This window comes from Thrips palmi, unplaced genomic scaffold (genome assembly GCF_012932325.1).
Source record: "Thrips palmi isolate BJ-2018 unplaced genomic scaffold, TpBJ-2018v1 HiC_scaffold_2, whole genome shotgun sequence".
Lineage (NCBI taxonomy): Eukaryota > Metazoa > Arthropoda > Insecta > Thysanoptera > Thripidae > Thrips > Thrips palmi.
In genome coordinates, this window is record NW_023144629.1 from 7,815,678 (window position 1) to 7,883,538 (window position 67,861).

Genomic DNA, 67,861 nt, shown 5'->3' on the forward strand with positions numbered 1-67,861 from the left:
GTCACGGTTGGAGCGTGGTGGTGCCCAGGGTGGTGTCACAGAGAGGCCGCGCGGTGACCCGCGTCCCAACATTGTGGGAAAGGCGTCAGCGATTTCTGCCGGAATGGCGCACTTAGGCCATCCCGGCCGGTGACTCACGCCTCTCCCCCTTCTCCTCCCCACAAGCCCATAAAGTGCCCCAACTTTGCGATATGCTTCAGCGACACGTTACGTTTCGTGTCTTCTCCTCTTTTTTTCCCCCTCCTCTTTTTTCCCTCCCCACTTGTTCCTCTCCTCGTTTTGGCCACGTCGCGGCGAAGGCATTTGCATTGAAATTGCATCCACGGCAGGCACAGGTCGAGCTGCAGCCAGTGGACGGGGAGTCTGTCCCTCTCGCACCCGTACGGGACGCCCCACGAGCGCGAGGGAGGCAGAGCGACGACTCTCGGTCTGCAGGGCAAGAAAGAGCGCCCGGTAGTCGGTCGAGTGTGAGAGGAGGAGGAGGGGGGGGATACCTGACACCCACCTGTGCGGCTCAAGCGCCCTGCACCGCCCTGCACCTCACAATGGACCACGACGGAATGTGGCGGCGCACGCACAAAACACGAGGCTGCCGCTGTTGTTGTTGTTGTTGGCGAGGACGCTCGCTGCAGCGTACCGCCCCGGGGCTGGTGTTGTTGTTGCTGCCTCCGCGAATAGAAAGAAACTGCAGTGGTAAGTGATGGTGATGGTCCCGCGAGGCAGAGACAGGTCGTCTGTCGCTTCTGTCGCGTAGTAAGTGTGTGTGTGTGTGTGTGTGTGTGTGTGTGTGTGTGTGTGTGTGTGTGTGTGTGTGAGCGTGAGGTGGGGCCCGGTGAGGCGATGCGCCGCTTCTGACACACAGTCTGGGAACCGGCAGTTTCCAAACTAGCCCCAGATTCGTCACAAGCTGTCGGCGTGTCGTCGGGTTGCACGGTCCTGATCGCGTCTGGAAGGTCTGGAAGGCCTGGAAGGGCATGCAGCAGGGCCTGCCGGCCTGCCGGCCACGCCAGGAGAGGAGATCAGGTGATGGCGATTTCTTGGGAAGCTTCTCCTGGCCGGCCAGCGCAGTACTGTAAACAGCTTGCCCCGTGGTCCTGGACCTGGTCTGGGTTCATCCTATTCCTGATTCTGACCCTGATGTTCTCTCTAGTCCCTATTCTAATCTTGGTCCAGTCAGTCCTTACTAAAAGCCGCTGTTAAAAAACAACAGTTAAACCACTTTTTTCGTAATGGTAAATTTTAGTATCATCCGCTTTCACGTTCTTTAATTGAGGCAAAATTCGATCTGATTAAATTGCAACTTCCAGTACTAGTAGCTGCTATTCAAAGATATGACAAAGGTTCCTAGAAGTCGCTTTTCTGTTTGTTCCCAGCGGCCCCATCCGCCACTTGCCTGAAATACTGACTCGCTATGTAGGGCGAGCGTTGCGCAGGACTGCGGCCCTAGCCCCTCCGGCCCAGGCCGCTCATCTCCAATATCTGACCGCAGTATCGGACCTGCCAATAGAGGCCGCGGCCGTGTAAATAAAAAGGTTGCACGAAGCAACTTATTGCCGGCCAGGGATGTCTCCATCCAGCCACGACTTTCCATTCTATCGCCGTTCGGCCACATCTATCTCCAGCCAGGAGGAGGAGGAGGAGGAGGAGGAGGAGGAGGAGGAGAGGAGGAGGAGGAGGAGGAGGAGGAGGAGGAGGAGAAGAAGAAGAAGAAGAAGAAGAAGAAGAAGAAGAAGAAGAAGAAGAAGAAGAAGAAGAAGAAGAAGAAGAAGAAGGGACTGCCCCAGACCACTGCAGGTGCAGACAAGGTGACTCACATGAGGCGAGTAACGCAGGCGATATGCAGGTCGAGAATTCCTATTCTCGCAGTCCCACATATTTCGCAGCAGCACTACTACTCCACTCAAGGGTGAAAGAAAATGAGGGACGATGAAAGGAAAGGAGAGCGGGGGAAAAAAACTGGGACCTTTTCGACTTGCGTGGAGAGATAAGAGTCATGTCCGAATGACCGCGTCTCGTGAAAAGTTCAAGATTACTTAGAGTCGGAAATTGGGTGTTATTACAGTGTTCTGAGTCACGCAGTGTCAGGGGCACCATTGGTTGTCATATGTGTATGTGTGTGTGTGTGATTGTGTGTAAAGCCTTCTGGTCGGTTGCACGCGGAATGCGGTGAACGCACTTTGCAATAACAACAAGATGAAGCGCGACTGCTTGGGAAGGAATTTATTCCCTCCACGCTGCAAAGCTGTGTGCTCTACTTTTGTGAGGCGAGGGGACAGGGCAACAGGTACAACGCATTGGGACCTGCGTGTGTGTCCTGGCAGGGGACACTGCGACACAAAAAAACATCAAGCTGATTAAAATTGTTGGAAATTCCACACAGCAGGAGAACCTAACCTAATTTAGAGTTGTGAAATCGAAAGCAATTTTAGTGGATTTTCAGCTCACTCGCGCAAAGAAATTCCCCTTAGAGTCAGTTGTTTTTCGAATGTGCGCGGAAAGGGGTGTCCTTTGTCCCGCCCCGCATCTGGGCGGCCGCACTCCTCCGCGCGTTGGGCAAGGGCTGTGAGCCTGGGCCGAGCCTGGGCTGAGGGTGTCGGCAGGGCCGGCTCGGGTTGCTGATAGGTCGGGACTCGCGCTCGCGCCAATTAAATGTGAAATGATATTTTTTATTGCGTCACTACGGGCGCGGGCTAGAGAGGCGGTGGGGATACGCGAGGGCCCGCATAACCCTCTGCGCCTATCTCGATGAGATACTGGGTACTTTGGTGTAGGCCCGTTGCTGCTCAGAGCTCTTCCGACTGCAATTGTAAAACATTTTGCAATGGCAAAGGGGATGGTTTGAAACAAAGTCAAACAAGTGGCGATCTCTCAGTCAGGTCCAATCAAAATATTTGCAAACATCATCTTGAGTCATCTTCGTTAATAATAAGGGAAATTAAGACGTCAAAATTAAGAAGAGAGGAAATTGAGAAGCGAGAAATTAAGAAGACGAGGAATGAGTAGGGGCATTAATCTTACCTAACCTAACCAAACATCCTTGACCGCTACACCTTTACGAAGAACAATCCTGAACCTTCAGCCTTGTATTTTTGCCGTGTCGCCAGTGAAGAAAGCATAGGCGTTGGCCGGACTCGCGACGACGCTCTAGAAAACAGTCTCTCAGAAATAGCGTGGGAGGTCCCCGGCGGTGCCCGGCGGTCCCCGCGCCAGCCAAGTGCGTGCGTGCCGTGCCTGTATGAGACTGCACAACAGGTTGGATGTGATTTATGCATTGGCGCCATGGGCAAGTCAAGGGGGTGGGGGTGGGTGCCGGTTGTGCCGGTAGCCATGGACGCCATCCACGCGCTGTGATTTGCGACCTCGCCTTTTCTGCCATTCCGCCGCGAGCGCCAGGCACCGCAGATCCAGCCGCCGCCGCAGCAGCCGCGCCCTCTACCAGTATTGTTTCCAGACACTCCACCTGGATTCCAGTGGCCTATGTCAGTCTGCATCCGTCCATTCCAGAAACTGCCACGGTTTTCCCCCATGTCTCCCTCCTTCTTTCTCCCTCCCTCTACTTTATCGATTCCACTGTCGATATGTGGCTATCGAGAGTACACGAGAGGAGGAAAAAAAACAAGGTGCAGGCGACATTTTTATTTGCTTCTCGTTACCGGCAAAGTGTCATAGACCATGTGGGAGGGTGTTTGTCTAGCGTATTCGCCCGGAATGTGTGTGATTGTGCCCTACTCGACACGTACGCGACACGCGTGTGTGTGTGTGGGGGGGGGAGTGTGTGCCTGGCTGAGTGTGTGTCTTGCTGTCCTTGTGAATGAGTAGGTGGTTACTGGTCCGACGTGCGTCGCTCAACGCGCGTCAAATGTAAGATGGTCGCGATTGTGGCCAGCTTCATCTGTTTGAGTTGGTGTGTGTGGTGTGTGTGTGTGTGTGTGTGTGTGTGTGTGTGTGTGTGTGTGTGATCATTTAACTTTTCCGTTCGTGGATCGTAGGTTTCCCGCAGCATATGATCACCATTATTAGGGGTTTCTGCGACTAAAACCTGCTTTAACCACTTTTCCCCCAAAGTCGTTCCAGGCACGGACACGTACGACGCACACACGAGCACTCTCGCACGCACACAGGCGCACGCGCCGCGGACAACCGTACAATATATGCTCGCCAATCATTAGTGCCGTGGAGGCGGTAGGGCACTCAGTCTACATGTCCGCGCCGCAGATACCTGCCTTTGATATCGGCTCGGCTCGGCGGCTCGGCTCCGGGCACTCGCGTAATAATTACGAGACACATTGCCACATAAATAGTGGAGCGGTCGTCTAATATAGCCATTTGTCTGAGGCCCCGGGCAGCAAGTAGCACCAGTATCTCTGCTCGTGCTGCGGCGCTGGCGGGAGGGGGGGGGAGGGGGGGCAGTCGCGATGAGTGGTGGAAGCGCGTCCCATCACGTCGCCAAAAAAAGAACAACAAAAACAACCACCACCAACGTCGTGAATTGGCGCAGGTTGAAGAGGGCGTAAAAGCCTTTGGTGGCGTCATCCGCTTCCTGGGCGCGCTGGCCGCGGCGCTGTCCGTGCCGAGTCGAGCCGCGAATCGCGAGCCTGTAGGGACGGGAGGCAGGCCGGGCGGGCCGGGCCGTGGCCGAAGGATCCCCAGGGATCAGGTTGCTCTGTGCGTGACTTAGCCCGCTATAAGCCGCACCGTGCCGGTCAGCCCGGTCACCGTGGGGGACCCAGCGCGGCGAGGACCGCCGGGCCGTCGGCCGGCGTGGGCGTGGTGCGTGCCGCGTGCCTAGATGACCATCGCCAAGCCAAGCCGGGCCCCGCCGGCCCGCCCGGCACAGAGCGTGCGGCCTAGATGACCACACCGCCGTGACCTGGATGACCATGGGGACGCGGTGGACGACCGAGACAGTGACCCACTGGGGTGCACTAGATGATGACCATCGTGGGTCCGCGGTCTAGATGATGACCATTGTAGGTTTTCGATCGAGATGATGACCATTGTGGGTCCGCGGTCTAGATGATGACCATTGTAGGTTCTCGGTCGAGATGATGACCATTGTGGGTCAACGGCAGATGATGACCATGGTGGCTCAACGGTGGCTCAAACGTTCGCCGGGACCGATAGCCTGATGACTTTCTATAGCAACCACCTTGGTTCCTGGTGACCATCTTATGTACTCTCCAGCGACCATCTAAGCTCCTCGATGACCGTCTGGGTCCCCGATGACCATCGTCCAGCGCCTCGATGCCGAAGGCAAGGCCCCGCCGATCAAGATACGCGGAACCACACTGAACGTGTCTGCGTGGGTGCTGGTGGCTGGCTGCTGGCTGGCTGCTGGCTGGCGGCTCCTGGGCGGCACCTTGTCCAGGTGACCTAGGCCAGGAATGTGCGCTGCGCTGACTGCGCTGCAGGCCTAGGCCTTGCCTTGCCGCCGGTCAGCTCACATCACTTAACTAAGTTGTTTATATCGGGACCCGCCCAGCAGATAGTGGCTGCGGGCAGTCTTGTCACCAGACAGACGGACACCTCGCTCTGTCCCTCCCGCACTCGAAAGGCAGCCAGCCAGGCCGTCGGGGCGCGAGAGAGACAAAAGACTTGCAAAGTTTGCGCTGCCCGGGGTGCCGCGGTAACACGATAATTCAATGTCTGCCCGGCACTGCTAGCACCGCGAGCACTGCCCCGGCAAGGACGCCGAAGATGGCGCCACAGTCCCACTCCGTCGCCATCAGTCCACGGTCGGACTTCTTCACTGGACTCGAGGAGGGAAAGAGGGGAAAAGAAGAGAAAATGCGGAGAAAAAGAGGGAAAGAAGAGCTACGGTCGGCGGCTGCAACCACCTCCCTAACTATGCCACTCTCACTGCACCAGAAGGGGGAGGGGTGGGGGTGGTAATGTGTTCCCACGCGGCACGTGTCCTCTTTATTGTAGCCGTCAATTTACGTATCTCACTCGCTGCGTTCACCCGCACCGCGCAGCACCGCGCAGCAAGGGCAAACACACTACCGCGCTCTTGTGTGTGCGCAAGGAGGGAGGGGAGGGAGGAGAGGGAGGGGAGGGAGGGGAGGGAGGGGACGACCGCCTGCATCCGCGGCCGAAATATAACGTGAACGAGGTGGCAACACGCCCTAAAAGCAAACTTCACTTTTCCTTACACAATGTTTTCAACAAATATTTTAGATTTACGTTTTTTGTTATTTTTCTAATGGTGTTTTTGTGAACAGTTTATGAAGCAACAAAATACTCTGCGTTTTGCGAGGACGCCAAGTCTGGACATTGCTGTTTGGCCTGTATATGTATTCAGAATGTGACATTATTTCGGCACCAGTTCGCCGGGCCTCACACACACCCAGAAAAGTGTATTTTTTTAAATTTTACAATTTCTTGGTTTTTGTAAAAAAAAAATATTTTCAGTCAAAAACAAAAATTGTTGAAGAAACATGAAAAGTTTCGCGTGATCCCAGAAGTCATTGTTTGGGTGCAGTGCCTCAGTCAGGGAACAGCCCGCAGAGATGGCGTCAATTTCCCTCAGCATTGCCGGCGTCCGGACCGCTTCGCCACCGTGTTGAATGTCCGCTCGGGGAAGAGTGTCAAACCAATGCGGGAGCGGAGGCGAGTCAGTGCGTGGGGTGGGGGTGGTCGTGGGAGGTAGGGGGAGGGGCTGGGCGTGGGAAAGTGCCATCCCCCGTTCCCACGCCACGCCGCGCCACCCTCGCGGCACGCGCCGACCGGCCGCGCGACCCCCCATGGACCATCTGGCAGCAGACAAGTGCGGTGATGAGAGCGTGCGTGTGACGTGCGGGTGGCAAGTGTGTGTGTGCGCGCGCGCTTTTGCGTTCACAAGTGCGGCAAACATGTATGGGAAAAACTAAGCCGCGCTGCAATCTCAGTGTGCGGACTGTTGCCACGACACTAGAATAAAAGTCACAGCGCGAGCAGAGGCCGAGTGGACCGTTTAGTTGCTCACGATCAAACTGCGTGTTTGCAGCGAGGCCTTGTTTTCCTCGGGTGCCTTCAGAACCTTCTGGGGATTGACCCTACGGAGGGCCCTGACGCAGCCAGCGCGGCGAAAGAGACAGAAAAGTCTGAATCGTTGCTCTGAAGCCGTCTCATCCACCAACCGCATAGACGACTTCGTCAGGTTGTCAGTGCAGTAGCCACTAGCCTTGCTTGTCCAACTAGCAACCTAAAACTTTTCAAACTCGCCCCGCGCGCCCCGCCCTGCGTGGAGTGCTTTCTAACCGCGGTGGTGTCCGCCGCGTCGCCTCTTGGCTCGCACCGCGTTGTTTGGCCGGGTGGCGTCGAACGTATTTTTAAGAGCGGCCACCGCCATGCTGGTGCGCGACGAGGGCGGCAATAGGGGTGGCCCGCGGAGGGGGGGGAGGGTGTGGGAGCGGAGCGAGGGGAGCAGGGTGAGGGAGGGGAGCGTCGGGGGATGGCTTCGGAAGAGGGAGGCGGGCTGCGAAAATCCAAGTAAAGTTGCGGTCCACTCGGGCGGGTCCGCTTCGCTGTCGATTGGAAGGTACACTGCTGGTGCTCACGCTTCCCCCACCCCTTCGCACCACGCAGCGATAGACCGAGATTTCCAACTCCAGATGCATGTTGCAGTTCGCCGTCCCAATCTGTATTCTTTTATCGCTGTTCACAATTTATTCTCCGGTCGGTGGGTGTAAGTACGCGAGCTCTGTCGGAAAACTGGTAATAAATACTCGCTGCGCTATTGGTCAATGGTTTAGCCGATACTACAAAAATGTAATGCCCCCTGCACAAGGCTTGTGATGCCTATCTCCGTCCCGCCCGCTCTGCCGTATTCCAGTCGCAGTTTCTTTTCCACGTTGCATGTTTTTTGGGTTGAGATGTTTCATGAGTAATACCCCCCCCCCCTCAAAAAAATAATCAAAAATTAGCATTTTACTGTTTTTGTGTTTTTTACAAGAAGTGAAAAATTTGAAAATTTGAAACGGCTCCGAACCACTTTGAGTTTTGCAAACCCTTTTGGTGCGGGTGTGTAAAGGGATGATGGTTTGCCCAAAATTCTAGCCGAAAAGTTTATGTGTCAAAACACAGCAAGTGGTTCATCGTGAGACGGCCCAGCCGACTGCCATAGCCTAAGTAGGCTGTCCGCACCTGCGCCTTCGCCTATTGGGCGATAAACAGCCGCGGGCTACGACGACAAATTGAAAGCCCGGTGTAATGGGACCACACACACACACACACACACACACACACACACACACACACACACACTTATGAACATACGCATTTTACGCAGGTATCACAGCTAAGTGAGGCAAGGTGTGACGTGAAAATTAATTTTCTGTCTTAGTTGCCCGGATATAAAGGGGCATATGTAAGGTTTAAAACAATGATGACGCGCAATGCCCCAAGGGTGGTGATCTTGTCAGGTTTTTTTTTCGTGACCAGATGCGGAGTCTTAGCTGACTTAAGTACTCAGTTCCTGTGTTGTTCCATTGCGCCACCTTTTTTAGGTGAGATGCGCCTCGTAAAATTGATCAAGTGAAACGGGAGCAGAGAAAAATACAAATTGTATGTGGCACTCGGCCAAGTGACACTAACGCAAACCCAATAATGAGGAGTGGCGCGAGGAGAATGAATGGCTCATGCATTTAACATTGGCTATGCAGCATGAAGGTGGAAGGGAAGAGCCACTGCAAAATCGATCATCATTTTTCTCATTTATTCGAAATTGCTTTTGTCCTGTTCGGTTTGCATTACACTCCTTTTTTTCCTAGGGATGAAAACCGCTCCCCGCCGTGGCTGCCCACCCCGTCCCACCTTTACAGTGGATACACGTGGGAGCCGAAGCCGGCGGGAGGCGTAGCTTGTCAGTTTGAAAGCTTGTCCATCGGTCAAAACGGAGGCGCTCAAACACCCTGCGCCAGCCCTTGGCCTCGCCGTCGGCGCTCCGTCTCTGTCGCACTCGCGGCGCGTCCCGTAGGGGGTGCGAGAGAGACAGAGCACCGAGCCTAACCCACCCCACCCCGGCCGTCGCCACCAAAGTCACGGAGTGACGGACGCCGCGGACCTACAACCCTTCCGCCTTATTGGCTCGGTCAACAAGCTGCACGTGCCCGCCGCACCCCGCCCCGCCCCGCCCCGCCCCGCCGCGGCCCGGAGTCGGAGTGAAACACGACCGCTATCGAGGCGAGCGAGCACCAACGGCCACCGCCGCGCCGCGAGACCAACAACAACAACAAGGACATCAACAAGACCAGTAACGGGACGCACCCCAGGCGCGCATCCCCCGCGCGCCGCGAAGCGCGGTGCCGCGATCAAGTGACTATTCCCGTGAGACCTCCCCCACTCCCCCCCCCCTCCCCCATTCCATATGCTGGCAGCCAATAACCGTCTAATTGAATTAGCCCCCTGGAAGCAGAGGAAGCGCTCAGTGGAATCTCCCACGCCCTGCGGTGGACACACACACACACACACATACATACACACACACACGTTCACGGTGTTGCGCGGAAGTGGAACAGCCCATTAATCCCCACATCATTCATTTTCATTTCAATAGCTGAGTTTGGAGAATTCACGTCTCACAAATATGATTGGTTTCAAAGTAGCAATGTTTGCGCTTGACAACTTTCTTCCTGAGAATTTCGTATGGATTTTCCTCCTCTCATTTCCGATATTTTTAAAAACCACGTTTTGAAGTTGATAGTGCACTGTTACTGTCTCCTGCAGAATATTAGACACGAGGCAGCCGTATTTCAATGATTCAAAGGAGGCTTGGTTTGGCTGCGGTGGATCAGGGCCCTCTTCCCCGCCCGATGGGTGGCCTACCTCTCGGGCGCTCTCTGACTGCCGGAGGACGCGTCCGTTGGGTTGCCTGCCCTCCCGGCGGCTCCAGAGCTCCGCGATTAGCGTGCAGGTTGGGTGGCCTATGGTCCCGGCGTGCAAGACTTGCGAAATGGGTTGCCTACCCGGTGGGCGCCTGGGGATGTCACGTCGGATGGGTTGCCTATCCAACCGGCGCGCTGCGCTCGCGGCCCGTTGTCAAATAAGTTGCCTACCCACTAGGCGCCTTGCGTCTGTCTCGACGTCAGGTCGGAATGGTTGCCTATCGAAGAGTTCCAGCTCGTGGAGCAGATCGGCAGGAGGGCTTTGACCACGAGTGGAAAAGTCAGTCCCGATTTGACCAGCCGGTCGGCAACCCCAGAATTATCTTGGACTGCGATTATCAAAACTTCACTCGGGAAAGGTTCAATAAAATCAAGTGATTAACAGCTCTGTAAAATATACTTTTTTAATCACAAATATAGTTATTACAAAATCTAGTCATTTCATTTGCATAAAATAGGAAAATGAAACACATGCAAAACGAAGACCCGCTCAAATGGATGCCACTATCTGGGCACATCATTTAAATATCACAGAAATGCAACGCTCAACAACAAACTCCTGCCAACGTCGCCCCACAGGCGAACTCGCCCATTCGTCAGTCAACATTTTGGGACTACTTGACTGAATAAAAAGTGGCGGTGGCCGCGCCGGGATCGGTTCGCCGTGACGCCAGACACTTCGCCGTGCTTCGCCTCGTGCATGACGGGGACGTGGCGGGCCGCGGTGGCCAGGCCGCGGTGGGCAGGCCGCCGCGGTGGGCAGGCAGGCACGCAGGTTGGGCCGTAAGTACGAGGTGGATCCCGTTGACCTTGGGCTGCGCGTCGGTCCGACTCAGTCCCCCGCCCGGGCCGGGCCGGGCCGAGGCAGTACTCCAGTAACGCCGGTCTCCGCGCAGGGCTACGCGTTTTGGGTTGCCTGCTAGCTCACGGCTGCGGTCCGCACCAGGGCCGGGGGCGCCGACGGCGTGCTCGACGGCGTGCTCGACGGCGTGGTCGGCGGCGCGTCGCGGCCCACCCTCACGCTGATGCGCAGCACCTCGTTGTCGGGCACGTGCACGCAGCGCCCCGAGGCTATGACGTCATCGGAGGACGCCGACAGCGGGAACACGGGCACCATCGTGTGGCCGGAAACCGCGTCGGGGAAGTCCACGCAGAGGAAGGGCTCGGGGACGACGTCGGCGGGCACGGCGTCGGTGGCGGCGGGGGCGTCGTCGGCCGCCACGGCCAGGGTCCAGAGCCAGAGGCAGCCGCGCTCCTCGTGCAGGAACAGGGACTCGCCCGCCTTGGTGGTGAGCACGGTGAGGCTGTGGCGCCGCTGGCCGGCCTGGCTGTGGCCCGGGTGCGGCAGCGACAGCGCGCGGCCCTCGCGCGGGAAGTACTGCGTCAGCGGCCCGTCGTGGTCCTGGAGCAACAAGTTCCACCATCAGGCTCACCGTCAGGCCTTCCAAAACACTGATAACCGCAGCGCCGATCAGAAAAAAGCAGCCCAACACAGCGCGACCGGTATCCGTAGAAGAGTCTAGAGAAAAGCCGAAAAGTCCCGCCAAAAAAATCAAACTCGCAGCCAGAAATTGATAAGGATTTGTTCTTATTTCAACGGGTCAGTTGGTCGTGGCCGTCGGCGGCCGCTGTCAGGAGAGCATGTGCCTTTGACTGTCAAGGCGTGTCAAAACTGGAGCCGACTGGAACGCATGTGTCGTTCGAAGCGTTCCAACTAGCGTGCGCATCTCAAGCTCGGTCCACGGGGGCCCCGCAGGCGGTAAGATGCACGCCGGGCGAGGGGGAGGGGGAGGGGGGCTGACCCACTGGAGATACGTGCAGATTTACACGGACGGTGGTTGCGCCACCGCCCCCTCTCCTCGACTGGCTCTCCCCCTTCGCCCAGCTCGCCCAGCTCGTCCAGCCACCGGCCGGTTCCGAACAGGGCCTCGTCGTTCCGTCTCTCTCGCACCCGTGCGGGCCGAGCGTTAGAGATAGAGAGACAGAGCGCGACGAAAGTACTCGTTCGGAGTGGGTCCACTGCTGGCCAGGAGACCGTCATGCCATGCGGTCGTCTCGGCCGGCCGGCCTACCTGCCTGCCTGACTGCCTGACTGCCTGACTGCCTGACTGCCTGACTGCCTGCCTGCCTGCTGCCTGCCTGACTGCCTGACTGCCTGACGCCTGACGCCTGCCTGACTGCCTGACTGCCTGACTGCCTGACTGCCTGACTGCCGATGCCTGACTGCCTGACTCTGCCTGACTGCCTGACTGCCTGACTGCCTGACTGCCTGACTGCCTGACTGCCTGACTGCCTGACTGCCTGCCTGACTGCCTGACTGCCTGACTGCCTGACTGCCTGACTGCCTGACTGCCTGACTGCCTGACTGCCTGACTGCCTGACTGCCTGACTGCCTGACTGCCTGACTGCCTGACTGACTGCCTGACTGCCTGACTGCCTGACTGCCTGACTGCCTGCCTGCCTGCCTGCCTGCCTGCCTGCCTGCCTGCCTGCCTGCCTGACTGCCTGACTGCCTGACTGCCTGACTGCCTGCCTGCCTGCCTGCCTGCCTGCCTGCCTGCCTGACTGCCTGACTGCCTGACTGCCTGCCTGCCTGCCTGACTGCCTGACTGCCTGACTGCCTGCCTGCCTGACTGCCTGACTGGCTGTCCGGCTGTCCGGCTGGCCGCCTGGCCGTCAGCATGGACATGGAATATCCTTCACATTCGCAGCGCAAACCGGTCTCCCCTTTACTGTATTTTATTTGGGGCTCGGCACACAAGTGTGCGTGTGTGAGTGCGTGCGTGACATGCTGTCAGAGGATGGGTGTGTGGAGGTGTGTAGTTTTGTGTATGTATGTGTGTGTGTGTAGTAGGGGAGTGTGAGTTTGCTCTGGTCAACACTCGTAGCGAATGTACTGCACGTGCATTAGCACGTCGGGCTCCTTGTTCACACCTCACGTCCGCGGCTGTGTTCCTCTCCTTGCTTCCGCGGAGGCGGTCTAAGGTGGTCGCCTCCCCGTCTGGTCTAAATGGCGCGGTCCATGGGAGTGAGCGAGTAGCTGTCATTGAGACCGTCCTGACGTCAATGCCTCAAAGTGAGCATTGTCCGCGCTTCTGCAGAGGCCGTCCTCCCGCCGCGAAACGAGTTGGCGACAAGGCGATAGTGATAGCCAGACACCCACCTCGCTGAGGTGCTGGAACACCTCGGACGCCGGGAAGGTGCTGCTGCAGGTGGAGCCGTAGGGGCAGTGCACCAGGCCGCCGGCGCGCTCGGACACGGCCTTGGCGACGTGCGCGCCGATGTGGCCGGCGGACTGCGACCGGGCGCGCGCGTTGGCGGGGGGCACGGCCACGTCGAGGGCGGGCAGGGCGAGCTCGGCGACGGCGTCCGCGACGTCGGAGAGGTCCTCGCTGGAGGCGGTGAGGCGCAGGCCGCGCTGCTGCACGTGCGCGCGCGGCGCCTCGCAGACGGGCGTCGTCGGCGAGGTGTCGTCGGCGGCCTCGGCGTCGGGGGTCTTGGCGGGCTGCGCGGCCTGGCCCTGGCGCTGCTCGCTGTAGCGGCGCTGCGTCTGGCTCAGCAGGTCGTGCAGCTTGTCGGCCAGCAGACTGCGGCCGCGCGGACCCAGCGGCACGCGGCACAGCGGGCAGCGCTCGGAGCGCGCGCGGCACCCAGAGCACAGCAAGTGGCCGTGGCAGCACTGCCACACCGGCGGCGACACGGCCTCCAGGCACACGGGGCACTCCAGCAGCTGGCTGGCCTGCTGCAGGCACGAGCTCAGCAGCTGCAGGTTGAGCGGCGTCGGCGCGGAGCCCGCGGTCAGCTGCAACAAGAAGCACACCTCGCTGTGATTGGCTGCAAGCGAACATCGCACCAGTGGACCAGAAGACCGGTGGAGGCGGCCAAAACTCTAGACGCGTTTTGAGCTCCAGAGTCGCTAAATGGGACTCGAACCGAGCATGTGACCCCACCAATGGATTCCTCGTTCGGAGAGCAATCCGTTGGTGGGGTCACACGTTCGGTTCGAGTCCCATTTAGCGACTCTGGAGCTCAAAACGCGTCTAGAGTTTTGGCCGCCTCCACCGGTCTTCTGGCCCACTGTGCATCGTCGGGCTGGCAAGGGAAGATCCCGGCCCAGGTCGTTCCCCTGCACATCGGGTGTTATTGCCCGCGCTTCGGTCCTGGTTCGGTCAGTACTCCAGCCGGCCGAAGGGGCTGTTGGGGCCGGAGACCAGAACGTTGAGCAGGCCGAGCAAGCCGGGCGACACGCAGGGCGCAGGGGTCGGCCCAGGTTTCGACCTCCCTGCCCTACCGCGAGGTGGCCGCCACGGCACCGTCGGGAAGCATCGCGAACCGTGGCCGGCGCGCTGGCACCGGGTGCCCGGCGGCGGCGCCTTTGCGAAACGACATTTTTTGATGACGACCGGACACCGGACCGACCGCCGCGACTCCGTGACTCAGATCGCGCCGCTCATGTCGCCCCGTCGCTGATGCGATTCATCCTCCGCGATCGAGAGCCCCAGAGAGAGAGAGAGAGAGAGAGAGAGAGAGAGAGAGAGAGAGAGAGAGAGAGACAGAGAGAGAGAGAGAGAGAGAGAGAGAGAGAGAGAGAGAGAGAGAGAGAGAGAGAGAGGTTATGGCCATCGCTGCGCGCGAACAGGACGAGACGAAAAAACGGAGTGGGGGGCAAAGTGGCGCGAGGAAGGTGTCGCCGACAGGACAGGCAAGGACGCGGACGCGGCAAGGTTAGGTTAGTCACAGGCGCTTCGCGTGACGCCAATTACCCGACGACGGCTCACGGGGCGCAATGCACGGGGTGGAAGGACCGCGCTGCGTCGTAGAAATACAGTGGGCCAGAAGACCGGTGCGGGGGCGGACAAAACTCTAGACGCGTTTTGAGCTCCAGAGTCACTAAACAGGACTCGAACCGAGCGTGTGACCCCACCTATGGATTCCTCGTCCGGGGAGCAATCCATTGGTGGGGTCACACGTTCGGTTCGAGGCCCGTTTAGCGACTCTGGAGCTCAAAACGCGTCCGGGATTTTCGACCGCCTCCACCGGTCTTCTGGCCCACTGTGCGACGTGAACCGCGTGGCACGCGGCCTATTTCAGTGCATCTCGCGTACACGGCAGCGGCCCGGGTGCGAGAGAGACAGAACGACACCGGTGTTCGGAAGCGGCCTGCTGCATGCGGCGGAACTTGCTGGACAATTACACCCTTTCGGGTATGTGGTGGCGTGGCGTGGCGTGGTGCGGCGCGGCGAGCAGTGTGGTGACCGTGGCCGCCTTGGGGACGCGACGCGGGACGTGGATGGCCACGCGCAGCGAAGCTAGCCAAGTGCGCCAACGTCACTGTCACGGGTTCGCGCCTCCTCCCCGACCCTCTCTTTTCCCCCTTTTTCCCTCCTCCTTTTTCCCTTTTTTTCCGCAGCCGCTCTAAGCTCGACCACCGCGAAATTGAGCGACCGCTGGAGTCTGGCGACTGGCCAGTGTGGTGGCGCCGGCAGCGCGAAAAAGAAAGAGACTTTAATGTGGTAATCAACTCGGTTCGATAGGCCAAGCTGCAGTCGAAAATAAAGCGCCCCCGAAGAACATTTGCACGCGGACAAACCAAGCTAGGACTTTGTTGCGGCCCGGCTACAGCGACGTAGCTTTGGGTCGTAGGCGTCGCCTAGCCGATTGCAGCCGTCGAAGGCAGACTATTAACAGAGTTGTTCACCTCATCAGCGTCTTTCTTTTTTCGCTGACGTCACTCGCGAGTGTTGCTTCGTGTTGCCAGGCAACCAGGCGATCACCGCGGACAGTGTGCCGTCTCTCTCGCACTCGTAGGGGCGTCCGCACCGTCGGCACGCGTGCGAGAGAGACAGAATGACGAAACCGCTGCTCGGGACGTCGGGGATTATCAATGTGTTCTGGGCCAGCGCCACACGAGCGTCGGATTCGGAGCGTCGCTGCACTGGTAAAACTAAAGCGTAACTCTATGCTTGAGTCAAGCATAGAGTTACGCTTGAAGACGTTACGCTTGAAATGAAGCATACTCTGGAAATTCCCCCATGCATTTAGATAGGGGGAATCTTGGCGGATGAGGCTGTTACGCTTGATTTCAAGCGTAACCTGATTACGCTTGAAAACAGAGGGTAATACTACGCTTTAGTTGTGTGCAAGCCACAAATCCTTTACTTCGCCTGTGCGATGTTCGGTCGCGTGTTTGACCCAGTTCCACGTCGAACGAGCGCACGCACGCCGCGCACGCTGGAGCCTGGAGAGCTCGCTGGAGAGGCGAGTGGCGTGCCAGTGAAATGAAGCTCTGTGCGCGTCGAGGTGCGACCGCACAGTGGGCCTGAGACCGGTGGAGGCGGCCAAAACTCAAGGCGCGTTTTGAGCTCCAGAGTCACTAAACAGGACTCGAACCGAACGTGTGACCCCACCAATGGATTGCTTTCCGCACGAGGAATCCATTGGTGGGGTCACACGTTCGGTTCGAGTCCTGTTTAGCGACTCTGGAGCTCAAAACGCATCCGGGATTTTGACCGCCTCCACCGGTCTTCTGGCCCACTGTGAACCGCCGCGGTCCGAGCGGTCCTTCGCGAAGGTGCGTCACTCCGACGGCCAAACGAGCGAGCAACGAGTCTCCAAAGCAAAGCCTCAAAAATAGACGCCGACTGCCTCGACCAGTGATAATCGCACGTCTCCGCGGCTCCGCCATCCGAACAGTACGCGCGCGAATTTCGTCGCCCTGTCTCTGTCGCACTCACGGCGCGCGGCGCGCTCCGCGGGGGGTGCGAGAGAGACGGAGCGACGGGGGAGCGCGGCTTCGCAGTGGGCCTGCCGCCGCTGCCGCCGCGGCTGCGTGAGAAAAGTGTCACGTGTATGTAGAGCAGAGCAAAACGTGTGTGGCGCAGTGGGGCGCAGGAGAGCGGTCTCGTTCCGAGAGTCGTTTCCGTCGCCTCTCTCGCACTCGCGGGGCGTCCCGTGTGGGTGCGACAGAGACGGGGAAGCGAGCGGCTCGGACTCAGCCTGCAAGTACGCCGATCGGGGCACTTTGCAGTCCAATGGGAGGGGAGGAGGGGGCAGCAAGCGGCAGCAAGTCCCAAGGTGGCGGTAAAAGGTGTACCAGCTCTGCCGCTCCGCAGACTGATTCCGAGAGTCGTTTTTGTCGCTCTGTCTCTCTCGCAGTCACAGGGCGTCCTTGTGTAGGTGCGAGAGAGACAGAGCGACGAGAAGACCCTACTGGCCCGCTCTTGACAGCTTGGTGCGACCGGTACCACCAGGGCGACCTCAGCGCGGGGAAGGCCCAGCACCTCGAGACCCTCTGCGAGGAGGCCCCCCCTCAGCAAAACAAACAACGCCCCTCTAATCCGTTTGAATAATTTTCTGGCGCTCCGGCTATGGGTTATGGGTTCCAAGAACAAAAGAAAGACCTGTCTCCAAAATTGTGACGTCATACCCCTTCACCTCCTCTCACCTGTCACAGCGGGAAGTGACGTCAAAGTTTGGAGCGATTCGTCTTTGTTCTTTGGAGCCATCGGGTCGAGCGGCGTGCGGTGGCAAACGAGTTGGACTGGCCCGCTTAATTTAGGCCAAAAGCAGTCAGTCAACCGCCTTTTGTTTCTTTTGGGGGTCTTTTTTTGCGCGCGAGTCCTATTTGGGTTGAATATTTTAATGCGTCCATTTCCCGATTCATGTGCGGGCTAGTGATCCGTACTCGTCGATGGATTATTATCTGTAGCACGTAAGAACACGCACACTCATGAGAAAGAACCCCCTCCTCCATCGACACAAACTCACACGCGGACTTGAACGTCCTCGCAATGCAGTCCTTAAAACCGGCTCGACTTTTATTAACTCTGGCGGTCGCTTTACGTTTTGAGTGGCTCTCTTGGCGTTTGTTATCTCACCCGCCTCTCGGATTCGCTATAAAAATTTGCGCGCCGCAAGTTGTAAGCGCCGTTTTATGGCTTTTCTGTTCTCGAGAGCAAAGAAGACGCGTTTTGTGATGCAACGATTGGGCAAACGCAGTTGGGGCGTCCGTCCACTATAAAAAAAATTCCGTAGTTTTGTACGGAAAATGTACTGACGAAAATGGTACGGAAGTACGGAAAAAAGTACGGAACGTCCGTGCTTGTCCCTTAAGCTATTGACCAGACATGTTCCGTACTTTTTCCGTATACTTTTTTCTCGCAGTGTGGGGGACTCCCTGATGACAACGGAACGGCCAGTTTCCCTGTCAACAAATAGTTCATGACGACAAACCCAAATTTCGTCGCAAGTCCTCGGGTTTTGGGTTATAAAAATTCTTGCTTTTAGCTGTACATGACTGACAATCCTCGCGTTTAGTCGTGCTGACCGAAAATGAAACAGTGTAAGCGCGCGGTTCTCTGTCCTAGCCCCATCAACGCTAGGTCTCCGCAGACCTCCCGGGGTTGGAGCAGGTTCGAGTCACGTCCCCAAAGCAACCCCATCCGGGCACTGTTAGGCCCCAGTCCGCCCAGCCACCCCGTCCACTTTCACTCCCACATGGCAACACTATTCTGCGACGCTGCAACACTATTCGCGTCCGAGGGGCGGCCCGCCTGTCGCAACTCGGTGCGAAATGGTGATTACCGCGGCCGCAGTGTACAGTGTAGGTACTACGTACAGTGTACGCGCTAATGGCGACTAAATAGCCTCGCCTTTTCACGGCCGCGGGTTCAAATACCCGCAGAGCTTCCTCTTGCTAAGTGGTGTGTGTGGTCAGCACTCGCGGCTCTGGAGCACAGTGGGCCAGAAGACCGGTGGAGGCGGCCAAAACTCTAGACGCGTTTTGAGCTCCAGAGTCGCTAAGCAGGCCTCGAACCTTACTTGTGACCCCACCAATGGATTGCTCTCCGAACGAGGAATCCATTGGTGGGGTCACACGTTCGGTTCGAGGCCTGCTTAGCGACTCTGGGGCTCAAAACGCGTCTAGAGTTTCGGCCGCCACCACCGGTTTTCTGGCCCACTGTGTGGGGCCGAACAAGCCGCCACTGCGTCGGCCCTGCGGCGACGACGGTCCTGGGTTCGACTCCCCCTCCCCGCCGTCCGTTTGTTTTGATTTGACGTCCAGAACAGTGTCGCGTCCAAGATGTAAATATGAACACGGCGGGCGGCACGGGGGCCGCCGCCCAACCGGTCCCATCATGACCCTCACCCTCCAGGACGGGCAGACTCGTCGCTTCGTCGCTCTGTCCCTCTCCAACCCATGCGGGACGCCCCGTGAGTGCGAGAGAGACGGAGCGACGAATGGGACTCCAGGCCTCCAGGTCTTGTCCAGGTCGAGGCGAGGAGGACGAGACCACCTCCAGTGGCGCGGACGCTCCAGTCGGCACGACGTCGTGACGTCAAACGCACGCCCGGCGAGGCACGTCTCGCCGACGCGCCACCGGTGCTTCCAGCCAATATTATTTACTCTTCTTATTTCCATTCTGTTTGAACCAGTGTATCGGGGCGAGCCGAGCCGAGGCACGACGGCAGTGGCACTGACATGAGTGATGCTCCTCTCCCACACGTGTGCGTGTCGCGGCGCGTACGCGTGACGCGACGCATATTCCAGCACACTCGTTTCGCAACGGGAGGCCGTTAAAAGTGTTTACTGCGGAATGTTGCTGGATCAGTGGCTCAATCACGGATTATTTTATTTTTTTATTTCAATTTTTTTTTCACTGCTACCCTTTTTTTTGTTTTTTCATCAGTGCACAGTGACGACATGTCAACGCTGCAGTCACCCGCTCCCGTTTATTGAAGACGAACGCGCAAAAATCGCGACCGCCAGTGGAGTAACACTGACCGCGCCGAGAAGTTGACTATGACACGCAGCGTAAAGTGAAATTAGCGCGGCCCGAGAAACAAACACATAAACCATACTCGGTGCACAACAAAAATAAACTCACCCGCGCGTGTGCATCACACACACACACACACACACACACACACACACACACACACTCGTACACAAAATGCACACGCGCACGCACTCACTTTCACGCGCGGGGAAGGGTGCAATAATTCCTGATGACATAATGGCCAATGCGTTTGCTGCCTTTGTCGCACTCCTCGGTCCTCTGCCGAGCCGAGCCGAGCCGAGCCGAAGGCAAGCCAAAGGCTCGTGACATAACGGTGACCTGGATCCTGCTTCGGAGCAGCCAGCCAACCCAGCCCAGCCAGGCAGCCCTGCGCTTGCCAGCAGCGCTTCCAGGCAAAGCTATCCGTTCCTTCCGTCTGCCTGCCTGCGGTGTTGCTTCCTTTCCCGCCATCCCTGTTCCCCACACTGTCTTTACACTACACTGTAACGCGCCGAGTTGGGGCGCACGCGCCTCGCTGACACACCTCACACCCCCGAAGACGACAACGCAGTGCAGCAGTGTTTGTTCGATCGGTGACGAGGCGACGCGGCGACGCGCGCGGCATCATATCGACTTCGAAGCTTGTTTTGCTAAACGCGTCCTTTGCACCTCCTCGTCATTCTTCCGCTCCTCATCCTCTCTCTCTCTCTCCTCCTCTCTCTCTCTCCTCTCTCTCTCTCTCTCTCTCTCTCTCTCTCTCTCTCTCTCTCTCTCTCTCTCTCTCTCTCTCTCTCACTCTCTCTCTCTTTCTCTCTCACACACACATACACACACGTTTCAAGCTTTAGGTGGTGAGTATACCGGATTTTCGACTGCACCCGTCCAACCGAATTGACTACCGCAACAAAGTTCTTTTTTTTTTCGCGAACGTACCGCTGCAGCTCTACAGTGCAGTGCCATCGGTGCGGCGGGTACCTGGCGGGTACGGCGCGGCGCGCTGCGGTTCGACGGTCGGTTCGTCTCGGCGACGTGTGCCTGCAGCCTTGCATAACAACGATCCGCCGTGCCACTTCCTTCCGAGGGATGGCCCAATGCCCGCGGTTGCGGCCGGGCCAGGCCGGGCGGCCACGCGATTGGGCAACAACGCCAGGGACCAGCAGCCACGGCCGCGGCCGCGCGCGGCGCCAGCCTGTGCGATTAAGGCGAAGCCAGGCAAAGCGGCCGCCTGGGCAAGCCGAGTGCACAGTGGGCCAGAACACCGGCGCAGGCGGCCGAAACTCTAGACGCGTTTTGAGCTCCAGAGTCGCTGAATGGGTCTCGAACCGAACGTGTGACCCCACCAATGGATTCCTCGTTCGGAGAGCAATCCATTGGTGGGGTCACACGCTCGGTTCGAGTCCCATTTAGCGATTCTGGAGCTCAAAACGCGTCTAGAGTTTCGGCCGCCTCCACCGGTCTTCTGGCCCACTGTGGAGTGGGCCCTTCGGCCTTTGGGGCGCCACGCATGGCGCTGCTGGCTGGCTCCGGTGCAGCAGCCTCGGCCCTGCCGTGGCCCTGCAGTGGCCCTGCCGTGCACCGTGCGGTCGCGGGGCCCAGCTTCCGTCTCTCTCGCACCCCTCGGAACGCCCCGTGCGCGCGAGAGGGACGGAAGAGAAGCTCACTGCCGGCGGTGAAAGGGCGGGCAGGATCGTAATTGCCACGGCATGGCCGCCGAAGAGCGAAAAACCTGTTGTTGTTACGTGCGTCACAAAGCCGGGTCTTATTTGGGAGCGAGGATTTGGCGGCGATTACCGTCCGGGGCACCAGATGATTAGCGGGGTGGTTTACTTTTTCGGCGAGTGCGGATGCAGCGCGGCCCGGCCAAGGAGACAATGGAGCGTCCCACTGGCCGACAAGGCAGCCCGACAGACACGGCGAAATGTCGCTGCACTCTCAGTTGCCGTCTCCCGAGGGGATGACCTCCTATGCGACGCCTTCGCCATCATGAAGGAAGTGGCCTGCATTGATTTGTTTTGAAATTCATGTCATCAAACTCAGTGACCGGGTCCTTTCCGTGGCCCGATGCGAGGCAGACTTCTACGGTCAGCCACCTCGACAGGTTGCGCGGAGGGACAGCGAGGGGGCGCTATGCCATTGACCCTCCTTCGCAGGCATTGTGAGTGATGAAAGGAAAAGTTCACCGATGAAAACAAGATTGATTGGAAGAGGGTGGCTCACCGTGACCGCGGTGCCGGGGTCGCAGCCGGCATTCCAGACCAGCAGCTGCAGGCGCTGCTTGGCCCTGGCGGCGCGCACCTTGGCCGCCACCTCGCCGATGCGCTGGCCCAGCACGTCCTCGCCGTTCACCTCGAGGACGCAGTCGCCGGCGCGCAGGCCGGCCTGCTCGGCGGGGCTGCCCACCTCCACGGCGGACACCCAGGGGTACGGGTCCCACTGCGTGCGGCTGATGTGGAAGCCGCAGGACGGCGCTCCGGCGGCCGCGGTGGTGGCGTTGGCGACGTGCTTCAGGATGCGGCACAGCCGCAGCGTCGGCCGGCTCTCCTCGACGTCGGCCACGCCGCCGGCCTCCTGCTCCGTCTTGGCACTAGTCATGGCTGCGGCGACGAGGCGCGGCGCGGCGTCGCGTGGCGTCGCGGTTTCGCGCCTGGACTCGACTGGCGGCACGGCACGGCGGCACTCGGACCGCGGCTCAAGGCACCGGTGTCTGGGCGGGCGTCTGGACGGGCTGGGCATCTTGCCGCCCCCCTCCGCTCGCCGCCGCGCTACCGGCCGTCCCGGCCTGGCCAGGGCGGCCTCACCTGCCGGCGCCTCCCCCACCCCTCCGCACGGCCCGCGCCGAAAGGGTGGCCTAGCTTGGCGGGGCAGTCGGCCGTCGCCCGGAGCGTGGGCGTTGTTGTTGCTTCTCTTGTTGTTGTTTGCGTGGGTAATTTTTGCAAGAGATCGGGTCCGCCTTTTAGAGGAAACGCGTTAAATATGTCTGGAAAATGTCTCTGACATGTCTCTACTTGTCTCCATGGGCCGTAAACATGTTCCGTGACCACAAGGTTGAGAACCTCTTAAGATGCGGCCGAGCGCGGCCGAGCGCCTAGCGCCTGCGGTGCGGCGGGTAGGCAGCCCGCTCGCCCTGCCTGTGTAACGGGGCTGGCTACCCGCTCCATCACAGGCGCTTCGGCCACTTGAACTTCGGCTCGCCAGCACGCTGCCCTTCTGTGCGGGACTGCTGAGTGAGGATAGGGACCCCGAGCGCACTCGAAATGAAGTACAGATTGTGTTACATTGAGAAAGTCGTTTATATCGTTACGTCCTACAAAATAATGATAAGAAAATCGATGAAAATAAAATTACAAAATGGTTGGAAATCGTGACCGATCCGTTCTTTGTCCATGGGGCCCCATGGACCCTTCAGCAGCTCATGAGTTCCAGCGTGTCCCTGCCGTTGTCCGTGGCGTTGGTGATGGCGTTGATGGTGATGGCGATGGTGGTGGTGACGTCAGTGCCTAGGACAGGCGCACGGGGCTGCCGGGAGGGCACTCGCCCTTCTTGTGGATGGACAGGGCTGCGGAACAGAGTCAGGCATGAGTGGCACTGCTGAAAAGAGCCAGGAGACTCATTCCGAGAGCCGATTTCGTCGCTCTGTCTCTCTCGCACTCATGCAGCGTTTCTATGGGTGCGAGGGAGACAGAGCGACGGAGACGGCTCTCGCAATGAGTCCTCACGGCGGACTGTCCGACAGGCCAATCAGACCAAGAATCAGACCGATGGACTTACTGGTTCCCTTCTCGCAGGTGTAGGCCTGCAGCACGCAGTCGGAGCCGAAGGTGGTGAGCTTGGGCTCCTTGTCGGAGCCGCCCATCCTCACGCACACGGGCTCGTACTTGACGCCGTCGCACTTGGGGCACGTCTTGGTGGGCGCCGTGGTCTTGAGGGCGTCCGCGCTCAGGCAGAGGGCCGCTGGGGGGAAGGGACAACAGCGTTAAGTCAGCGTCGTCTGCTGGTCGCGCGCTGGCCAGAAGACAGGTGGAGGCGGCCAAGACTCTAGACGCGTTTTGAGCTCTAAAGTCGCTGGGAGTCGAACCGAACGTGTGACCCCACCAATGGATTGCTCTCCGAACGAGGAATCCATTGGCGGGTCACACGTTTGGTTCGAGTTCCATTTAGCGACTCTGGAGCTCAAAACGCGTCTAGAGTTTTGTCCGCCTCCACCGGTCTTCAGGCCCACGGTGCGAGAGCCCTGATCGGCATCTGCCGGCGTCGCTACTCCCCGCCAGCAGGTGAGTTTGGATCGCGGGTACCGCCTGGATGCCCCTGCAGGCTGCTCCCGAACGGCGGCCCCGTCGCTCTGTCTCTCTCGCGCCCATACGGCACGCCCCGCGAGTGCGAGAGAGACAGAGCGAGGCTGCCGCCTGGAATACGCGTGCCCGGCGCCACCGGCGCGGGCCTCAGCCGCGGCGTCAGCACTGTGGCCAAAGTCCGCGCGTGCGACATGGAGCGGAACGACTGTCGCTGTCTCCCTCGCACTCGCAGGGCTCTCCTGAAGGGCGCGAGTGAGACAGAGCGACCGGGACGCGAATCCACCGCCTCCGCCTTGGCGGCTCAACAAAGTCTCGAAGCTCGCTCGCCTGCACTGGGAAACGCGAAAAAGGGGGAAGGGCACTACCGGGAGTCGAACCCGCGACGTGGCTTACCCAGGGCGACGCAGGCAAAGGTCAACACTAGCTTCATGGTGAGGGTGGGGTTGGCGGCGGTCGGCGGGCGAAGGGGCGATGCGTGGACTGCTGGGCTTGCCGCTGCTTGCCGCTTGACTGAGGTCCTCCTGGAGCAGCACGGGCTAGTCATCAGCGCGGAGGCCGAGCCGGCCGGGTCCCCGTCGGCCCCCCTCCGCCCCCCTCCAGCGGGGGCGGCCAGGGCCCTGGTGGCGGCATGGCACAGCCGGTTCTCGCAGGATCCCCCCCCCCCTGCTGCCCCCGGGGGGCCTGTCCGTCCCGCGACTGCGTCGCGTTGATTTGCACACACAGTGGAGGACGGCCCGCGCGCCTCGTTCATCCGTAGGCATGCCGTAGGGCAGGGAAGGGTCGGTGATGGGTCGGGGGAAGGGTCGCCGGCTCACACCGGTGCCGAGCCGCACTAAACCCGACCCAACTGCCGACCCCGCGGGCCGCCGTCCCACCAACGAGCGGCTAGCACTAGTCCGCTGAATGCAGGTCAGAGACTGGCGGAGGCCGGCGTGGAGGCACTTCCTGTAAACATGAGCCTCGGCCTAGCTCAATTCATTGGCAATCAAAAACATTGTCGTCAAAGTCACTTCCCCACTTCTCCAGACGTCTCAAGGCACGCCTCAAGGTGACACCAAGTGCCCCGTCAAGTGCCACTGCCCGCGAGGCGCGAGGTTTGTCTCGGTTTGTTTGCACTCGGAGTTGGCGCTCCAGGGACGACCGAGCACAAGGCCGAGCGAGAGTAAGCTGACACGCCGAGGACGTGGAACGCGGACGGGGCCGTGCAAAGCGTGCGAGAGGCAGGGAGAGCGCCCGCAGAATGCAAGGTAGTCTGTGCCGCGCCTCACGGCTGCAGGAGGGGTTGCCTACCCTCCTCACAGCCAGGCGCTACCTTTTGAAGTAACTGCCTTGCTTTGCTACTCTATCTCTGCTTATCCCTGGACTTCCCAGACTCCACCGTCTGTTCACCCGCCCCGCGGTAACTTCTCAGGTTCAACAACGGGCTAATCGATTTCTTTTCAAAATCGAAAGCAACCAAGTTTGTGTTCTAGAGACATAAACTTCGTGTTTACCTCGGTAGCTCAATTTAATCCTAATAAAAATGTTCAACAAATGTCATGAATCAAGTACTAGGTCGATAGGAACTTTATCAGATCTCGTTCCGGGGAAGTCCAAGGATTTGGGGATCGACTGGTATTAATAGCGCGTTTCGATTAGTTTAAGATGTTAATGACGCAAAAAAAAAGTTCAGGCAAAACGCCTCTAATTTTTTATATCAACTGGTTTTGTTGTTTGTTGTTTTCTTAACTTTTACCCATACGCACTGTAAATTACTGTCACCATTTTCCCTTCAAACTAAAAACAAAAAGAGTATTTTGTTGCCATTTTTCTGTGTACTTCTTCCAGCCAAACATGTTCCAAGTACTTGAAACGCGATCCACCTTGTACGAATGCACACGACAGAATTCGTCAAGTAAAGAAAGATAAGGGGTGCTTCTTAACCTAACCAGCGGTCAGGTCATGCACACCGAGCTCGTCTGTTTACTGACGCCCCCTGGACGCCCTCTCCCCCTCCCCCTCCCCCACCCCCCTCTCCCCCGCCCCCGCGACTGTGTGTTGTTACTGTTGTTGTGGAGGTTAGAGGCCAGGCCAAGCCCAAGCGCCGTCGCGTCTTGTCAGCCGGATTTGTGATTGCGAAGGGGTTTCGCCTTGGTGCTCGGCACGCACGTTGCGCGGCCCTGCGGCCCATTCTGTCCAAGCTCAAGCTAGCCATGGGCGTGGACCTGCTGCGCGGTGGCGGCGGACGCGGCCACTTCTTGATCGCCTGCTTCGCCCTGCTGTCCCTGTTCCTCCTGTTTAACTGGTGGTCCCTGTCAACAGAGAACCTCGACTTGCTCAAGCAGATTGACGACCTGAGCCAGCACATGAAATCGAGGTGAGGTGGGCGTCATCGTTGGCCTGTCAGATTGACACGTTTCAGATCAGTGACTTCATTAGCAACTATTCGCTTCGGTTATGTCTTGGCTCTCATTTTTTTCCCTCGAAACATACTTTGCATTGACTCTGCTCATCTCCAATACCAGAATTGTTTTCCATTAACTTAGTTCACATTTATAATGACCAATGACCTGAAGTTTTACTGGATTAACTTTATAAACTAATTTCGCATTTCTTTTATTACAGTTCCAATTTGTTGGATCAATGCCGACGAGACCGATCAACACTTGAAGGTAGAGTTAAGCGCCTTGAAGAGGACAATGATAAACTAGTACAGACGGTTGAGTCCGAAAAGCAAACTGCCCAGAGACTCGAAGGCAATCTGAAGGAGAGCAACAAAGAAACACTTGCTTCCGAGAAGAAGTTCGATGGTGCCAACACCAAATGGAAAATGTGTGTCACTGAGCTGGTAAGTTTCTGTTCCATCCACATTGTAACTGGTACGTTTTACACACATCTTTAGTAACCATGTAACTAAAATTTTCCTTGCAGGATTCCTTAAAAAAAGTTGATATTGCCAAAAGTGGCACTATAGATTCCATGCGTATTGAGAAAACCGACCTAACCACTCAGATACAGGAACTTAAGGATCAGGTTGCAAAACTTGAAAGTCAACTGAAGGTATTATACAGATATCCATGTCAGGTTTATGTATTCTTGCTCTGTTTCCTGATGTTTTTGTTTTGTTTTCAGGAAAAAGTAGAAAATGCACCAAAGAAAACTTCATCTAGCACAGGTGCTGTCAGTTTGAGCCATCTAATGCATTTAATCTTGCCAAATTTATACTAAAACTGTTCTTTTTTTCTATATTTTGCACAGCTGCAGTACCTCAGAAAGTTGAAAATGATGCAGTGGCAGAAAATGAGGTAAGGAACATTCCTGAGCCCTACCATGCAGAGGAAAAGGAGTCTGAGCACAGAGGAGACCATCTGGGTGACAAGGATGACCAAGCAGTCGGTTAGTACTCAGTGTATTCCATTGTTTTGGCTACTCCTCACTAACATCCTGTGTCCCACTGTCACTTGTTATTTTTTGCCCAGATGAACGAGAGCTAGAAATGCAAGGAAACGGGGATGAGAGGAAGGGTTCCATTGCGTAACCATGAAGAAATTAAAAATGTGGAAAATATTTTGAACAGGCTGTGTGATGGTTTTAAAGTAACCGAAGTTGGTTAATGTAAGCCTGGGTTCAATTTGTGAAGCAGTATTTAAGCCTCAATTATGATCTTCATAATGTACAAACTCTCAATGCTCAAAAACTTAACAAAAGTAGGCACGTGAAATGTTTGCTTGATATTGTAAAGTGCAACTTTGTGACACTTTGCTCCAAGATTACATTGCATACTTAACAGCAAAAAAATGCAATTCATGTGATATTGATGTTGACTTCCTTTTGATCTGTAATATTTTTACCAATTTAGTTTCATGATCAAACTCTTTCATCTTTCATTAGACCCTATTGTTTTTAGCCTGTTTCTCAAAATTTCGTAAGTCTCTTTACTGCTTGTGCTCTATAAAAGCTTAACATTATGTGTCACTTGAATGTAGAAATCTAGAAAGTCTGTGAATTTTGTACAGATACTGTGTAAATCTCGAATTGCAGTATATTACTGCTTTGGCCAACTATTGAATCTTAACAGGCTTCATTTGCCAGTGGCTGATAATTCTCTTTGCACCTAAAAGCTGGAATGGAATGGATTGCAAATGATGCAGCTACAGAAAATCCTATGTTATGTTTATTTGCAACTTTCTTCCGTCCATTTGAATTGCTGAGCTCAAGGTGCTATTTTTATTCTCATTAAGTTTTATATATGGTTTGTGTTGATACTGTTACCATGGAATACATGGTTCACTATAAGATTGTGTTATGTTTTAATTGCTGTAATACTTTTATTGTTGTCATTTATGTTTTAGAGTTAAAAATTATTCTACTCCTTAAGGGTAAAGTCTATAGTAGTTATCAAATTCTGTCGATATGTGACTGATGTCTTCTTGATTATAGTTATGCCGTTCTTCTCTCATTAAAGCCATTCAATTTTTTGCTTATTATCCTATTGGTCGAAAAGGTGTGCTTTGCCATAGGGGCAATTGACTCTCAAAACTACTATTACTCAAAGCTAAAGCTGCCAACTTTGATTTTCCTCTGTAGACTAAGACTTGTATTTTTTACAAATGTCTGACTTATCTTTGTAAGTACAATTATGTAATGTAACACCTACAGGGTTCCTGTTGTTTTATGATGTGGTTTAGGTAATTGATGATATTTGTAAAAGCAAATTTGTCAGTTTGAAGCCAGTGGTCTAGCCTGGACGTAAAGAAAAATTGTGGACTGAAAGAAAATCCTAGTACTGGTAGTTAAAGGTATCTGTTGTGCTCTTTGCATACAATAACCGCTTTGTAAGGCTCTATTATTGTTCTGCTTGTTTAAATGTTTTTTCTGAGATCAAATTTTATGATAGTCTGTTGTGTAAATGCAATGGTACAGTGATGAAGTAAATTAAATTGGACATGTTTTGTAATTATATAAAGTGAAATAAAGTGAGTGCCTTAAAATTGCATTGTAGATTGCATCCTGGTTTACTTCAACGGCCTTTTTCGAAGAGTTTTTGTAAAGAAAGCCTCGATAAACCTGCATAGCCGAGCCGAGGCAAAAGACAAATCGGTTTCTTGAATTTGAATTTTCCGCCTCTGATATCGTTATTGATAGTGTAGTCGCTGCTGCTAATAGTGGGGCACTGCTGCCAACGCTGCGTGACCACATGTCACTCCGCTGTGATTTATTTTACTTGTTTGCTCAGCAGTTCATCTGTTGTTCGCATCGTAAGGAACAATACTGAAACCCACTTTTCTGAGGAAGTTCGACAGGACGCATATTCAGGTAATCACAAAAAGTTCAGTCAACACCTCGGTGTCGTTCAAACGGCTATTTTCAATCTTCGTGTCTCCCGGGTGCATGACCGTTTGTTTTGGTTTGGTACATAGTGTTCAGCTTTTATTGGCATGAGAAGAATGATTTTTACCAAGTGTTCACCGTTTCAATAGCCGGTTTATGTCAATTTCCACTGAAGACGGTAAACATCGACGAAGTCACTATGGGTCAGACCGGCAGCTCCTTTGGGCAAGGTTAGTGACACTTCTTTTCTGCTAGCGGCCTCTAGGGCCGTCCCGTTCGTTGCCGAAATCTTTATTTAAACGAAAACAACGACGATGATTGGTGTCAGGACGGTCGGAACCACCAAGGAAATGTCCGCAGTCACTGGTCCAGTCCTTACCATGCCATTCTGCTCTAGTTGGTCGGCTTAAAATGCTCCATCGTGTACTGCATGGTGGGGTATGGACTGGCTGGCTGCATCACACATTTATGACTCGACGAAACGTTAGCTGAACTGTCAACTTAATGCTTCACAGTACAAAGTTCAGAAGGGGATATTGCATTCTAGCAGATGGTTGTGCACATGTTGAATGCCAGCCTAAAAAATGTTCTGTGCGTCGTTTCATTCTTGAGTATGTTCCCTGTCGTTCCTTTCCGATGAATGTCAACAATGGCCCAATTTAATGTATCAACCCTAGTAATGGCTTTAATGGGTAGGCACTTAGACATTCCTTTATATGTTGTCATCATGCTCCAAGTACTTCACCGCAGCACTTTCGGTGAATTCCAATGTGGTTGGATATCTTTATGCTGCCTCGTGAGGGAAATCCCATTCCGACAAGGCACCTTGTTTCACCATCATCTTTGTCTTTTAACTTCTATCGTATTTTCTCAAGCTAACGCTGAAGCTGGGGCCTTGAAGACTGTCATCTCAGAGCTCAGCCGCATTGTTGCCTTCACCACAATCTTTCTTAGAATGGTCCCAGATGGGGTAACTAACGCATGCGACTAATGAGATCTCTGCTGTTTTACGACTCTTGCAACCAGAGTGTATTTGCTCCTGTCGACAGTGGAGCATAGTACTGGAAAGTCCCCCTGACAAAGCTCCCGCCTGTCGTTCTTAGTGGCCCGTCGCAGGGTTGTTGGCTGCGCCTTGGCGTGGATCACTTCGTCGCTCTGTCTCTCTCGCACCCCTATGGGACGCCCCATGAGTGCGAGAGAGACAGAGCGCCGCAATGGCTCGGCAGTGTAGGAGCGCCTTCGCCTTCGCTTTGCCTTCCGACTTACAGTGCCATGCCCAATGCCCCTCTCCTGCAGATAACAGGAGCAGCTCGGCCGCACGCTGGCACGCTGCTGATTGGCTCCCAGAGCCATCGCTCTGTCTCTCTCGCACACATGGGGCGCCCCGCGAAGGTGCGAGAGAGACGGAGCGTGCCGCAGCCGCAGTCGTCACGCCGCCCTAGCCGCCCTTCCCCCGTCCCGTCCGTGGACCGTATCTCCCTGACCAGTCGTCGCTGTCTCTCTCGCACTCTGGGGCGCCCGGTGAGGTGCTTGGAGTAATACTGTTAGGGTCCTAACAGAGCTGCACTTCTGTTTGCCACGCCCTGAAGGCTTGATTTTCAACTTAGAGACTTTCCAATAGCTCATCTTGTCACAAAGAGTGAGGATTTACGGGATGCACAGATTGGAGCTAACCCATACCGTTTCGGAGTTCAGGGCGTTTCTTGTGCGTGGTACTAGGTGTCCGGCGAATCGTAGAGAGAGAAGAGATGTTTCTGACTTTGCCACCATAGCTCCGACTGGGGCAACTTAGAAAGTTCTGGTTTTGAAAAGGATAGAAGGCGAGGCATGGACGGGATGTAATCATCATCGATGAATTCGGTCGTTTCATGGAGTGCTTTCCGACCGGTGGTTTCTGCTCTAGCATGCGTCAGGACAGCTCGGCCCACCGCCGCGCCAGTTAGGACTCCCCACAGTATTACTCCAAGGTGGGTGCGAGAGACGGAGCGACGGACTGCCCAGCCAGCCGCACGCCCACCCATGTCAAGCTCGCGGTCCCTCGTGATTCACGGCGGAGTAAGCCAAGTCTGGCGGCCCGGGCGTGCGCCAGTCGCAAGGCGCCAGTGCGCCGGGCAGGTAGGCCACCGAACCGACGCGGCCGGGGCACGGAGCGCCTGTCGGGCCGTCGGGTAGGCCACCCAACTGACTCGGTCGGCTCGCTCGCGCAGCGCGATGTCTGATCGCGCCACCAGGGCGCGCTCGCGTCGCTGGCGCGAGGATGAGGATGGAGCAACAGACGAAAGGCATGTCTACTGATCCTGGGTAGAACCATGGAGAAACGACATCGCCTGAGGATCTTCTACGTCACAGCAATTTGAATTGGACGCCGAATTGACGTCCTATCTAAATCGCAACCGATTCGATATCGGATAGGAAACCTCAGTCGATATCGAGCCGTTTCGGCATCCCGGCTGGACAGCCACTCATCAACGCTGTTCCAGTCGGTTGCAATATCGATGTCTCGATCGATGTCTCAATCGATGTCTCGGCGGCATGGCGCCACCCCCTGCGACTCGCGACAGCAGTGTGCCGCCCGCTTTGTGTGTCACGCTGATCGGTTTAGCGCGAGCCAGCGATCAAATGCTGTCCCGTCCGTCTTGAAAGGCAGAGCTTAGCGCAGCCAGCGCCGCGGCATGACGCCCGCGGTTTCTTCTGGACGAGGATAGGGGGAGGGGGGAGGGGGATTACAGTGTGCAAGAATGCCCTGATTGCGTGGGTGTCGGCACAGCTGCACGTGCGCTCGGCCTTGCTCGGCGCCGCGCGGACCACATGCGGAAAACACACAGGGGATGAAGCGGCAAAACCCTCTGGGCCTCTGGGGACGGCGCCAACTGCTCCACTGGGGGAGAGAGAGAGAGAGAGAGCAACCCCTTTGGCGCCTCGTCATCCCCCTGCTCCGCGGACCCGCACCGGCATGTAGCGTGTCCGACTTGACACTTGGGTGTATCGGGTCGCCGCTCTCTCTCTCTCTCTCTCTCTCTCTCTCTCTCTCTCTCTCTCTCTCTCTCTCTCTCTCTCTCTTCCTCTCTCTCTTCCTCCCTCCCCCACCCCATTTTTCAACCCTTACCATTTCCAATTCGCCCCTAATGCGGTGAAGTGTGTACGCTGGGCGGCAAGACCACCGTCCATTATGTTCGTAACACCGACCGCCGGCAAAAGCGGCGTTGTTGTCGTTTCGGAAACGTTTTTGACGAATGGTGTCAGTATTTTGGACATCTGTTGCCTATCCCTGGTTCGGCTGTTGTTGGTGTGTTCCTGCCAAGCGTCTGCCGGAATGCTTTGGGCTTTTCGAGCCCCTCGGAAAGAGGAGGCGAAGGTGTGACCTGCGGGAAAGGCATTTCGAGTCCACCCCTTAAAAAAGAGAAAGAGAGAAAAAGTGGCATGTGTCGAAAACTAGGATTTCAATTTAAAATTTTAGATGTGCTCTTTGAAAATGAACGCGACAGTATCGCTGATATCACACATTTTTGATCTGCTTTCTCATTTCCCGCTCTTTTGCCCCCCAAAGCTGGAGCAGAGAGAGAGAGAGAGAGAGAGAGAGAGAGAGAGAGAGAGAGAGAGAGAGAGAGAGAGAGAGAGAGGAGGGGGGAGCTGCATGTATAATTGCATGCCGCAAAACCCATCCTTCTCTCGTATCGGATTAAGAGTTGCGTCGTCCCCGAGCAACTACTCCCTTCGGAATGAGGGGGGAGGCCGCGCCGACGCACTACTTGGAGTGCTTCCTGGCTGCTGATCCAGTGCGGGGACTGCCGGGGACTGCCGGGGACTGCGGGGGAGGAGAAGTCCCTCCCCGGGGACGTGTGTGTGCGCGGCCAGGGCGGCCGGCAGACTGATTCCGTCCGAGAGTCGTCGCTCTGTCTCTCTCGCACCCATACGCAACGCTCTTGCGAGTGCGAGAGAGACAGAGCGACGAAAACGACTCTCGGAATCAGTCTGCTGCAGGGCCTCGCGCTGCCTCGGCTCGGCCATGTGCGCCGTGCCGTGCCGTGCCGTGCCGTGCTCTCCATTAGTTTGGCGTGGACTCGGCGCCATCTGCCGACCGCGGCACCGCCTTGTGGCGCACACTGTGGCACGGCCGGCACCGCGGCGCTCCGGTTAGAATGGGATCGCATCGCGTGTGTTTGTGTTGGTGTCGGTGGGGGCGTGTGTGTGGCGTTATGCGTAGGTGTGCGTGGAGGTAGGTCCTTTCCCCCAAACGCTCCTCCGTCTGCCGCCCGCCCTCTCGTTACTCTACACCGATGGGGGGACCCGGGGACCCAGCCGCCAGCGATCCAGCAGAGCGGTCTGTCTCTCTCGCACCGCCACGGCGAGCCCCGTGAGTGCGACGGGGACGGAGCACCCCGCCGCCCGCCACCCCCTTTTCCCAATCTATTTCCGTGCGTTTCCGGTCACACCTTCCTCTCCTTCCACCCAGCCAGCCAGCCGCCGGGTGCGCGGGGGGCGGGGGGCCTTTCTTACCGGCACGGGTCCCCCCCTGTGTCGGCCCTGTCGGCACACTGTCGGCGCGGCGGCACGGCCCAGCACGTGTCTGCCCTGCCGCCACACCGGTGGCGAACGCCCCACCGCCCTGCCCGGCCCCGTTAGGTTATTGTGTACGCCCCCCCCCCCCCCGCGCAGCCCGCACTCCGCATCTGCCCTGCGCCCCCCCCCCCCCCCACTTTAATAATTTGACAAGGGGCAGTGAGTGCAGAAAAAGGAGCTAATTCGTAACTGTGGAGCATGCGCACGGCACGGCGGCGTGTTTTGTGGCGGTACGTACACTGGCGGCACAGTCGCTGCCACGTACTCGGCTTCGAATGCCAGAGCTAAAAGCACTTTTCGAAAAACAGGGGAACTAGCGGGTCGTGACTGTCTGCGACTTTTCCTCCAAGGACTGCGGGCTTTTTTGCAGTGCCAGCTCGCAAGTTTTTCGACGGTCGAGGGCGAAGTGCTCGCATGCTGCTGTGTACTTGTTGCGGCCGCGGGTTCGACCACCGCCCCCGCACTGAATGGCGGGTGTCTTGACTCGCCGCGGCGCGCGCTCGTCCTCGCGAAGACTCCCCAGAGGACGGTCGCGGACGCGCGGCGGCGGCGTGTCTCTCGGCTCGTCCTCGTCGTCCCCCGAGGGTGCGCGCCCTCGCCGCCCTCACCCGCCGCGCCGCGTCAAAATAGGCTGTGCGTAGACACTGTGGCTAAAAGCAGCCAAAACCATTCTGTTTGTTTTAACTTTTTTTGCGCGCGCGCGTGGCGGCTCGACGTGTGCGTGCGTGTGTTGGTGTCTGTGTGCGTGCGCGGTGGCGGGGTTCATCTCTTGGGCAAATACAGTGGCGCAGTTCCTGCACGAAGGGCGAAAGTGTGTGCGAGTGCAGCGCGGCGGTGCAGCTGCCGTCGTGCGCCTCGGAGGCCCCGCCTGCCCCTGCCTGCGGAGTGCGTCGCTCTGTCTCTCTCGCACACCTGCGGGCCACGGCGGTCCGCCCCACGAGTGCGAGAGAGACAGCGAGAGCTCGCCCGGCTGCGGTGTCATTAGCCCACCGGCGCGTGGCGCAGCTTCACCCTGCACGCGCCGGCCGGGGCGGGGGGGGGGGGCGGGGCGGGGTGGGCGGGGCGGGGCGGGGGGGGGGGGGCGGGGCGGGGCTCGAGACGCGCCGCAGCACACCTGGAAGGCGTGCCCCGGCCGCGGTGCATGCCGTCAATGGGCCCACCGGGCGCACCGGGCCCACCTCGCATTACTTTCCTAAACGGAGGGAAAGAGGGAAAGGGACGCGAGGGTTTGGAGTGGAGGGAGCAGCCTCATCCGGCGCGTTGGTTCCGCTTTGCGTTGGTAATCGGCCCGCGGCCCGCGCAGCCCGCGCGCCTCGTCATGTGGGCATAGGGGCACCTGGGGGCCCCTGGGGGCACCTAACCGACTGGGGACGGTTTGCTTGCTGGTTAATCGACTTTCGGCTAAAAGTCGACTTTCGCCTAAAAGTCGACTTTCGACTAAAAGTCGACTTTCGACTAAAAGTCGACTTTCGACTAAAAGTCGACTTTCGACTAAAAGTCGACTTTCGACTAAAAGTCGACTTTCGACTAAAAGTCGACTTTCGACCAAAAGTCGACTTTCGACAAAGTCGACTTGACCAAAAGTTGACTTTTGACCAAAAGTCGACTTTTGACCAAAAGTCGACTTTTGACCAAAAGTCGACTTTCGACTAAAAGTCGACTTTACTTTTGTCCAGTCCGTTGTCAGATATGAGTGGTCATCGGGGGCTTTTACGCTGACGCTGCGGATTTGCGGGGGAGGGGGGGGGCTATCTTTGGCTTTTTGGCCGGCGCTATGGATGGAGTTTGAGTTGGGTGCGCGCGCGTTGCTTCGCGAGCAGGCCCCAGAAATCCCTCTCGGACTTCCCCTTCCCCGACATCAAAGTACTTCCCGGCGGGCGAGGGCGTCGAGGGCCGAGGTTCGCGGCCAATGAATGGAATACGTAATGCGGGTGTCCGATTGGCGAAATGGAGCGGGGCCCTTGGTGGCCTTGGAGCCCTGCAGACTGATTGCGGGAGTCGTTTTCGTCGCGCTGTCTCTCTTGCACCCATACGGGACGCCCCATGGGTGCGAGAGAGACAGCGACCACGAAAACGACTCCCGGAATAAGTCTGCCGGTCTTTGGCGTTTGGTTATTCCCCCGCGCAGCGGCGCCACTGCGCCCTGGTCAAACAGAAGGGCCTATATTGCCTCGGTCTCTGCGTCTTTGCAGTGCAGTGGCAGCGCGGCCGCACCGTGCGGCTGACAAGGGAACGTTTTCAGGTGTCAGGAGCCGATTGCTCCCATACTTTGGGATCTTAAAGACCATTTCAAGAAAGAATTTTCGGCACCCACAGTTCGTGCTAAAAGTCACTACAACGCCCTAAAATGAAAGTTCAAGGTCAGGGCCGGCCCGTTTTGGCCAAGCCGTCGGACGGCGGCCAGTGGCCAGTCAGTCGGGTCACGCGGCGAAAGTGCGTGTGTCACTTCGAGTTGTCACTCCTAGTGGCCACTATAGGCCGTTGGCATTGCCACCGCGGGTCATACCGAAATCCACCCCACCACTGTTTGGTCAAACCTGAACAGTAAGGGAATCAACTTCGCAAACTGCACGATCTTGCGGAATCCCTGTTTTCCTACCCTCTTCTCGTTCCTTTGTTTCTGTTTCTGAGGGTGGCTCACTCATCCCTGGTGCACCTTGCCTGGGTCGGCGCTTGCTCTGGCAAGCCTTTGGGGACTGTGGCGACTCCTCGGGTGTAAAGGTCAGGCGTGCCTGGCTCCAGTTGAGCCTCCAAACTTCTAGTGGGCCTCTAGCCAGCTTCTTGTCGACTTGTCGTACTTGCTCGTCTGCGCCTAGTGAGATCCCCAATGTCGTTAAGTCTAGCGAGGTCAAGCGAGCGAGTTGCCTCTTCAGAGTCTCTCGCAATGCCAGAAGGCCGCTTCCGAGCACCGTCTCGATGACCCTCCTAGCCAGCCCCACTGAGCTTGTACACTGTTAAAAAAGCAGTACATTTCAAGGAAAAGGGTACGGCTAGACCGTACCTCACGGTGTACAGAACAACCGTACCCAAAAACCGTGCTTCCCATAGGAGCCCATGTTATGAAAAACCGTACTCCGTACCCCAAAATCCGTACTGGCTGAGGTACGGTGGTACCAGGCAAATTGTCTATCAGACTGTGCCTTTTCCCGTGGATTTTTTCTACAGTCCTGGTCCGTACCGTAGGGCCGCTACCTGCCGGGTTGTACCTCCATCACTAGGGCCGAAACCTCGTCCGGGGAAAGAAGCTCTAACTATACGGTGGGGCCAGCGCCGCCGGCAGCGACCGTTCTAAGCGCTTGGTGGAACATTACTGGCGAATAGAGGCGAATGACGAAAGACAGAAGAATTCTCCTGTAATGTTTCTTGCCTTTAGCAATTAGAAAGTTTCTGTCGGCGGTGACTGAGCGTGACCCAAAGGGGCGGCGGCTCGCCTCGGACGCAGCGGTCGAAACCTAGTGGCGGAATAGGGCACCTCGGATGGTCAGAGGTCCTGCCTGCCGTGTGCCAAGGGTAATAGTGTCCCGCGCGGTGCTCTGCACTGTGCAAAGCCTCTTCTGATCTAATTTATTTTATTTTAAATTTTTAATAGGCTGCTCTGTTAAAAAAGCCGTGCATTTCAAGGAAAAAGGTACGGCTAGACCGTACCTCACGGTGTACAGTACAACCGTACCCAAAAACCGTGCTTCCCATAAGAGCCCATGTGTTATGAAAAACCGTACTCCGTACCCCGAAAGCCGTACTGGCTGACGTACTGTGGTACCAGGCAAATTGTCTACCAGACTGTGCCTGTACCTTTTCCCGTGGATTTTTTCTACAGTGTACGCGGGCGCGGGCACTTGCGAGATGTCCTGGGGTATTTGTGCTCCACCCCCAAAAACAAAAACAACGAAACGAGGAAAGGATAGGCTCGGATGGTCAGAGGTCCTGCGGTGTGGCAGGGGTAATGGTGTCCCGCACGGTGCTGTGGGTCCTTGGAAAGCCTCTTCTGATCCAATATATTTCATTTTCAATTTTTAATAGGCTGGGAAAATTCATAAGACCTTTTCAAACTAAAACAATTACCATGGCAAATTGAAATTTCTGCTCTTAAATTTTTTCGTCGGGAACTAAGAACCATCTGCTTTCATGGACGTTCTTTGAAGTTAAATTTTTTGGTCAAGTTTATGAAAATTGGTCAATTTTCAACTTTCATTTTAGGGCGTTGTAGTGTCTTTCAGCACGAACTGTGGGTGCCGAAAATTCTTTTTTAAGGTGGTCTTTAAGATCCCGTAGTACGGGAGCAATCGGCTCCTGACACCTGAAAACGTTCCCTTGTGAGTTATGCCGACTCTTTATTGAAACCGCCGGGAAATGATGCGAACCGCACCTGGAGAAAAAAAAGGGGGGGTCATTTCGATGCTTCTCTGTAAACGCCGTAGACTAACGACTTCGAGAAAACCTATCTCTAGAGTGCGCGGCAAGGCAGTTAGTACGCGCGTGAAACGAGGCACGCCGCGAGAGTGAAGGAAGGGACTTTGCAAGTTTTGGAGGGAAAACGACGAAATGAACCGCCAAACTTGGCGACATAACGACCACCGCCGCCTCCGCCGGCGCGGCAGCCTCCCCCTCCCCCGCCACCCCCGGCCAGCAAAAACGCAATTCAAACACTGGGCGGCGCGGCGGCTGCGCGGCTGGCGAAATGCAGTAGTTTCCGTCCCCCCAGTTCGATTGGACTCGGCCCCACCCTCCACTCGAGCCAAAGTCCCAGTCCGCCCCGCGGTCCTTTGTTGCCTGGGTCGTCGTAGGTCCAGTCCTCGAGATGGGGGCGGGGCTGGGCCGGGCCGGGCCGTATCCTGCTCGCGCACTCCTTGACGGGCTCCTTGGCGCGCACCGCGGCTTGATGACCGGGGGCACTGCCGGCAGGGCGTGCAGGGCGTGCTCGGGGTGCCGTGGCGAATCGTGACCTGCAGCACCCGTGGAGGACACGGCGGAGGCGGTCGAAAATCCCACGACTTCGAACCGAACGTGTGACCCCACCAATGGATTGCTCTCCGAACGAGGAATCCATTGGTAGGGTCACACGTTCGGTTCCATTCCTGCTTAGCGACTCTGGAGCTCGAAACGCGTCTGGAGTTTTGGCCGCCTCCTCCGGTCCTCTGGCCCACTGTGATGCGTGAAGCATCTCTCCACCTTCGGTCGCCCTGTGCGCACGGGTCCTTCAGCTACCGCAGCAGTCATACGCGCGCGGAGGAGGATCCCGAAAAAAACTCGAAAAATATGCTTTCATGGCCCGGCGATCCAAGGGGGAAAAATTGAAAAAGCGTAGTTTCACTTGTTGGCTTTTTTCGTCCCTTGGCATGTGTGTGCTGCCCCGGCTGCCTCCACCTCCTCCACACCCTCTAGTCAAAAGCCGTTGCGCCCGGGGCAGGCCGTCGAGGCCCTCACAATGGGCAGGTTTTTGGCTAGGGCCTGGGAACCTGGGAACGCGCGCGTGGCCGGGGCGAGCCGGGGCCGCCGCCAGGTGCGCGAACAACGTCTTGAAGACGGTGCCCAAGACGGTGGCGGTGCAGCCTGAAAGCCAAGCGGGGCTCCGCGCGGCTCGGCGGGGCCCCCGAAGGGGACACGCGCCTTTGTGGGACGCCCGTGCCTCGTCTCGGTGACACACTGGCAAAGGCGCTGCGCTTTTGCAGCCCATGTGACCTGTGCAGTACTACCTGTGTGTGGTGTGTGCCGTGCCTGCACTGTGTGCTGCTCGCTGGTGCACACCGTGCACACCACAACGGCTGCAGCTCGCTCCAATGCCCCAAGCGCGCGGCGGGACACCTACACTCTTAATTTTTATTTAATTTGATTTTTGAATCTTGGCTCAAATTTTTATTTTGCAAAAAATGAATTTTGTCGAGATTGCAACTCAACTAACGTCCATGTGTAAAAGTGTCGAATATCTTTTTCAAAATTTTACACAGTGTGAATGAATGCAGACAAGTGACTCAGTGCGAACAGTTCTTCTTCGTCTTGGCTTGAGTTACATACTTCTACGACTTTGAAATAAAGAAACGCGATATGCTTCCCGTCCGTCGCTTCGCCGAGAGAAGATGATGAAGTGGGAAGCGAAAATGCGTTAGGTATGCACACGGTGTTGATTTGCAGACAGGGTGCCGCCACGCGCAATGCGCTTACTACTACTACTACACTACGTACGACTATATTGCATCGTAAAGATACACATCGCCTCAGTCAGCATACATTTGCAGTTACGGTTTTTTTTTCTTTCATTCGTTTAATTGACGTTCTGGTGTTCATCTTTTTCGAATAAATTGACTTTGATTCGCAGCTGGTGCTGCTTTACTTGGCTGTGTGTGTGTGTGCGTGTGTGTGTGCGTGCGTGTGTGTGTGCGTGTGTGCGTGTGTGTGTAGGTGTGTGTGTAGAGGTGTGTGTGTGTGTGTGTGTGTGTGTGTGTGTGTGTGTGTGTGTGTGTGTGTGTGTGTGTGTGGACACTGACGTGCACTGACGTGGCCAGGGCGCCGCGCCGACACTGCCGACAGCTTGGCGCGGTGCTTCGCGAGCTTCGCGGACTCGCTGCGCGCGTGTCGGGTTGCACGGCTGCACGGCTTACGTGACGCTACGTCACTCACCGTGTCCAATACGGCCATGCGCGTGTGTCATACAGTGGCACGGGCACTACCAGTGTGGTGTCGCTCGCCTCGACCGTCGTCAATAAACGTCACCAAAACGGCGCGGTCATGCCCGAATTTTTGGGGCCTTATCACCCACTATTGCTTCCCCCGCATCACCCATCGCTTCATTCTCGGTGTGTGCTTATGCGGGTTCGACCCCCCCCCCCCTCATTTTTTATTCGTTGGGTGCAGTGTAGTAGTTTGGTGGCACATGCGCCCTGCCTGCACCCTGCTGGAGAGCGGGACGCGCCGCCGATTCAGAGGAAGAGGGGGGGGGGGGGGTCGTGTGCCTGGCGCGTGCAGGTAACGCCAGCTGGCCGATGTGGTCCAGCCCTCCCCCCTCCCCCATCCGAGTAGTACGCCGGGACGGCCGGGACGCCAGGTGAAGCTTGACGGGCTGCCCACGCCAGGTGCCGGGGCACCGGGGGCACCAGTGTAGGGGCACGGGGAGACCACTGCGAGGCCTGGGAACGCTGCGATCGTATCGGCCTATCGGGCCGCAGGCCTATCATCGATGCTGCAGATTGACTGCACAACTTTTCGCGCCGTCTGCCGAGTCTCGTCTGTCTGTCTGTCTGCCCGTCCGTCTGTCTGTCTGTCTTGGCTGCCATGGTTCTGTCTTGGCTGCCATGGTTCTGTCTTGGCTGCCATGGTTCCGAAGTGGGCGGGAAGCTAATCAAAATCATGCGATTATCAAGTCAGGGGAAAGTTCCTCATCAACAAAACCAATATAAATCGTCGACCTTTTCTGTACTCTTTTATTTCGCCGTAACCTTTTTTTTTCGCGCGGGTGACTTTGGCGCCAAAATGATGTCAAGCGAAGTCGAATGTGTGTCCAGGCTCATTTTCTCAATCTCCGAGGGGGGATACGTCTGGGGCTCTGTCCTCACCACCGTGCTTGCGCTGGTGTTGCCGACTGTCTCTGTCTCTCTGCCGAGACAGACTCTCTCTCTCTCTGTGTGACCCGCGCGCTGCCCCCGCGGCGCTTGGCGTTCTTCGCCGATTCGCCGCCGCGGGGGTGGCTGGCTCGACCGGCTGCCGATAACACACCGTCTGGCAGTCGGGATACCCCAGCTACCCTATACCAACCCCAGCGCGCTCGCTTCTGTTTGCGTTTGGAAAAAGAAATCGATTATTCGGGAGCAATTTCGCCGCGTCGGCGGCGAGCACGTTGACTGGCGCACAGTGGGCCAGAAGACCGGTGGAGGCGGCCAAAAGTCTAGACGCGTTTTGAGCTCCAGAGTCGCTGAATGGGACTCGAACCAAACGTGTGACCCCGCCATTGGATTGCTCACGCTCGGTTCGAGTCCTGTGTGGCGACTCTGGAGCTCAAAACGCGTCCAGAGTTTTGGCCGCCGCCACCGGTCGTCCTGATCACTATGTGGCGGTTCCGTTTGGCTTTCGTTTTCGGCTTTTTGCCGGCGCTAGTACCGTTGATGAGTTTGGCCCGTCCGGCCTTGGCGATCGGCTCTGTGCGTGGCGTGGCATGCCACAGTGGGCCAGAAGACCAGTGGAGGCGGCCAAAACTCTAGACGCGTTTTGAGCTCCAAAGTCGCTAAATGGGACTCGAACCGAACGTGTGACCTTACCAATGGATTCCTCGTTCGGAGAGCAATCCATTGCTGGGGTTACACGTTCGGTTGGAGCCCTGTTTAGCGACTCTGGAGCTCAAAACGCGTCTAGAGTTTTGGCCGCTCCACCGGTCCTCTGGCCCACTGTGGCGTGCTGCCGGCCGGAAGGGCAGGACAAAGCTCCCTTGTGACACGGCCTCTCGCCGGCAAGCAGGCCGGATGTGATGCGCAGGGACCGCCAGGCTCGCCGCCAGGGCCCGGCCCTAAATGGCGGCCGTTTGCTCTGCTTTCGCTGCCATTCGCGGCAGGACCAAGGGCAGGACAGCCGCGAGCGATGAGTGCGACGCGCATAGCCTTCGATTGCGTTGCCCTGGTTGGTCAGTGCCAGATTCACACGAGTGCCAGCTGACGTCCGTGCTTCGGTATGATTTGGTTTTCACGGCAGGTGTCAGTTGAAGAGGGTGTGCACCATCGCGAACTGAAATTGAACATGGAACTTCGCATTGTCTGCGTTCTCACAAGTGGGTAATGGATTTAGCACTGTCGTGGGGGTTTGAAGCGGGTTCTCAGCCAGAGCCCGCGCGATGCGGGCAGGAGCTGAGCCGGGGCGTCCAGGGGCTTCTGTGTCCGGTGTGCCGGCCGAGCGTCGCTACGCTGTACGTACCGTGTCCCCCGTGCTTACACAAGAACGCGCGAACAAGCTCGCGGACGCAGGGGATGGAAGGGGAAGGGTGCCCGAAGGGTGCCCGAAGGGTGCCCGAAGGGTGCCCGCGCCGCGGTCCAGCTGCAGATGTTTTTCGGAGTTCGCACCCTCTCTGCCTTTCTTCCCGCTTCCTTCCGGGGGTGTGTGAGTGTGTGTGTGAGTGCACGTGTGTGAGTGAGGGGGATGCGCGGTCCCCTTCCAGACCCCTCTCTTCCCCCCTCGATGCGACGGGGCGGCGCGCGAAGGTTCCCGTTATAGGATAGTATTTTAGGAAGCGGCAGCTGCCGAGGGGGCTTGTCTTTGTGGCCCGCACTCCATGCCAAAGCTCATATGGCCAACCTCATGGGGCCAGCCAGGGCCAGCCTTACGCAGCGAGGGACACTTTTAGACTCGTAACAGCACCTCATGAGGTCAACCACCGCACGAGGTTTGTCAATCGACTTTGGGGGAACCACCCAGCTCCATGAGAAACCTTGATCAAGTTGATTAGATCAGCAGTATCAACCTCATGAGACATACTTCCTGCATGATGATTTCTCCAAGGCAGTTATTCATCAAAATACTACCTCATTTCGGACAGAATGTCCTCAGTCAAAGTCCCAGGCTAGTAAGTTTACATAGTGAGGAGTCCTCATAGGCCAACTCCTCCAGATGACCGCCTCCTAAGCTCACTTGGGCGTCGGAAGCTCCAATTCGCCGACGGCCCTCCCTGGAACGACTTTGGCCGCGATGGGACCGCGATGGCACCACTTGACCCCTTCTCCTTACAGTGCCGCGCAGCTCGATGTCCGGGACTGAATGGGACGCAGCGTCACGCCGCACAGTGGTTCAGAAACGGAAAAAGCTGTGCAAAAGTCCTTTTTTCAACTTTGCGATTAGCCGAAAACGACTTTGCAATGGGTAAGAGGGATGTCAGGAGGGCCCAAAGCCGAGTTTGTTTTGCCCTGGTACCCCACGCACTCGCCAGGACAAGCGTGCCCGTTTCCGCTTCGGCGCTACGCGCGCGAAGCGAGTGGAGCGGCCGAAGTGTTCCGCTCTTTTGGCGGCCGCTCCTTGACGAACATGACAGGCTGGTTAAAATCTAAACATGCAGCAAGGTAGTCCAAACTCTCCTCTTTTCAACGGTGCCTTCAGATTTGCGCTCACTCATTCCGTTCCGTGTTAAATCTCTTTCTTTTGTGTCAATGCAAATCACGGTTTTTTTGACCACTTTTGGAAAAGATTTGCCTGTAACTTGTGTGGAACCTGTCGGAACCTGGAGATCTTGGGCTCATATTAAAGCTTATCATGTCAGCTTCGAGCGCACTGCGCCGTTTTTGCATATACCTGCATATCCGGCCTCAAAACGGGCCGATGAAATGGATTATACTGACTGATGTCTCTTTTGATAATATCTTAAACCTTTTCCAAAATAATGAAACACAAGGTGATGCACAAATACAAGCTACTTTTGTATGAAAGGGGCACGTCTACGATTTGAAATAACATCGGAAATGAATTCAGTGACCCCAGAAACGTATGAGCAAAGTGTAAACACAGCTTTTAAAACTGAAATTGAAACTAAGTGACGCTAGTAATTAAACGTTACGTCTGTGGTCCAAAGTAACGTCACGAATAGATTCAGCGACCCCGAAAACGTACAAGTACAGTACACATACAGCACCCCCCCCCCCAAAAAAAAAATAAATAAATAAATAAATAAATAAAAATAAAAAGTAACGCTAGTGAATAAGCGTTACGTCAATGGTTCAAAACAACGCCAGAAATGAATTCAGCTACCCCAAAAACCCCTGGGGTGAAGTTTTCATACCAATATCTTAAACGGCCTGCCAACAATCTCTTTTGCACAGCTTTTTCCGTTTCTGAACCACTGTGCGCCGTGTCGCGCTGAGCCGCACCAGATGCGCTGTGGTGCTGTCCTCGCCTTTTAAGACAAAACCCCGCAGCGAGTTTCTCACGACAAGCTTTAAAAATTAAACAGGCGCACAATGGGGCAGGGCCTCGTTGTGTCCAGCCGTCCTGGTGCAGGCACACTGCAAGGCACTGCACTGCAAGGCACTGCAGCTGTCCAGGCGTCCCTTTGTCGAGCAAGACGCGGTGCAAGACGTCGTGTATGTACTTACAGTGGGCCTCACATTGTGCGTCCAGCTGCCGGACCGTGAGGGACCTCGCCACTGACCGCTCGGGTCTTCCTCGACTACGCACAGCGACGCACAGTGGGCCAGAAGACCGGTGCAGGCGGTCAAAATCCCGGACGCGTTTTGAGCTCCAGAGTCGCCAAACAGGACTCGAACCGAACGTGTGACCCCGCCAATGGATTCCTCGTTCGGAGAGCAATCCATTGGTGGGGTCACACGTTCGGTTCGAGTCCCATTTAGCGACTCTGGAGCTCAAAACGCGTCCGGGATTCTAGCCGCCTCCACCGGTCTTCTGGCCCACTGTGCTACGTCCCGGAGCCCTGAGACTTTGGGAGCGTCCTTTCTGCGATTGGCGAGAATGCGTGGTTCGCTTCGGCCGTTCCCACGGGTTTACCTGCCTGCCTGCCTACCGGACGGGGCGGGGCGGCCAGGGCGGCGTGTGTCCCGCACTTGTACGTGCTCGACCAGGGCCTATACCAGCAGACAGAGAGTCGTTTTCTTCACTCCGTCTCCCTCACACTCATAGGGCGTCCTTATGGGTGCGAGAGAGACAGAGGCCCCGTCTGCAGGCCCCGAGCGTGGCTGCCGCGACCCCGGGTGGGGCGGCGGGGCTTCCGAGCAGGGGCCAGGTCAGCCTGGTCAGCCACACAGGGAGATGGCACAGTGTCGCGTCGCTTGCTGGACACGCCGCGCAGCCGCGCAAGCAGGTCTAATCTCTGCGCCCGGAAATGGAAGCTATTTCTGCGCTCGCATTGTGAAACGACGACTTTTCCTCTGAAAACAGGAAATCAGGTTTCACCCAGGAAACAAAATCCGACTTGTCGCTATGAATCTGGACTGTGATAAAGACGAAGGTCGCCGATGCCGAGGAGTGCGTCGCTCTGTCTCTCTCACTCGCACGGGGCGAGGGCGAGTGGGGAGAGAGACAGAGAGAGAGAGAGAGTCAGGCAGAGCGACGAAGCACCAAGATTGGGAATAACGTAACAGGCGGTGATGCACCTGACCCACTCTCGGCTGATAAGTGGCGGCGGTCCGCCGGGTGGACCGACTGGCCAGATTCACCTGCCTCCGCCGTGCCTCCGCCGTCCCCGCCTGGGCCGTGGGGCTTGCCGGCTTGCCCTAGCACCCTTCCGCGCCCCGCACCTGCCCGCCGTGTTTTTGGCCGTCTAGCAGGTGCCTCGGCCAACCCGCACGGCCAGGCCAACGCGGCCCGCGGCGCGAGGGACACTCCGGCCCGGCAGGGCAGCTGCTGCGGGAGGACTCCGGGAGGGCGGGCCGGCCGGCGGCTGGCGTCGCACCGGTCGCACCGCGGGGCAGGCCGAGTTACACTAGGAATGGACTATCAAAAGCTGCGGCACCCGACTACCACTTCCCTATAAGTAGTCTACGTCGTACTAGTCCCTAGTAACCCGAGGCGAACAGTCCCCGCGTTCGTTCTAAAACCTCCAAACCCATTGGAGGCTGAGGTCGAGACTGATTGGAATCGTTTGAGATGCACTCTTGATGCAAGGAAGAGCCGCGCGTCGTCTGGGCCTGGCTGCCTGCCTTCCTGCCTGCCTGGCTGCCTGCCTGCCTGCCTGCCTGCCTGCCTGCCTGCCTGCCTGGCTGCCTGCCTGCCTGCCTGCCTGCCTGCCTGCCTGCCTGCCTGGCTGCCTGCCTGCCTGCCTGGCTGCCTGCCTGCCTGCCTGCCTGCCTGCCTGGCTGCCTGCCTTCCTGCCTGCCTGCCTGGCTGCCTGCCTGCCCGCCTGCCTGCCTGCCCGGCCGCCCGCTCGGACGGGCCGAAGGGACAGATGCGCGATTTGCATTAATCGCCCTCTTTGGCGATATTGGCAAGGCATCGGCCGAGCTATTGGCAGGCCACAGGCAGCCACCGGCAGGCCGGCCCGGCCCGCAGAGTGTAGCGGTCTGGGCCGCGTTTTGCATAAATCGAAGAGCACTTTTATATTTAGTATGCGTCGCCCCGCCGCGCAGCGATGAGCCGCGGAGCACCTCGCCGGGGAGTCAGAGAGAGAGAGAGAGAGAGAGAGAGAGAGAGAGAGAGAGAGAGAGAGAGAGAGAGAGAGAGAGAGAGACTGCCAGTGCCTGTCGAAATCATCGGCGAGCGCGTTGTTCGCCGCGCGCGACAACTGCCCGGCGCCGCCGTGCTGCCGTACTTGGCGCGGTCTGCTTTTTGCGGCTTGTCGCCCCGAATGCCAATTTCTTCCTCCGTTTCCGCATTTTTGCGGCGTAATGAATGGCGAGTGTCGCGTGCCCGAGTGGTAATAATGCCAGTGTATATACCAGATCCAGCTCCTTGCGCCGGGTTTTTCTCTTTTTAGCAGATGATACCTTCACCACACTTGAAACATACTTAAAAATACTGTACACATGAAGGTGTCAGCGTGCTTTTACTCTCGAGTCCAGAAACCAAGCGCGTATCCTAACAATATAATAGGGGCTGGCCGCCGGGGCGGGCTGGTGTGTCTGGCTGGCTGGCTGGCTGGCGGTGAGGCGCAGCCTGCGCGGACAATGGCACCCCCTACCCCCTCCTCGCGCGCGACGGCCCGCGCGCAACATTGACAATCCCTCTCCGCCTGCCACGTCTCAAAGGGTGGGTGACTCGGGCAGACCTCGGCTCTGCTCAGCTCGTGCCGGCTTCGGCGCCAGCTCGGCCTCGTTCGTTGAATGAGATTTTAAGAACTATCTTTGGAATGAGCCCATACTAATGAGCCCAGAAGAAAACCAAACGAGTATCATCTGCTTTCATTAACGTTCGTTGAATGAGATTTTTTTTCGCATCCGCACGCGGCGCGCGCGTTGTGCCGCGACGTGCCTGCTCGCGTCACCTGCCCTCGTTTATAATGATGCTGTTGCCATGGCAACGAGGCGACGCACCGCGACAGTGTCGCGACGGCCGGGAGGGCCACTGGCGGAGGGCCGCCTTCTAACGCGCGAGGAAACTAGGCTAGGAATAATGGATGCAGTTCGTGTAGACATTCGTTTACTTGGCAGTGGAAGACGTGCCCCGCATTCGCAAGGAGGGAGAGAGAGAGAGAGAGAGAGAGAGAGAGAGAGAGAGAGAGAGAGAGATTGGCGCGAGCCTGATGCAAAGTGAATGCAGAGCACTCCTTGACCCCCACGAGGGAGCCCGGCACAGCCCCGGCACGGCCCAAGCCTGGAGGTCTCAGCGTAGTGGCAGTGGCATTGGACAGCCAGCACGGGAAGGCACTCCGCGAGCTCTACGCGACCCCTGCGGCGCTCGGCGCTCTGTCCAGACGCGACGCCCTGTGAGTGCGAGAGAGACCGAGCCGCACTCGAACCGCAGGTCCAGGGCGAGTGCAGTGCAGACGGAGTGTCGTGGGGCCAGACTACTCGTTGCCCCAGGACGTTGCCCTGGCCGTTCCTATGCTCATGTTTATCGAAATCAGAGAGTCGCGAGGACGCAGCACGGCGTGGCCTGGGGATGGAATGGGGACTGCTACTCCGCTCGGAGCCGCACTCTGCGGACTAAGGGCCCCCTGTGTTGCCCATCAACCTCACTAAGTAACAGTGAGAGGCTCATGCTTGACAGAGCCGTTCGTTGAGCGTCCAACCTTAAACCTTAAACCTTAAACTCCGCGCGTGCGGACGACCGCGTACTCTTCGCATTCTTTGGACTATTCGTATTCTTGGGACTGTTCGTTCGCTCTGGACTCCTCCAAGTGCGAGGGGCAGCGCGTCGCGGCGGCGCGGCGGCACGGCGGCACGGCGGCACGGCGCAGGTGCCCACGGCGCCCCCGCACCTGCCGGCCGCGCATCTTGCCGCCGCCGGGCACTGCAGCGCCACCTGCAGGGCCTGCAGGCAAGACTGATTCCGAGCGTCTCTCTCGCACTCGCGGAGCCGCCCGTCTGGGTGCGAGAGAGAGAGCGAGCGACTCTTGGAATCAGTCTGCTGCAGCCGGCAAGGCCCGCGCGTCCAGTGCGCGTCCAGCGGTACACACACGCGCACGCACACACACACACACACACACACACACGCTCGCGGTGCAGCAGTGTGGCGTGCGTGTGGGCGGCGCGGCCTCTGTGTGTGTGGGTGGTGGGAAGAACGGCTCCGGCCGAAGCTCTCGTCGTCCATCCGGGCCATCCGGGACGCCCGACTATATCCGGACGCCACGCACAGACACACACACAGACACACACACACACACACACACACACACAGAGTGTGTGAGCGTCTTAGCGTAACCGTACGCCCTTCCGTCACGCCACTCGCCACTCCACGCCGAGGTGGCCGTGTCACTGATCCCCGGACCTTCCGGCCGCCAGAGCGCGGATTAAACGGGCCCCTCCTTGACCTCGTAAGTGAACACCGCCTCGACCAGCACCGCCACACAGTGGGCCAGAAGACCGGCGGAGGCGGCCAAAACTCTCGACCCGTTTCGAGCTCTAGCGTCGCTAAACAGGACTCGGACCGAACGTGTGACCCCCACCCAATGGATTCCTCGTTCGGAGAGCAATCCATTGGTGGGGTCACACGTTCGGTTCGAGTCCCATTTAGCGACTCTGGGGCTCGAAACGCGTCCAGGATTTTGCCCGCCTCCACCGAGAGTTCATTCGAGGATGCCGCGAGACACGCGGGCTCCGTATGGTCGCGGCGCGCGCGGCGCGTGTTCCGAAAAAGTGGACGATTTCCATGCGGCACGCGTGCGCCGTCGCTGGGCCGTCGGCGCTCTGTCTCTCTCGCACTTGTGGGCCGCGCCGTAGGGGTGGAAGAGAGACGGGGCGACCGAGCCCTGTTCGGGACGGGTGCACGCGTGATGGGTGTGCACAGTGTGCACGCACCCCTTGGCACGCGCGTGCACTGCGAAGCACGGCGAAGCAAGGCGCCGTAATTGGGCGCATCCGGCCAGGCGGACTCAAAGATGCGCTCTGTCTCTCTCGCACCGCTGCGGCGCGGCCCGTGAGTGCGAGAGAGACAGAGCGCTGTCCGGAAACATCCTTCCGCGAGGCGCACAGCTGTGAGGGAGCCAGGTAGGCCCGGACCGGAACCGGCGGCATGGCGGCGTGGGAGTGAGAAGGATAGACAGACTTAGGGGGCATAGGAGCGAGAGAGATAGACTGACTGGGAGGATCGGGAAAATTGCTCCTTTTCGGATGTGCGAGAACACTGTTTGGCGCGCGAAGTGACGGCAAGACTGCACGCCACCGCCACGCAGCGTCACGTGATGCTTGTTGTATAACAAGTTTGAGAAGGACCCGCTTGGAACGAGGGGTCTCCCTCTGGCCTCTGGTTGAAGTAAAACTCATTGCGTGAGTTTTCCCGCGAGTTCAGCTATGACTGCTGCTACCGCACGACACACTCCGGTTTCTATAGAAAGCGCCAGTGATAGGAAATGGCGAGAAATGGACTCAAAGTAGATCCGCGGCTGGACTTCGCAAGCGGTAATTGCCTGCTGGAATTTGGTCCAATTAACCATGGCGTTCCCTCCAGTCTCCCAAGCGAGGCTAGCGAGGCCCTCCGCCGGAGCGGTGCCCCGTCCGCGCCCGAAATCAATAGCCCTTCCGCAGAGTCGTAAATCGGCTGGGTTTGCATGTTGGCGCGTTGGCGCTCATTGCTGCAAAACGGAAAAGTCTCTGTTTTCCTCGGCTGCTGGGGTAGGCTCTCGGCTCGGCTCGGCTCGGCGCGTGCTAAGCGGACGAGGGGAGTGGGGTGGGGGAGGGGAGGGCGGCAGGGGTTGCGACGCAGCTGTCGCCCCAACCGAAACCGCCCCGCCCCGCCCTTCCCCGCACCGCGCGCCGCAGTCGACAGCTGGAGTGCGCGCTGCGCTGCGCCGGGTCGGATAGAGTAGTCGATTCGTGCATCGAGTGAGGAAAAGCAAAGGACAAAGGGAAAGCGGCTTTCCACTCATGCATTGGACCTTGGAGAACCCGATTCCGTTGAGTCCCACTCGATCGCGGCTGGGCAACTCCCGTAATTGAACAAAAGGGCCCAAATACAAAACTTGCTCTAGCGTGCCCGCAAATTAAGCTAGAAGGCTCGGGCTGGTGTCAAACTGTTCGGGAGGAACAGGGGAACAGCCTGGTATGCGCAGGTTTAAGTTGCGCCGACTGGGGCGGCCAAAAATTCGAAATTTGTTCAAGAGCAATTTGAACGCTGTTTTCTATCTCGCCATATTTCGGAAATGAGGCAAAAAGTCGGAAATTACCCTTAAACAAACGTTATGTGCCAATTCTTCAGCTCAACGACGGTATTTTTACTTTCTCTATAACTTGAACCAGAGCTGAGAAAATCGAGTTCAAATGAAGCGGTGCGGAGACGCGGGCGGACGGGATTCGCGCTGGCAGGCGACAGCACTACGCGCCGCCACCGGCCGCCACGCTCTCCCCCCACCCTCCACCAGGGGCCACATCTGGAGAGGCCGTCCTTCCCGCTCGCACCGCCTTTGTGTGCGCACGGGTGGGACAGAGCGAGACAATGCCGACGCTTTCGGAGCGGCTGGCGTAAGGGTCCTCGAGCGCGTCTTCTTGCTTCACTTACAAACCAAGATTTCTCAAGGAAGAAATGAGGGAAAAGACCGGGACTTTTCGGGAACTTGTACAGCTCGGCGTGCTCTATCTCCTCGAATTTAGTCCCTCCCGCGAAACCCTGTGCGTCACTTAGAACTCCAGAAGAAGGCCATAAGAACACCCTTTGCGTTAAATGCCATTATTGGAGAAACGAAAATAGGTAAAATGTCCGTAATCCCGGCATAATGACCAGAAAAGCACAATTCTTTCGCCGGTACTCGTCCGATTTATTTTATTCCAATAAAAGTAGCTAAAATCTCACTTTTATCGCTTTCCAGTTGATTTTGCAATTTTGATATTCGAAAAAGCACTATTTTCGTGGTACGGATACGGAAATCGGAAGGTTTGCCTTTTACAAACACTAAGCGCGGGTGTCTCACGAGCCCATACGTGTCTTTGGATCCCTCCTAGCAGCACTAGTGGCCGAGAAAACTGAGTATTTGCGACCGGCGGCGCAGCGCGTCAGGCCTAGCGGTCCATGCCGGCGCGCGCTGCTCCGCGCTCCGCTGGATACAAATACTTAGTTTTCTCGGCCACCAGTGCTGCTAGGAGGGATCCAAAGACACGTATGGGCTCGTGAGACACCCGCGCTTAGTGTTTGTAAAAGGCAAACCTTCCGATTTCCGTATCCGTACCACGAAAATAGTGCTTTTTCGAATATCAAAATTGCAAAATCAACTGGAAAGCGATAAAAGTGAGATTTTAGCTACTTTTATTGGAATAAAATAAATCGGACGAGTACCGGCGAAAGAATTGTGCTTTTCTGGTCATTATGCCGGGATTACGGACATTTTACCTATTTTCGTTTCTCCAATAATGGCATTTAACGCAAAGGGTGTTCTTATGGCCTTCTTCTGGAGTTCTAAGTGACGCACAGGGTTTCGCGGGAGGGACTAAATTCGAGGAGATAGAGCACGCCGAGCTGTACAAGTTCCCGAAAAGTCCCGGTCTTTTCCCTCATTTCTTCCTTGAGAAATCTTGGTTTGTAAGTGAAGCAAGAAGACGCGCTCGAGGACCCTTACGCCAGCCGCTCCGAAAGCGTCGGCATTGTCTCGCTCTGTCCCACCCGTGCGCACACAAAGGCGGTGCGAGCGGGAAGGACGGCCTCTCCAGATGTGGCCCCTGGTGGAGGGTGGGGGGAGAGCGTGGCGGCCGGTGGCGGCGCGTAGTGCTGTCGCCTGCCAGCGCGAATCCCGTCCGCCCGCGTCTCCGCACCGCTTCATTTCAACTCGATTTTCTCAGCTCTGGTTCAAGTTATAGAGAAAGTAAAAATACCGTCGTTGAGCTGAAAAATTGGCACATAACGTTTGTTTAAGGGTAATTTCCGACTTTTTGCCTCATTTCCGAAATATGGCGAGATAGAAAACAGCGTTCAAATTGCTCTTGAACAAATTTCGAATTTTTTGGCCGCCCCAGTCGGCGCAACTTAAACCTGCGCATACCAGGCTGTTCCCCTGTTCCTCCCGAACAGTTTGACACCACCCCGGGCCTTCTAGCTTAATTTGCGGGCACGCTAGAGCAAGTTTTGTATTTAGGCCCTTTTGTTCAATTACGGGAGTTGCCCAGCCCGACGAGTGGGACTCAACGGAATCGGGTTCTCCAAGGTCCAATGCATGAGTGGAAAGCCGTTTTCCCCTTTGTCCTTTGTTTTTCCTCACTTCAGCTATTTTGAAGCACGAATCGACTACACTAGGAGGGGAGGGGCGCGGGGTGGCGGGCGTCGCGGCCACCCTTCCCCCGACGCCGACGTCGAGCCCGAAGCGGAGCCGAAGCGGAGCCGAAGCGCGGCCGAGCGCGGCCCGAACGCGGAGCCGAGGCCGAGCCACGGCGGGCCGCGCGCTGTGCTGCGCCGTGCGGATGGCTCCCCGCCTCGCTCGGCTCGGCGCGCTCTTTTTCTCTCTCTCCAGTTTCCAGCAGTCGAGCCCCCGCCAGCGTCCGGAGCAGTCGCGTTCCGTTCCGGACCTCGCGCGTCGCGTCCCCGTCAAGCCAAAGACCCCCGTCGCGACCGTCTAGTCAGTGTGTGTGTGAGTGCGTGGACATGCAACAGCAGCCATAAAGGATTACCGCTTGCTATGGGCGCCGCAGCCATGGCCTTCTTCAACGCCGTGTCCGGGGCCAACAGACAGTCCCCCGCCCCTCCGCAGGGCCAGCAGGGCCACCAGGGCCACCCCATGGCGCCACCGCTCGGCGTGGGCCCCGTGCCTGGCTCGAGAAACGCGCGCCGCCACTACCAGCAGCAGCTGCAGCAGAACCTCCAGGGCGCCAACAAGATGCGGTGCAAGCAGGTGGTGCAGGCCGTGCAGGCCGTGCAGGCCGTGCCCCAGCCCGCGTCGTGCGTCGCGGGGCCCAGCAGGGTCCCCGAAGACGCCCCCGCAGTCCAGCAACAACAACAACAGCAGCAGCTGGCCGTGGTGCCGGTGGTCGCCCCTAGCCGCTGCCCCTGCACCGTCGACGAGTTCCTCGCGCCCTTCCGCAGCAAGATGAAGGCCTTCAAGAAGCTCAAGAAGCGGCTAGGTCAGTACGAGTGTGGTGGCGCTCGTGAGTGTGTGGGTGTGAGTGCGGGGATGGTGGTCTGGTTTCAAGTCGAGTCGTCTTGGAGGAGCGGGCATCTGGCATGCCCTTGCCCGGCTGGTTGGTTAATCCAAGGATCCTGATCGCGCAGTGCAGCCCGGCCCGCCGCGTCTGCTCGCTGGAGTGGCTGTTGTGTGCTGTCGGGCGTGCTCTACCGTGCAGGGCGTGGCGTGGCGTGGCGGGGCGTGGCGGGGCGGGGCGGGCTGCGTCGGGAATCTGAATGGAGCTTCCTGTGGCCCGTGCTACACAGCGACGCCCCCGCCTCCCCCGCCCCCTCCCCCCTCCCCCCGCGCTTCCGGTGCCGACGGCCGGAGGTGGCTGGAGGCTCGCCGACGTGCAAGTGTCTGGAACGGCCTCCTACGGTAGCCCGGCCGCCAACGTATTTTCATTCATTCATTCATTCATTCCTGCCTTGCCGTGCCGTTTTCCATTATGTGCCGGCCCTGGCGGTTTCCTGGCGAGAAACCCAAGGAAAGAGTACCCTCGCGCATGGTGCGTTGCGGTACCCTGCCCGCTGGGTGCCGCCGGCGCCGGCTAGGTACCCGCATGCATGGCCCTATCGGCCCGCCGTCCCGTCCCCTGGCTGGCACCAGGGCCTGGCCCACTGGCCCGGCTGGACTCTGTCCGTCGCCGTGCTCGGCTCGTCGCCAGGCCGCTGCTCTGTCGGCCGATGGGACGCCGCGTTCTCTCGACGGCGCACGCCTTGTCCCGTGTCGTGTCTCGGCGCTCTGACGGACGGCCCTACGGTGTGCTGGCGGCTTCGGGACGGCCCCCGGCGCGCAGGCAGAGGTGCACGCCGGCCCGGCCGCCAAGACGCGGCCGAGACCGTGCACTCGTTGGCGTGCGGTGCGTTGCGGTGCCGTGGTGCGCACGGAGGAGCAGCGGGCGTCTTTCGCCGTGCGAACTTGGCCAAGAGGACAATGGCGTCCTGCAGGCATGTCCTGGGAGCCGCGCGCGCTCCCCCAGCACCTCCTGCAGGACCCCATCCTGGATCCAGGTGCGCCCACAAAGGGAGGGGCGGCTTCGATTCCCTCGCTCTGTCTCTCTCGCACTCCTACGGGGTGCCCTATGAGTGCGAGAGAGACAGAGCGCTGTTCAGCTCGGTTCAGCCTGCAGGGGATGCTTTGGCTCCGCGACCTTTGTTGGCGTGGCTTTTTCTGTTTCTCTGCCTTCGGAGGGGACGCCGGAGGGACTTTAAACCGGCATTTCCCTCCCTACAGTGTAGCGAGCTCGCGCCGACTATCGTCCATATCAGCTGTAGAGCCGCGTGCTGCGCCGAGCTGCTTGCGGCCCCCACCGTAAGAGCCCTGCTTATCGAGCCAGACCTCGAAAGTACGCTGTCATCTGGTAATCTGGTCCAGAGCCGTGCGGCTGCGCCCGCGGCTGCCTCGGAAGATCACGCCCAAGAAGGTGTGCGTGCCACGGGGCACGGCCAGCCGCGGTGCGGACGGCCACCCTAGCACGCCGGCCCGGCGTCTGCCGGCTGGCCACCCTAGCTTTAGTTCCTTCCGTTCCGTTCCCCAGGAGGGACCCTTTCCTTCCCCCATTTCCTGTGCCGGTGGCTGGCGCGGCCCGCCCCTCCCCGCCACGCCACGCCGGGCGCGCAACCCCCCGCCCCGGACCCCCGCCCCCTCGCAGCCACGCCAGGCCACGCCGTGACCCGGTGTGTCCGTGAAGCACATCAACTTGTAGTGCAGCGGACTGCAGCCGGGCCGGCGCTGACGACCTGGCCGTCCTGGCGGCGGGAGGGGGAGCAGGGGCCAGCGAGACGGGGAATAACATTAAAAAGTGCAACGGATTTTTCCGACCTGACCAACAGAAGGCGGAGCACGGCGATGGCGTTGCTGCTGAGTCGGCCGCGCTTTCCCTGCCGAAACTTATTTTATAATTGAATTGTTTTATGGTGAGTCCGCGCGCTCGGACGCGACATCCACGCAGTTTCCTCCTCGAGTCGAGTCGCGGCCGACTTCTTTTCGGCGCGCGGACTTGGGGCCGTGCCGCTGCGGTGCCGCGGCCGTTCCCACGCCAAACTGCCAGCGGCCTGCCGGACTCCAAGAAGTGCCCCGGCGTGGCGCTCAGAAATCCGGCGAGGAATGTGTGCGCAGCAGCGCAGCACGTGGCCGCCAACTGGGGGCGGCGGGGGCGGCGAGCAGGCGCTGCAGATGGGGGCGGCGGCAACGCGTCGATGCAACGGTCTTCTGGTGGTGCGCCGCCATAAAGCAATCGGCCAGGTTGGGGTTGTCTTGAGCAAAATCAACTAAGACGGACCACTTCTTCCGGTGACCCTCTCCGATTTGCCTGATTTTTTGTAGGCTTAATAACTCACTAAAGGAGAGTCTAAAGCCAAAATATTAGGTCCCGCGAAAATTTATTACCCGAGATATGGCCAACTTTAGTTTAACTTTTGGAGAAAAAACACAAATTTGGGTATTTTGGACTAATTTTACACTTTTCATAGTAGAGGGCTAAAATTTGGTCACTTTATGTAAAATTGGCCAAGGAACAAGAATATGACCTCAGATTTGACCTCCGACGAATAACTGAAGAGTAAACCCCCCAAAACACCCTAAAAACATATAAAAAAACAGTTTTTTCTTGGGGTTTCTGGGAAAAATATGTGGACAAAAATTTCTGATGATCTTATCTTGTAGAAAATGACGCGATGAATCGAATGAGACCACGCTCAGATTTTTATGCCAAACCGTTTAGGAGATATAGTGGTTCAAAGTATGAAAATTTTGCCATTTATTTTTTTAAAAATGCAGGTTTTGAGCATAGTTTGACGTTTTTTGCCTCCTTGGTGCGTGTGGGTGTTCTTATCTTGTGGAAAATGACGCGCTGAATCGAATGAAACCACGCACAGACCTGTATCTCAAACCGTTTAGGAGATATAGCGATTCAAAGTATGGGCACTGTAGTCCGCCCGCCCAACAGGCGTGTTTGGCGGCTCTGCCTTGTCGGGTGTTTGCAGGAGCTCTTCCGAGCCCATATTTTAAACCACAATATCTCCTAAACGGTTTGAGATACAACTCTATGCGTGGTCGCATTCGATTCAGCGCGTCTTTTTCCACAAGATAAGAACGTCTACACGCACCAAAGAGGCAAAAACGTCAAACAATGCTCAAAACCTGCATTTTTTAACAAATGAATGGCAAAATTTTCATATTTTGAGCCGCTATATCTCCTAAACGGTTTGACATAAAAATCTGCGCGTGGTCTCATTCGATTCATCGCGTCATTTTCTACAAGATAAGATCATCAGAAATTTTTGTCCACATATTTTTCCCAGAAACCCCAAGAAAAAACTGTTTTTTTATATGTTTTTAGGGTGTTTTGGGGGGTTTACTCTTCAGTTATTCGTCGGAGGTCAAATCTGAGGTCATATTCTTGTTCCTTGGCCAATTTTACATAAAGTGACCAAATTTTAGCCCTCTACTATGAAAAGTGTAAAATTAGTCCAAAATACCCAAATTTGTGTTTTTTCTCCAAAAGTTAAACTAAAGTTGGCCATATCTCGGGTAATAAATTTTCGCGGGACCTAATATTTTGGCTTTAGACTCTCCTTTAGTGAGTTATTAAGCCTACAAAAAATCAGGCAAATCGGAGAGGGTCACCGGAAGAAGTGGTCCGTCTTAGTTGATTTTGCTCCTTGGTTGTCTAGTGGCGGTGCAGGCGGTGCAGGCGGTGCATTGTGTGGACGAGGCCCAGATGGTGACCAGGTTGGCTGCGTGTGGGGCCGAGCCGAAGGGCGAAGCCGAGCCGCGGCCCGCCTGCGCCGCCTGCTGCACTGGAAACAAAAGACCTCGGCATGGCATCGCACAGTGGGCCAGAAGACCGGCGGAGGCGGCCAAAATCCCGGACGCGTTTTGAGCTCCAGAGTCGCTGAATGGGACTCGGATCGAAGGTGAGACCCCACCAATGGATTGCTCTCCGAACGAGGAATCCATTGGTGGGGTCACACGTTCGGTTCGAGTCCTTTTCAGCTACCCCAAAGGTCTGTGAGAGGCCTAACAGCGCTGATGATGATGATGATGATGGAGCTCAAAACGCGTCTGGAACTGTGGCCGCATCCACCGGTCTTCTGGCCCACCGTGCATCGGCGCCTCGACCGGCTTGGCGCGGTGTTAGAGCACGCTTAGCCGCCCGCAGTGGTGGCGCTAAGTGCTAAGTGTCGCGGTCTGTGGGTCGCCGACCCCCGCGCGTGTAGTTGTGCCCATGAGGGCGTGTTGTTGTTTTTCGGGCCGCGCTTACTATCTCTATGGCCGCGCCTCGTTTCCATGAAATGAAGGCGACACCGCCACTAGGCAGGTGTGCGACTTGTCGGACTTGTCGCAGCCCCGGGGCTCCACGCCGAGGGACTTGGAACTTGGCACCCCGGGGGACGGGACGGGGCCTCGGACGGGGCGACGCGGCGACACGACGCGCGCGTTTTCCGCGGCGGCCGCCAGCCCCGCCAGCCCCGCCAGCCCCGCCAGCCCCGCCAGCCCCGCCAGCCCCGCCAGCCCCGCCAGCCCCGCCAGCCCCGCCAGCCCCGCCAGCCCCGCCAGCCCCGCCAGCCCCGCCAGCCCCGCCAGCCCCCCACCGCCAGCCCCGCCAGCCCCGCCAGCCCCGCCAGCCCCGCCAGCCCCGCCAGCCCCGCCAGCCCCGCCACCCCGCCAGGCACGGCCAGGCTGCCGGACGGCGACGCGATGGACCAAGCATCGACCCGGTGGCGCGGCGCGGCGCGGCGTGGCGCGGCGGCGAGCAGGTGAAGAGGGTGCACCCCTTTGCCTCCCTTTGCTTCGCTCCTGGACGAAAAGACACGGCAGCTGCCCCCCCCCCTTTTCTTTTCCTCCTCTCAGGAAGAGGGGGAGCGGGATCAGTTCAGCAACAGCTGCTGGGCCGTGCATGAGGGTCTACCTGGCCATCAGCTGCTCGCCGAGCCGCGCCGCACCGCGAGCCGCGCCATGTGCGAGGCACGGCAGCGAGGCAAGGCAGCGAGGCAAGGCAGCGAGGCAAGGCAGCGAGGCAAGGCAGCGAGGCAAGGCAGCGAGGCAAGGCAGCGAGGAAAGGGCAGCGAGCAGGGCAGCGGCAAGGCAGCGAGGCAAGGCAGCGAGGCAAGGCAGCGAGGCAAGGCAGCGAGGCAAGGCAGCGAGGCAAGGCAGCGAGGCAAGGCAGCGAGGCAAGGCAGCGAGGCAAGGCAGCGAGGCAAGGCAGCGAGGCAAGGCAGCGAGGCTAGGGGTTGCCTCTCGCCACACAAAGCGGCCCTGGCTGCCGGTTGCTAGGGAATGCGTGCGGCTCACCCCTAGCAACCAACCCCCTGCTTCGCCTGCTTGCGGTGCGGGCTCGCTGCATCGCGGTGCACTCGCGCGAGGTTATCGGCGCGCTGCGTTGGCATCGTCTGCCTGTCTGTCTGCCTGCTTGTCCGTCTGTCTGTCTAGAGAAATCTGCGTCCCGCGGGGTGGGTGGTCCCCCCTGGCGCCGCCCCTGCCCCTCTGCGCTCCGACGGGCGGTCCCTGCGTCCCTCAGGCGCTCCCCGAACGACAGTTGTGCCGGTCTCGGCGGGGCCCGGCGCGCGCCACCGCCACTCCGACGTCCACCACCCCTCGAGGACGGCGACGACGGCGGAGCGGGATGGACGGCCGGGGCGGTGGTGGAGTAGTATCGGGTTTGGGTGGCGGGGCGGGGCGGGGCGGGGCGGGGCGGGGCGGGGGACCTGTTGGCGGCTGGATGGTGGACATGGACTCGACACGGAGAGGGCGTCCCTGAAGGCGCGGCGCTGTCTGCTTGTCGGCCGTGCGTCATTTTCAGTTTTGCAGATCGCGGCCGCTAACACACACACACACACACACACACACACCACTCTACTTGCACTCACACTTCTGCACACAAGACACGCGCGCACACACACACACACACAGTGGATGGTTGGTGACCACACTGCGAGGGACAGGAACGACGTTCATGTCCCCTCCGCCTTTCCCCCCGCCACTCGCGGCCCCCGTGAGAACCGCCGTCGTCGGCGCGTCGTCGCCGTGCCCCCTCCCCCCCCCCTTTTCGAACGGGAGTTGCCCGCGACGTCGCGGCGACGACGGCGTCGTTGTCGTGCCTGGGATGTGACACTGCGTGGAGCATCGCGCCTAGTAGTACGTACACTGGAAAGGACTGCGTGTGTGTGAGTGTGTCCTTCGTGACGGAGAGCGTTCCACTGTTCGCTGTCGTGCGCGCTTATGAGAGCGGCGTACAGTGTACAGTCGCGCACGAGGGCTATTATGCGCATGGCGGTGACGATACCCCGAGTCACTTTTAACGGCCTTTTGACGCCCGTCACGCAAAGGGCCTCCTTTGTGGCGACTGGGTCGTTCCCTGCCTCTTGCCACTGGCTGTCCTCTACAGTGGAGTGTCGCCGCGGGCGCTGCTTGCGCGGCTGACTGTACTCCGTGCTTCACAGTGCGCCTCGCTGCCTCGCGGCATCAAAGCGTGTCCGCGCATCGTCGTCGTCGCCATGCCCATGCAGTGCAGCAGCGCGGTGGATGCAGCGCGACGACGTGACTGACTGACGGACTGCCAGGCCAGGACACTGCCAGGACGGCGACGTGACACAGACGTGACGTGCCCGGCGACATGCGTGCGAGTTATTTAGGGCACCGTGTTGTCTCGCTCTACACTCGTCTCGCTTCGCTCTTTGGCCCGGACGGTCCATTATTCATTATTCCCCTATGCCGCCGCGGACTGCTGCACTGGCGGACTGCGGGCTGGTGCCGAACGGCGCTTTCGTCGCGCTGCTCTGTCTCTCTCGCACTCGTGGGGCGGGCCGTAGCGCCGTGGCGGTGCGAGAGGGACAGAGCGATTCGCCTGGCCTGGGAACGGCGGAGCCTAGCGGAGCAACGCGAGCCCCCCGCCACGCCCGCCACGCCGTGCAAATGTCACGGTGTCGAAAGTGCCCTGCATGCCCTGCCCGGGGCACGGCGGCACGGCACGGCACGCCGGGATGCTGCAGCCGTACGACGCCGTGCCGTGCCCTGCCGTGCCGTGCCCTGCTCGCGGTAGTACAACTCCGAGCGCGGCCGCCGGCCGTGGTCGGCCCCGCCGCGCCGTGCCCCGCGGGGGCCCCGCGAGCGAGCGCCCCGAGCCTGCTCCAGGCCAGACCAGTTAGTGAGTCACCTCTCGACTCCCCCCCCCGCCACCCCCGCCCGCCACGCCACCGCCACGCCACGCCCCGCCACGCCCGCGTCAAGAAGACAGGCCATGCACGGCGTGGTATGGCATACAGATGCAGGACGACGGAGCGGCATACTGGCTGGAATCTAGGATGTAGGGACGCAGCACCACGCAGTGGTCCAGCCCGCCTAGAGACCGCCGCGGCGGTGCGGTAACAACAACAACAACAACATCAAGGCAGCGATTGCCAGCAGTGGGAATCGGGAGGAGAAAATGAAGCCGAGCGGCAACAGCGCGAGGCGTTCCCTAATTGAACAATGGTAAAAGTAAATGCGTTTAATTGGAGAGGGCTTCGGGCGGGGCCTCCAGGCCTCCAGGGCGTCGGGGTCAAGGATGGCCGCCAGGGCACCGCCACGCCACTGCCACGGCAACTGGTGGCGCCTTACTGTCATTGGCCGTGAATTGGTCGCCGCGCCGCGCCACGCTCTGGGCCGGGCCGGGCCGGGCCAGGCCAAGTGTGTCGAGTGCGAGGCTGCAAAGCGCGTTGTGAATGGACGCACGTGTGCGACACGTGAGGCGCGACGCGTGCGCCGTGTCGGAGGGAGAGGGAGAGAGACGGAGGGTTGACGCCGTGCTCGGTGTGGTGCGTGCGCGAGCTGCGCGAGTGAGCGGGGACGGCTTCCGCCGGAAGTAGAGGCGGTGCTGACGGCGGCGTTGTGTGTGCGGCCGAGCGTGCGGAGCGCTGCGGAGCGCACCTTGCCGTGCACAGTGCGCGCCGTCGTGGCCGAGCAGGCCCTCGAGCTGGTGCCGGCCTGGCGGCCTGGTTTCCCTGCCCCTTCGCGCTCCGAGACTCCGAGAGGGTTGGCTGCCTGCGGTCTGATTCCGATCCGATCCGAACAGGGCTTCGCCGCTCTGTCTCTCCCTTGGGGTACCTTGGGGATGCGCCGCGAGTGCGAGAGGGACACAGCGACGGACGGAAGCTCTGCTCGGAATCAGCCTGCTGCCTGGCTGGCGGCGCTGGCGAGTTGGGCTGGCTGTGTGGCGCCACCCCCGCCCTCGCTCCGCCCCGTGCCGCCCCTTCAGCAGCCTACGATCGTGGGGGGTGGCTGCCGCCGCCCCCGCCGCCCCCCGTTCCAACCGCGTAGCGCGCTGCCCTTGCCGCGGCAGGGCTGTGCCCCTTTCCCCGCCCCTCTCTTCTCCGCCCCTAAGATGTGTTTTTCCACTCGATCGCTCCATTCCGCTACACGTTGCGAGGCTACATCGCACTGTGTGCCCTGTCCCCCTCCCCCTCCCCCCGGACGCGGAGGTCAGGTCCGCAGCTTCCCGTCTACAGACGCCGCCGACTAACGTTCGCCCCTTTCCTCTGTGTGTTGCAGCAACCCGGTCGTCGAGCGGCACCGCCACCAACAACATGCCCCCGCTGGCCTTCCACCAGATCCACGGCGAGAACATCGAGCTCTGCTTCGACCGGCGCGTCGCCCGCCGCACCGAGTCCTTCTGCAAGGCCGTCACGTTCAGCAACCGGCCCGTGCTCGTCGGCGAGAAGGTGAGCGCCCAGAGTCCAGGCCGACACCGCCGAGACGAGATGCGGATGCACAGTGCGCCAGAAGACCGGTGGAGGCGGTCAAAATCCCGGATGCGTTTTGAGCTCCAGAGTCGCTAAACAGGACTCGAACCGAACGTGTGACCCCACCAATGGATTGCTCTCCGAACGAGGAATCCATTGCTGGGGTCACTCGTTCGGTTCGAGTCCTGTTTAGCGACTCTGGAACTCAAAACGCGTCTGGAATTTTGGCCGCCTTCGCCGGTCCTCTGGCCCACTGTGGGATGGCGAGCCTTGAAATGTCTTGTTCCTGCGGTGTGCTGACGCGACCCTCTTGCCCGGCCCGCAGGTGTACATCCGCTTCCTGGAGATCTCCGATAGCTGGAGCGGGGTGATCCGCATGGGCTTCACGTCGTACGACCCCGTGTCGCTGGCGGCCTCGTCGTCGGGGCTGCCCCGCTACGCGTGCCCCGACCTCACCAACAAGCCGGGCAGCTGGGCCAAGGCGCTGTCGGAGCGCTTCGCCGTCCAGGGCGCCGTGCTCTACTTCTACGTGACCGCCACCGGCGACGTGCACTTCGGCGTCAACGGCGAGGACAAGGGCTTCTTCTTCGGCGACGTGGAGACGCGCGGCCCGCTGTGGGCCGTCGTGGACGTGTACGGCAACTCGACCGCCATCGAGCTGGTCGACCCCCGCGCCCAGCTCAACAACTCCCGGCGCAGCCTGACGGGCAGCAGTGGCGAGTGGGACTCGAGCGGGTCGCCGGAGAGGCTGGCCGACGCCGTGGCCGCCATGAGGCTGCAGCAGCCGCTGCCCGCGCCGCCGCAGCAGGGCGAGCAGCAAAGGGCTGCGGCCCGCGCCCACAACCAGCCCGCCGCCGCGCCCGCCGCCGCCCCCGCGGCGCGCCCGCACCACGCCCACCACCGGCACGGCCATCACCAGCACCGCGGCGGCAGCGGCGGCCACCACGACCACGACATGCTGCCGTCGCCCAGGTTCCAGCCGTCGGGCGCCGTGTTCAGCTTCATGGCCTTCCACCGCACGCGCGGCAGGAACGTGGTGCTCAACGCGGACCGCACGCTGGCCACCAGGCCCGACACCGAGTTCTGCCACGGCTACGTGTTCACGCAGCGGCCCGTCGTGCTGGGCGAGCGCATCGTCGTGCAGGTAAGCCCCGAGCACCGCCATTTTTCCTCCCGTCGACTCTGCGCGATGTTGCCAAAGGTTTCATTTATTTGCGGTTTACGCGTTGGGCCGGTGCGTGACATTGCCGTTGCTGTTCCAGGTCCTCAACACTGAGCCGGCCTACGTGGGCGCGCTGGCCTTCGGGCTGACGTCGTGCGACCCCGCCACCCTGAGCCCCTCGGACCTGCCCGAGGACGCCGACTTCCTGCTGGACCGCTCCGAGTACTGGGTGGTGAGCAAGGACGTGGCCTCGGCGCCGCAGCGGGGCGACGAGCTCACCTTCTCCGTGACGCACACGGGCGAGGTGACCATCTCCCGCAACGGCAGCACGCCCGTCGTCTTCATGCACGTGGACCACACGCTGCAGCTGTGGGCCTTCCTGGACGTGTACGGGTCGACGCAGCGCGTGCGCCTGCTCGGCTCCCTCATGGACCCGTCCCTCACGTCGACGCCGTCGTCCACGGCGGCACAGCGCCTGGCGCTGGCCAACCAGTCCAGCGTGGACCCGCACACTGCCAACAACCACAACAACGGGCGGCTGGCGTGCTGCACGCCCAGCGCGACCCCCAGCCAGGTGTCACGGCCGCCCGTGCCGCCCCACGGCCTGCCCGCCTCCACGGCCCCCGCGCCCGCGCCGTCGCCCGCGCCGTCCAGCACGTCCGTGCCCACCGTGACGGTGGTGACGCCGCACGCCAGCCCCGCGCACGCGGTGGCGCACGCCCCGACCGGCGCCACGGCCGAGGTGCTGCAGCTGGCGGCCAACGGCGGCACCATGCTGGTCGTCAACCTGCCGCCCAACCCCCACACCTACCTGCCGGGGCCGGCGCCCACGCCCCAGTCCGCCAGCGGCCTCGCGGACGCGGGCCCGGCCACGTCCTTCGCCGAGAACGGCTTCGCGGAGGTGAGTGTCTTGTGGTGTGACTCGAATGCAGCAGCTCGCCGAGACGCCGGTTCTAACATTGCCTTGTGCTTGCAGCCCTCCGTGCAGCAGTGGGTGGGCCAGCACGCCGTGTCCAACACCATGTCCGGCAGCGAGTGCTCCATCTGCTACGAGCGCGCCATCGACTCGGTGCTGTACACGTGCGGCCACATGTGCATGTGCTTCGAGTGCGCCGTGCAGCAGTGGCGCGGCAAGGGCGGCGGCCACTGCCCCATGTGCCGCGCGGTCATCAGGGACGTGATCCGTACCTACAAGTCCTGAAGTCGTCCTGGACAGGACAGTCGAGTCATTCGTGATGTCGTTGATTGTTGTCTACGGTTTTTATTGTGATGGTTCGCAGGTGGGCTCTGCTTGCCTTTCCTTTTCTTTTTTTTTTTGGTTTTGCTCAGCCAATGTGCTGTGAGCGATTCATAGTGTAACTAAGTCATTGACAATGTGTGCAGTCGTAAACCTGTCTTTACCCAAATGCTGGCAGAAACCAAAGACGTGTGAATGTGTGAGTGAATGCGCGCGCGTGTGTGTGTGTGTGTGTGTGCGGGACGCACTGTAAGTGTGAGATGTTATTTGTTGATGGAAGGTGGATGACAGGGAAGGTCATTGTTGTTATAACTTGAGGCCTCTGCCTAGACTGTGAAAAGGAACGATATGTTTCTTTTCTCTTTTTTTAAATCTTCTAAGAATAAGTTGCGATTGTGTGGATGGATTTGTTTTGCACATCAGTCTTTGTTTCACCTTTCATGTTACCACTTCAGTTAATTGTTATTGTGATGGGAAGTGCATGTACTTGCTCGGCGACTAGTATGTGCCAAATGTTTGTGTGCCTGTTGTTCGTTGAATGCAAATGCCAATGTCATTCTCTCTTCTTGTGACTGAAAAATATGCTTGCAATTGGAAGCATGCCTGTAGTGTGCTTATTATTTTTCTACAATGTGTTGATGTTCTTAGTTTCTTTTAAAGTGACATTTTCAGTGATATTATTCAGTTGCTCTAATTCTTAAGATAAGTTTTTTGGAGGGAGATTTTCTGTTGCGGTAATGTGGCTCCTGTTGTGGTTCTGTTGATATCTTCAATTGTTAAAGTTTTGAGATAAATTGTTTATTATTTCTAACCTTTTTGCACTATAGAGGCTTATCCTCTTTGACTGCTGTTTAAAGTTCTTTTAAATGAGGACAGAATGACGATATGTAATGATAATCATAGTGAAAATTGTCGACATCAAGACAAACTGATTTTTAAGTAGTGTACCTCTCACTTTTGAAGAACTAAATATTTTGTGCTGAAAAATCTCTTTTAACCGTCCCACATTTTGAATTCCATTGAATTAGACATGAGCGCAGTTACATTCCAGTTTCTGAAAAAGAGTGTGTGTATGTGTGTGTAGACTTCTGTCCATACTTGAATGTCTAGTCAAACTGATATCCATATCCATCTCCTTTCTGGTGTTGTTTTGAACAACTTTATGTACATAAGATATCTAACTAAATATTATTATTGTTATGGGAAAAGAAATCTGTCATGTTGCAATCTAGTAGTATCAATTCAATTTTGAGTGTCTTTCTAAACCCTTTAGTATTTTGATTGAAATAATTTTTCATCTGTAATTATTATATTTTATTCATGCTCCTCTTTGTTATTGAAATCACATTTTCTAGTGTTAATTTGAATGTTAACACTCAGTCCCATCCTACAGCATTTTGTATGGAATAGATCTACATATAATTATCATCCAAATACTTTCATGATTTGATTGCTTAATACAAGTCTCAAAGATTAAATCTGCTGCTCTTATTTACCCCTTTCCTATGACAGTGCTGTGCTGAAATCATGCTGAAACACACTCCAGAGAGGTTCTAGTTCCATCCTTAAAGAGGTGACTGGCTGGGACAGGAAAAATGAGTACTTCTTTGTTTAAAAAATACCTTATTTGCTTTATTTGCTCCACTCTGATGACATCCCAATAACAACAAAATAATGTATAATATATTACTCTCTTCAAAATTAACACAATCATAAGAGTTGGGCCCTACTCTCATGACACAATATACAATGAAATAAATAAAATCAAGAAGGAAACTTGAAGCTTTGGAAAATTAACTATAAGAGCTAGTTTACTACACAACTATTTTAAACCCTTTCAGATTCATGATTTACGTTGCTCCTTTTTTATCTTATTGTTAAACATCTGCAAAAAGCCAACAATATTTTTCTTGCCCAGACATAAGTTAACTATACGCAGTAAAGAGCAGGTATGCTTTGAGATAACAAGTGACAAGCCATTTTGTGATATGTCATTCTGAATAGGTCTAATAAAGGTTAAATGAGCCACCATGCAAGTAGGACAGTCCTGCAAACATCCTACTCAAGTGCAGCAAGACAGTGAGGGTGAGAGGTGTTGCACTGCACGTTTTTAAAACATTGTTATTTCCAGTTATTGGTCAAACTGTTTTAAATGCTGTAGAAAAATTAAAAATGTTTCAAAAAAATAATACAGTAGGAACAATGTGAGGAGTGAGATGTACACATTGTCAAAACAAAATATTAACACATTCTGTAAACTACTTAACTTGAACTTAAAAGAAAAATAGTAGTATATGAAAATTGATTGTAGGTAGTAAACACATTTTAAGTGATCGAAAAGTTACAACAATTCCAGGACTAGTTGGAAACACAGCATGAAGCATAATAGCTATTAGCAACATTGTCAATAATTACTTTTTTTCATTCTTACATTACTTTAAAAAACAACTGTCATCAGTCCTTCTTGCTAATCACCATAAGGACTCATGCTTCACAGGCAAACGGTAACTGCCTTTTCAGACACAGACCAGATTACTACAAGAATGTTACAGTACTTTTAGGACCTTATATGTATAAGAATTAACACAGCCATTATATAAAAACAGGGGAGCTCTCAGCCGCAACATAGTAATAATAATAAAACATCAAAAGTATGTGATTTAATCAATATTGCAGCCATTCAAATCATCTTCCTTGAGTCTACATAGAACTGACACAGATCTGGGCAGTCTCCATAAAACATTGTCTTGTATTGGCAGCCACATGGCACAAGAATTGTTAATTTT

The 67,861-nt window shown here is 57.5% G+C and overlaps 4 protein-coding genes across 4 annotated transcripts; 2 read left to right on the forward strand and 2 right to left on the reverse strand.

Moving 5' to 3' along the window:
* Positions 1–10,241: 10,241 nt before the first annotated feature.
* LOC117647467 lies at positions 10,242–22,234 on the reverse strand. The gene is made up of 4 exons (XM_034389217.1): positions 21,938–22,234; positions 13,514–13,665; positions 13,027–13,255; positions 10,242–11,265 (listed from the first exon to the last, which is right to left on the reverse strand). Exons 1-4 carry the CDS (start codon positions 22,232–22,234, stop codon positions 10,783–10,785), a joined length of 1,161 nt encoding a protein of 386 aa, XP_034245108.1. The 3' UTR covers positions 10,242–10,782.
* A 679-nt stretch (positions 22,235–22,913) lies between these two features.
* Positions 22,914–24,485, reverse strand: LOC117647007. Its single transcript, XM_034388486.1, has 3 exons — positions 24,328–24,485; positions 23,411–23,593; positions 22,914–23,198 (listed from the first exon to the last, which is right to left on the reverse strand). Exons 1-3 carry the CDS (start codon positions 24,476–24,478, stop codon positions 23,140–23,142), a joined length of 393 nt encoding a protein of 130 aa, XP_034244377.1. The 5' UTR covers positions 24,479–24,485; the 3' UTR covers positions 22,914–23,139.
* A 1,478-nt stretch (positions 24,486–25,963) lies between these two features.
* On the forward strand, positions 25,964–28,914 carry LOC117647162 (myosin-2 heavy chain, non muscle-like). The gene is made up of 6 exons (XM_034388731.1): positions 25,964–26,290; positions 26,539–26,761; positions 26,845–26,973; positions 27,046–27,088; positions 27,172–27,309; positions 27,393–28,914. Exons 1-6 carry the CDS (start codon positions 26,127–26,129, stop codon positions 27,449–27,451), a joined length of 756 nt encoding a protein of 251 aa, XP_034244622.1. The 5' UTR covers positions 25,964–26,126; the 3' UTR covers positions 27,452–28,914.
* A 24,380-nt stretch (positions 28,915–53,294) lies between these two features.
* On the forward strand, positions 53,295–67,290 carry LOC117647468 (protein neuralized). The gene is made up of 7 exons (XM_034389218.1): positions 53,295–53,912; positions 62,486–62,655; positions 63,002–63,436; positions 63,584–63,820; positions 63,939–64,454; positions 64,581–64,739; positions 64,815–67,290. The coding sequence occupies exons 1-7, from the start codon at positions 53,471–53,473 to the stop codon at positions 65,037–65,039; spliced, it is 2,184 nt and encodes a 727-aa protein (XP_034245109.1). The 5' UTR covers positions 53,295–53,470; the 3' UTR covers positions 65,040–67,290.
* Positions 67,291–67,861: the final 571 nt, after the last annotated feature.

Excerpts from the sequence above, each read along its gene's own strand:
- LOC117647162 (XM_034388731.1), top strand. The coding sequence starts at position 26,127 with ATGGGCGTGGACCTGCTGCGCGGTGGCGGCGGACGCGGCCACTTCTTG. Across the intron at positions 26,291-26,538 it reads AGCCAGCACATGAAATCGAG|TTCCAATTTGTTGGATCAAT; the intron begins GTGAGGTGGGCG and ends CTTTTATTACAG. Across the intron at positions 27,089-27,171 it reads GAAAACTTCATCTAGCACAG|CTGCAGTACCTCAGAAAGTT; the intron begins GTGCTGTCAGTT and ends TATTTTGCACAG.
- LOC117647468 (XM_034389218.1), top strand. The coding sequence starts at position 53,471 with ATGGGCGCCGCAGCCATGGCCTTCTTCAACGCCGTGTCCGGGGCCAAC. Across the intron at positions 62,656-63,001 it reads CCGTGCTCGTCGGCGAGAAG|GTGTACATCCGCTTCCTGGA; the intron begins GTGAGCGCCCAG and ends CCCGGCCCGCAG. Across the intron at positions 64,740-64,814 it reads CCGAGAACGGCTTCGCGGAG|CCCTCCGTGCAGCAGTGGGT; the intron begins GTGAGTGTCTTG and ends TTGTGCTTGCAG.
- LOC117647467 (XM_034389217.1), bottom strand. The coding sequence starts at position 22,234 with ATGACTAGTGCCAAGACGGAGCAGGAGGCCGGCGGCGTGGCCGACGTC. Across the intron at positions 13,256-13,513 it reads GGCCACTTGCTGTGCTCTGG|CGAGGACCTCTCCGACGTCG; the intron begins GTGCCGCGCGCG and ends CACCGCCTCCAG. Across the intron at positions 11,266-13,026 it reads TGTTCCAGCACCTCAGCGAG|GACCACGACGGGCCGCTGAC; the intron begins GTGGGTGTCTGG and ends TTGTTGCTCCAG.
- LOC117647007 (XM_034388486.1), bottom strand. The coding sequence starts at position 24,478 with ATGACTAGCCCGTGCTGCTCCAGGAGGACCTCAGTCAAGCGGCAAGCA. Across the intron at positions 23,594-24,327 it reads CTTTGCCTGCGTCGCCCTGG|CGGCCCTCTGCCTGAGCGCG; the intron begins GTAAGCCACGTC and ends CCTTCCCCCCAG. Across the intron at positions 23,199-23,410 it reads CACCTGCGAGAAGGGAACCA|CCCTGTCCATCCACAAGAAG; the intron begins GTAAGTCCATCG and ends TCTGTTCCGCAG.